At 47.2% G+C, this 72,089-nt stretch overlaps 2 long non-coding RNA genes across 6 annotated transcripts; one reads left to right on the forward strand and one right to left on the reverse strand.

Moving 5' to 3' along the window:
• Positions 1 to 4,068: 4,068 nt before the first annotated feature.
• LOC103165075 lies at positions 4,069 to 10,379 on the forward strand. 2 transcript variants are annotated; one of them, XR_003763182.1, is made up of 3 exons: positions 4,069 to 4,573; positions 4,694 to 4,768; positions 10,087 to 10,379. It is a non-coding gene; the product is annotated as an uncharacterized LOC103165075 (long non-coding RNA). The 2 variants fall into 2 exon arrangements; XR_484430.2 differs by lacking the exon at positions 10,087 to 10,379 and having other exon boundaries at positions 4,694 to 4,980.
• Positions 8,030 to 28,569, reverse strand: LOC103168277. Of its 4 annotated transcripts, XR_003763184.2 has the most exons (5): positions 28,469 to 28,569; positions 28,064 to 28,130; positions 10,070 to 10,224; positions 9,665 to 9,822; positions 8,030 to 8,121 (listed from the first exon to the last, which is right to left on the reverse strand). It is a non-coding gene; the product is annotated as an uncharacterized LOC103168277 (long non-coding RNA). The 4 variants fall into 4 exon arrangements; XR_003763183.2 differs by lacking the exon at positions 8,030 to 8,121 and having other exon boundaries at positions 9,154 to 9,822; XR_005660643.1 differs by lacking the exons at positions 8,030 to 8,121; positions 9,665 to 9,822 and having other exon boundaries at positions 10,050 to 10,224.
• Positions 28,570 to 72,089: the final 43,520 nt, after the last annotated feature.

The raw sequence follows: 72,089 nt of genomic DNA on the forward strand, positions 1-72,089 counted from the left end.
ACAACCGGCAAAAGGGGGAAAGAACGGATCCCCCGTACCACAGCCAAAGCAACTAAGACTTGAACCACAGTAACATGCTGCGGGCAGCCAGACTCCTTGACTCCTCCGACACCTAATCTGTGTGTGTGTACACAGTTTCCCTTTTCAATTAAACTAAGTAAGTAATAAGGTTTTCCTCTGTATACAGTGGTGGTTTGGTTTTACACGGAACTTCTCAGCAGTGCCCGACCCAGTAAAAGCTCCCCGTTAATTAGGACTGCCCAAGGAGGAGGTGAATCTATGGATCTCACCCCAAGGGATCAGAAATCTGGGTGAGGGGCATCCAAGGATTTCATCCCGAGGAAATCTGGTTGAGGTGAATCTTTAGCAGCCTGAAGGAGGCCAAAGATCTCAGTTGGGGCTCATGTCAATGACATGTGTGGTCTTCACACATGACTCTAAGCTCCTTGAAGGCAAGGGTTTTATCTACTGACTTTACTGTCCTTTCCCAAGCACTCATTGCAATGCTCTGCACACAATAGACCATAAGCTCCTTATGGGCAGGAATCACATCTTCCAGTTCTGTAATACTGTACATTCCCACGCATTTACTATAGTTCTCGTCAGCACACAGTAAGCCGACAGTAAGTAAATGGAAATGATTAATTGATAGTAGTGACGGGCTTCATCATCTTCCATATTCTGTGAAGAATTGGGAGAGGTTTCTCTTGAGCATAAACTGTGTTCCTTTAAATCAAGGGGAGGATCACATACCTGTTCTGTACTTTTCCAAAATTACATGAGAAAGCATCATAGTCCGGATAAACCACACAACAGATTAAAGACTTTTTCCCAAAATATCGATGGCACGTTTCTGATTTTTTCTGGGTTATGGTCTGAGATAATGAACATTTAAATTTTGATATCTTTTGAATCTCTGGGTCTTTTTCTTGTGTTCTGAAAATATGACATGGGTTGTCTTGGATTTATTTGTAAATCTCTTACCATGTGCCAAGCATCATACTAGCACTGGGTGGATACAAGCAGATCAAGTTGGGCACAGTTACTGTCCCACTTGGGGCTCACAGTCTTAATCCCCATTTTTACAGATGAGGTATCTGAGGCACAGAGAAGTTAAGCAACTTGCCCAAGACCACAGAGCAGACAAGTGGTGGAGCTAAGATTAGAACTCATGACCTTCTGACTCCCAGATTCGTGCTCTATCCACTATGCTATGATATTGTCCCAAGGTGACACTGGGGTACGGGCCATCTCAAGGTCAAAAGCTAACTCGTACCTGCCTCAGCCAGCAGGTGGAACTTGGAAGTGAGGGTGGGTTGCTGCCCCCACAACGAGAACTGCTAGATTGACAGCCCAAGCCGGGAATACAGAAGGTGTCCCTCGCCCCCATGCCAATCAAATTAGGTATGGAGGAGGGGGAAGGGCAGACATTGCATGAACTGAGGCTGGAAGCTGGAATGGCCTAGGAGCACAGGTGATAAATACCTGCAGCCTCTAACCTTCTGTGCAGAGGATCGAGACTTGCAGCAGCCGGCTGCAGGTTGCCTCTGTCCAGAGTGTGAGAAGCCCGCTCTGCCTGCACCAAGTGAGGAGCCGTGGGATGGGTGAGTGTCCCGTCCTGATGAACCATCGTGGGGCTGGAAGCCAGGCACTTCGCCATGGGTATGTAACCGTAAGTGGATTCCTCCCGAGTCGGGAGTACTCTTGGATGGGAGCTAGGGGCTTAACCACGGGTGTGTAATGCATAAGGGATTCCTCCCGAGCAGGAACTGCACATGGGGAGAGCTAGCTGCCTCACCACGTGCAAGCAAACCAAAAGTGAATTCCACCTGGATGGGACATGGGTGTTCTGCCAAGTGCAAGTAACATACAAGTATATTCCTCTGGTTAGAGAAGCTCTAATATCACCGTCCAAATAATCAAACAATTCAATAATCAAACAATCAAATAATTCGTGGCGTATAATCAAATAATTCAATTCGCCTTGCAGAATAAATTTTGTATAAACCTCAGGTTTTCCGTCTCGGGTCTCTCCCCCTCTCCCTTGCCATGCCAATTCCCAAACAAACCCGTCCCCGAGAGTCAGGTGACAATTATATATCACATATGTATGCCTGGCACACAGTAAGAGCTTAAAAAATGCCATGTGCCTGGCACATATGCCTTAGAGATATAGTTTATCAGTTGGAGCTGCAGTGGGCTGAGCAGTAAGATAAATACCTGGGAGCTATCTTCAATTATTTTTAGATTGGGATTAGGCTTTAACACGGTTTTTCAGATAAAATACATCTGCCTCTGACTAAGCCCCCCTTTCCTCTTCCCCACTCCCTTCTACGTTGTCGTGACGTGCTCTCTTTATTCATGCCCCCTCCCAGTCCCACATTTATGTGCATATCTGTATATTGTTGACTTGTATCATCTCTCTCCCTGGCTAGGGTGTGAGCTCATTATATTATACTCTCCCTAGCGCTTAGTACGGTGCTCTGCACACAGTAAGCACTCAATAAATATGACTGAATGAATGAATGAAAGAATGAATGGCCCAAGAATACTGAGGTTGGTGTGATGGAGAGAAGCAGCATGGCTTATTTGAAAGAGCACAGGCTTGGGAGTCAGAAGAGGTGAGTTCTACTCCAGCCTCCACCACATGTCTCCGGTGTGACCTTGAGTAATCACTTAACTTCTCTATGCCTCAGTCACCTCATCTGTAAAATGGGCATTAAGACTGTGAGCCCCACGTGGGACAGGAACTGTGTCCAACCTGATTACCTTTTATCTACCCCTGCACTTAGTATAGGGCTCATCACATAGCCAGTGCATAACATATGGCCTATCCCAGGCTGCAAAAGATTCACCGCCCCCCCCCCCCCGATTCCTGCTCCCCTTGGATGCATCTCCCCCAGATTCTTGATCCCCTGGGGCGAGCTCTGTAGATTCACTCCCCCAGCTGGGCAGCCCTAAGTAACTGGGAGCTCCTATTGGATCGGGCACTCGCTGCAAAGTTTAAAGTGAAACCAAACCACCACTGTATGCAGCAAACTGTTTTTATTCAATGCTTAGTCTAATCAAGAATAAATGTGTAGATATAATAATAATAATAATTTTGGTATTTGTTAAGCGCTTATATTTGCCAAGCACTGTTCTAAGCGCTGGGTAGATAAAAGGTCATCAGGTTGTCCCACTTAGGGCTCACAGTCTTCATCCCCATTTTCCAGATGAGGTAACTGAGCCACAGTGAAGTTAAGTGACTTGCCCAAAGTCACACAGCTGATAAGTGTAGGAGTCGGGATTAGAACCCATGACCTCTGACTCCCAAAGCCGTGCGCTTTCCACTGAGCCTCGCTGCTTCTCATCATAATGACATTTATTAAGTGCTTACTATGTGCAAAGCACCGTTCTAAGCGCTGGGGGGGAAGGGGGGCGGATACAAGGTGATCAGGTTGCCCAACGTGGGGGTCACAGTCTTAATCCTCATTTTCCAGAAGTGAAGTTACTTGCCCCAAGTCACGCAGCTAAGTGGCAGAGTAGGGATTAGAACCCAGGACCTGTTTCCCAAGCCCGTACTCTTTCCACTGAGCCCCGATAAATCCTTTCACGGGAGAGCGCGCGCACACACACACACACACACACACACACACACACACACAGATCGGGCGGGAAGGACGTGATGCGGGAGACGGGGCGGGGCCTCGGGGAGCCACATTAATTGGTTGCCCTTCACTTGCTGACCCCGACCCCTCTCCCGGGGGCCGGGCAGCTCCTCGCTCCCTCGCTGACTGGCTTCTCTTGTGAGGTCGCCCTGGTCCCGCCCACCTCGGGCTCGGCTGCTCCTCTCTCGCTCGCTGATTGGCCTCCCTCTACTAGATCGCCCCGCCCCCTCCCGCCTGCGCCAGGCAACTCGTCTCTCAGCCGTTGATTGGCGGGCCCCTTTAAGAACCGGCGCAGCTGTGTGTGACTGTCGCCATCTTGAACTGTCAAATTGAGGCCTCCCTCCCCCGCCCTGTCCAGGGAATGTCGTTAGGAGGGGAGGGGGCTACCTGACCCTCCCCCTGTGTGACCCTCCCCCGTGTGACCCTCCCCCTGTGTGACCTTCCCCCTGTGTGACCCTCCCCCACCTGACTCTCTCCAGTCCAATCTTCCCCCTTCTGATTCCCCACTTGATGGATTCTCCCTGTATCTGACTCTTCCCTGTCTGCCTGTTCCCCTGTGACCGCCCTCTGAGCCTCCCCAACCTGACTCACCCCCGTCTGACTCTCCCCTCGTCATCCTTTCGGCTGGGCCTAACTCTCCCCTCAGGCTGACTCTCCCCAGGATCCCTGTCAGCTGAAGGTGCCCCGGGGGACGGGAAAACTCTTTGGTACAATGGTCTCTGTTGGGGATTCTTGCCGGGAGAGACGTACTCTCCCGCGTGAATGAGAGGGGATCAGAACCTTGGTGATGGAATGAACGGACTCAGGAGAGCGAGCCAAAGAACAGTAAAGGGAGGAAAGTGGCTGCCCACCTGTTCACCCCAGTTGGGGTAGGAGGGACGAACAGCCCTGAACCGTCCCCCCATTCTTACTTTTATTAGACGGTAATTCTGCGTTACACCCGACTGCACCCCTGCGTGTAAATCGCAGACCAATCGACGAAGCAATATGAGAATTTCTCCTTCTATGGCTAAAGCCTTACAAAACCTCTATCTCTGTGCTAGGCTGTTCCCTGCACTCCCTTCAGCTTGCCCCAGGGACTCTGCCGGATCAGGTGCCAGGCCCAATCAGGATCTGAGGTACGTGTGAACAGTGTACACCTGGTGCCCCAAGGTCTACATGGACAGTGTGCCGCCTAGCGCCTTAAAAAAGAAGAAAAAGAAAAGAAAAGGATTGAAGTCACTGTGGCTCGGGAGTGACTGTGGTTAGGGCCTGGTTCAGGTTTTCTCAACAATCCCCCCTTTGATCCTAGCTGGAGATAGAGGTGAAATAAAATTAATAATAATGTTGGTATTTGTTAAGCGCTTACTATGTGCAGAACACTGTTCTAAGCGCTGGGGTAGACATAGGGGAATCAGGTTGTCCCACATGGGGCTCACAGTCTTCATCCCCATTTTACAGATGAGGTAACTGAGGCCCAGAGAAGTTAAGTAACTTGCCCACAGTCACACAGCTGACAGCTCCCCAGCCCGTCTCCGAACCATTAGATCACTGACCACTGGAAGGAGAGTTCTTCCCGCGTGTTCGCCATCAACCTAGGCAAGATTTGCTAGGACTTCTAGCTGGACTTGGATAGGTTCGGAGATGTTAGGAATGGTCAAACAACATTTGTTATTAGTAACATAACATTAGTAACATTAATGAAGGCGCACAATCCCCTCTCGCGAAGCAGCATCTGATCCCCCACCAGTCGAACCTTGCAGGGACATGTGCGAGGTGGCCAAGGTCTGGGAATGGAGCAACCACAGACCCTCACGCAAGGCACTGGCCAATAACTCGACCTGCTCAGTAAGGTGAAAGATCACTCTGAGATTATGATGAACAAAATCATTAATCAAAAATGACTCAAACATCTAGGGGATATTATGAGACGCGTGTTCCGCCCAGGCTATAGAACTCCAGGAATCACCAGAAAACAGAGAATGTTCAGCCATGATTTTCTATGGATCCGCCCTGGCTTGGGGACATACCCTTGGCGAGCCCATGTGTTCGCCATAAGGGAAACATTAGAAACCTGCGGAGGACAAAGGGACGCTACAATAAGGGAACAGGAAAGGTTGGATGCAAAGATGGCTGGCAGGATAGACCACAGGGTGCCGAGCAACCCCAAAGCAAACCACCCAGAGCAGTGATGCCAAGGGCCTCACAACAAATAGGGGGGTTCACATGAAACCAGGCAGTTAGTTTTGAATAATTAGCCACAGAAGTATTTAGGGGGGCAACATCCTCAATCAGGCTCATGAGGTCCCAAAGGGCCTCCAGTTTCCCCGATCCCGTGCATAAGTAGGCCCAACCCAGTCCAAGGCCCAACCAAAATGGTGAGCATAACCTTGGCAGGAGCAACCATAAAGGAGGGCCTGAGAGACAAATGGATCGATTAAGAGAATGGAATCATTATAGGTAGAAGAACAATAGACCACTTGGGGAACCCACACTGACGAGTTCCACCATCAACCTGAGGGATAAACTCAAGGTGGAGAAAAGCATACCCGGTTCCCATAAGTGGGGGCCTCATTGCAGAGAGTGAAGTTTGTGACAGCCTCGCATGGGAAAAAAATCACCCAGGATACATTCGAGAAGGTGGTGTGTTTTGGACTTTCGACCTGGAGAGGTGGAAACTGGAGATCCAATTTTGGGCCCGGGCAAAGGCACTAATCTCCTGCAGGAGGAGTTTGCCCTCCGTGATTTCAGAAGGGGGAACCCGAGGTGCCCAACAAAACCACATGGTAGAAAATAGACGTAAAAGGATCAGAGGCCCTTCCTGTTGAAACATCCGGAGAGCAGGCCATTGCAAATGGGGACTGAGCAAGGGTGCAAGCATAAGAGGCCAAAACAACAAAGAAAGAAAACGAGGACGAGGCCACCAAACAGATAGCCCAAAGGGGACAGAATCTCACATATAAAAGAAAGCTGGGCAAGCCCACGTAGACTACAGAATAGGACAAAGAGAACAAAAGCCAAAAGGAGTGAAGGGGTAAAACAAAGGCGATAACAGAGGACCCACAACCCCATGAGTGAGACAGATTCAGCGAATGATCAGGGAGCAATAGTCCAGATGGATGGAGGTGAAGCGGGGGCACAGCTCCTGGCAATGAGGTGTCAGGGCAGTCCGGTAGTGGTGACTCGTCCACGACTGCCATTTTCATTTGTGAGTAATGATTCCACGAAGCACGCTCTGCAACACAAACTGCTGAAAAGGTCACCAATAGAACCTGCAAGGGGCCATCCCATACAGGGGCAAGGGCAGTTTTTCTCGACATCCATTTAAGCCAGACCCAGTCTCCAGCCTCGAAGTGATGCAAGTTGCAATCAAGGGTCACAGTCTGGCAGCTGAAGGCGGCCCGCTGAAGGGTCCTCAGCTCTTCTTGGAGCCGGATGAGATATCCAGGGAGAATTTCATGCCTCCCCAAGAGTGAGACGTGGCTATCTTATCCTCCATTTCCTTCGCCAAACTCTGGAGTGCGGTCATGACCTGCAGGTGCTCTGTTACGTACCCAGAGTTTTGCATCTGGGCATCGACCAGCAGCCTAAGCTGTGTCACTTCATTGAACCCCTTCACGTACTGGGATTTCATTTCTGACAATGCCTCTTCCACTTTAACTTTGGATGCGTTGTTCTCCTGCATCAGTTACTCGAGCTCCTCTTTATGGATGAGGTTGGACATTCATTACCTCCTCTAGCCACTTCCTCTTCCTGTAATCCTCCAGCTCTGCTTGGGCTTCCTTGTAGAGCTGAGACAGCTCACTCACTTGTTTATTGAGCTCATCTATCATTCTGTTCATTGCTTCTTTCATCTCACCAGTTTCATCTCAATTTCTGTGGCACCTGACTGTTCAGGTTGTCTTGCAACCTCCTGATTTCTTCTTGCACTTCTTTGTACTTTTTGTACTCTTTCGCGGGCATTTCTTTAACCAAGTCCCTTTCCTTCCCTCCTATTTCTCCTCCAATTCTCACACTTTCTCCTTATTTCTTTCACTTTCTTCTAACACATCCTGAAGTTCTTGCTTTAGCCCCTCGATCTCTTCCTGTGCCACCCCCAATTCATTTTCGAATGGCCCTCCTTGTGTACGAGAGGAGGCCCGGATTCCATCCGCTTTGGTAGAGCTGAAACCCCATCTCTGGCCTCCTCACTTTTCCTTTGGGTTTCTTTAATCATCTTGTTCAGATCAGAGTTATTTTCTGAAACCTCTAAGCCATTCAAGCCAGGTGATTCTGGGACTCTAGGCTGGAGCTGGGCCTCTTAACTGCCTCCTCTCTGCTTCAGATTGATCAAGCTTCATTCGAACATCTTGCAAAATTTCTTGCAGCTGCTAGATTTGGACCTCACTGCTGACGGTGGCTTTATCCGGAGGAGGGATCAGTACAAGCTTAGGTGATCTTGGCTCTGGAGTCATGGTGTTATTTGATTGGTCTATCGAGGGTTCCAGATCGGCTTGGGTGGAATGATAGGAATCAGTGCTTAGGTTTCCATCTAGCCGTTTTGTAACAAGTCTTGTAATTCTTTATTGTGTGATGTAAGAGAAGTGACTTTTGACCTACATGTGACCCAGGTAACATTTTTGCAGAAAGAGGTTCACAAGCCTTAAAACTTTCCTATGATCAACACCACCAATCTTTACTAATTCTTCAAGGCATCTGATTGTTGCTTTTAAAACTCATTTAGTTTTTCTGCTGAAGAGCAACAAATGCATATAAGGTTCCCTCCCGCTCAGTCCTTCTACAACATAATCTGTATCTCCTATTTGTTTCTCTAGCACTTGCTCTCTATCTGGTAGAAACCAGGCATTTCTATTTTAGACAAAGCAACCTTCTTTTCTCTTTCTAGTTCCTTCCTCAGTCCACCTGCCTTCATTCCAAGCTTCTGAGACAACCCTAAAAATTTCTCTGCTATAACTGTGGTTCCCTTTCAATAGTCTAGAGCACATGCAAGCCATTTGCATGTGTTTACCACCCCCAAAATGTTACATTATAAAATTTGCTCCTTCCCACTGGCTTAAAAGCAGTATGGCTTGGTTTCACGATGGGTGATGTAAAAATGACTTAAAAAGATATATACATAAACACGCGCACACACACACACACACACACATATATTGAACAAAGACAATATCTTACAGAAATACCAACTTGAAAAGACAGTTTTTTTAAAAAAGAAAATCCTAAAATCTACTATACAATGAAAAAAATTAAATAACTGGCAGGTTATGAAAATGAAGACGAGGAATGTACAGTGAAAATAGATTTATTCATTCAATAGTATTTATTGAGCGCTTACTATGTGCAGAGTACTGTACTAAGCGCTTGGAATGTACAAATCGGTAAAAGATAGAGACAGTCCCTGCCCTTTGACAGGTTTACAGTCTAATCGGGGGAGACGGACAGACAAGAACAATAGTAATAAAGAGAATCAAGGGGATGAACATCTCATTAAAACAATAGCAAATAAATAGAATCAAGGTGATATCATTAACAAAATAAATAGGGTAATGAATAAATAGGGTAATGAATAAATAGGGTAATGGAATACAGACGAAGGGTTCCAATAGGTAAGGTGAAAACCATAATGATTGCTGGGATCTTTTTTTTTGGTCATCCCCCTTTTTTTTTTATGTGAAGGCGGCCTTGATCTCAAGATGGGAGGACTTTTGTAAAACAGGAGTCATGTTTCAAATTACATGACCCCATCCTTCCCTGTACCGGGAAGTCTTTTCCCCAACCAGGAAAGCCATCTGGGAGTCTCCCAGAGCTCTCTAGGATGACTCCTAGAGTGATCCCCTTCTCCTAATCAGAAAAGTCCCCTCTCTGCAGGAACGGCGCAGAGGATCCCCTCTCTGTGGGAACAGCACAGAGAGAATCCTACCCCAAATAAAGGGAGGATGACGCTTACCCGCTCAACCCGCTGGCGCTTTAAATAGTACCTTAAATTCCCCAGGAAATGGGGTAGATAGACCCTAAAAGCGTGTTTTCATACTTACAAATGTCACGAGCTCGCAAATATCTCTTTTCCGAAGAATCTTTAGTACATCCATCCACTTAAGTACGTCTGTCCAATCCTTGCACAAGGTCCCTTCATGATCGCAGAAGCTGTTGGGGATTCTTGTGGGGAGAGGCGTAGATGCGAGGGAATTGTAACCTTGGTGAAGAAATGAATGGACTCAGGAGAGCGAGCCAAAAAAGCAGAAAAGGGAGGAAAGTGGCTGCCCGCCCGTTCACCCCAGATGGGGTACGAGTGACGAACAGTCCCGAACCATCCCTCCCAGTTTACTTTTATTAGATGGTAATTCCATGTTACAACCGACCACACCCCCATGTGCAAGTCGCAACCCAATCGGCTAAACTATATGAGAATTTCTCCTTATATGGCTAAAACCTAACAAAACCTTTATCTCTGTGCTAGGCTCTTCCCCGAACTCCTTTCAGCTTGCCCCAAGGTCTCTGCCGGATCAGGTGCCGGGCCCAATCAGGGGCCGAGGCGCATGTGAACAGTGTATGCCTGGTGTCCCGAGGTCTACATGGACAGCATGCCTCCTAGTGCCTTAAAAAAGAAGAAAAAGAAAAACAAGGGTTGAAGTCACTGTGGCCAGGAAGTCACTGTGGTTTTGGTCTGGTTCAGGTTTTCTCAACATCTTTCAGTAAGCACTCAGTAAAGAGCTCCCTGGATTGGTTAAAGGGGAGGATAAGCAAGCCGGGCCCCCTGCACTTGGATTCTCCTTTCTTCCCTTCTTTTTCTTTGTATGTTATTTATTAAGTGCTTACTTTATATCAGGTCCGGTACTATGCACTGGGGCAGATTCAAATCAATTAGGTTAGACTCAGTCCATAACCCACACGGAGCTCACTGTCTCGATCCTCCTTTTACAGAAGAGGTAACAGAGGCCCAGAGAAGCAAAGTGACCTGCCCAAGGTCATTCAGCTCACAAGTGGCCAATGTGCCAACCACTGTACTGAGCACAGAGTTAGATGCACTAGAAGCACAATGGGCACAATCCCTGTCCAACTGAGACACTTTCTTCCCCCTCGGACTCACCACTGGCTCATACAGAATCTCTGCTGGCTCCGGACCTTCCAGGCCCGCTCTGCCATGGTGGCTCTGGAAAGAAAATGACCTGTGGGAAAACCTGCCACCAGTGGGGACGGAAAGTGGCCCCTCGCTCTCTGCCACTTTTTTCTCTTCCCATGTTGTATCGGTCCCCACCGGGGCCAACACTGTGTCCTACTTCATCAATTCATCGCTCCCGAAGGGTCTGCCCCAGGCCCCTCCCCCCGCTGACACTGTTAGACCGGAAGACCCCGAGAGGCGAGGACTGGGCCTGATTCCCCAATGGGAGTGCTCTGCCAGTGCTCTGCTAGTGCTCAGTACAATGCTTTGCCCACAGGAAGCACTCCATCAATATTCTTCCCCTCTCTGCCAGTACTGCAAAGGGGACACTGGCCTTTTGGTAACAGGCCCCGGAGAGGCCCAGAGCTAGACCCTACCCCAACCCACCAACCCGGGGATCACGGCCCGGCCTTGTGGTCCCCATTAACAGAACCACTCTGAGGGGAACCCACCGCCCCCAAACCTATAGACTCTCCTCACCAGGGTCAGGTTGGATCACGAAATCTGTGCTAGATGCTGAGAAGTCAATTCACGTAGCTTTCCCCGAACCAAATGGGTCCCGACTTGAGCCTAGTAGCCACACAGCTTCCTGTTCAGCTCTCTCAGCTGGACAGGGGCCGGCGGGGCTGGGAGGCTTAGGGAGGGGACTCTGTCGCCAAGGACACCATTATTGAGAGACCAGCTTGATAAGGAAGGAGGAAGGGCATGGGGAGATATTCTCAAGGGGGCGGAGCCTGTCAGGAATGGGTGGAGTGTCACCTGACCTTGTGCCCAGACATGTGGCCAGAGTCAATGGGGCTCAGCAGCTAAGTACTCGTACGTCCAGGGACGGGGCCTTGGGTATCTCCTGGTCAGAGTGTGCGTAGGGATTATTGATTTCATGATACTTCTAGAAGAAGCGGGAGGTCCACAGTGCCGAAGTCTGCTGAGAGTTCAAGGAGGATCAGAATGAAGTAGAAGCTATTGGATTTGGCAAGAAGAACGTTGGTGACTTGAGAGAAAGAAGTTGCTGTGGAATGAAGGGTGCAGAAGCCAGATTGGAGGCTGCCAAGGAAGGAATTGGAAGAGAGGAAGTGAAGTCAGAGAATGCAGCAACTCCCAGGAATGAATGGAAATAAGTGGCCGAAGAGATGAAAGGGGAACCAGGAAAAGGCAGCTTATTGTAAAGCTTATTGTAAAGGCAGCAGGATATTGTTTCCAGTGTTAAAGGCAGCTGAGAGGTTGAGGGGGATTAGGATGGAGTAGAAGCTATTGGATTTGGCAAATCAGAGATCACTGGAGACCTTTGAGAGGGTGGTTTCTGTCGAGTGAAGGGGGAAGGAGCCAGATTAGAGGGGACCAAATAGAGAATTGGAGGAGAGAAAATTGAGACTGCGTGTGTAGACAATATGCTCAAGGAGTTTGGAAAGGAATGGTAGGAGGGAGATGCAGTGATAACTGGAGGGAGACCTGAGGCTTTTTTAGGATAGGGAAGACACCAGCATGTTTGAAAGCAGTGGGGGAGAAGCCATTGGAGAGCAAACAGCTGAAGATGGTGGTCAGGGAGGGGAGAAGGGAGGGGGTAAGTTTTTTGAAAGGCTGCTAAGGGATGGGGTAAGGCTCAGATGGAGGAGTTAGATTTTGAGAGGAGATGGGAGATTACATTTTGAGATACTGCTGGGAAATATGGGAGAGTTGAATAAGGGGCAAGAGAAGCAAGGGACAGGGAGGAGCAGGGGAGATTTTAGGGACATCATACCTAGTCACCAAGAATCTCCTTTTTGCCAAGTCCTCTGACTTCTACTCCATCCAAATCCTCCTCAACCCCTCAACTGCGTTTAACACTGAGTACCACCTCCTTCTCTTGGAATCATTATTCAACCTTGATTTCATGGACGCTGTCCTCTCCTGGTTCTACCCTATTTCTCTGTCTGCTCATTCTCAGTCTCTTTCGTAGACTCCTCCTCAGCCTCCCGCCCGCTAAAAGTGGGGGCCCCTTAAGACTCAGTTCAGGGTCCCCTTCCATTCTACTTCCACACCCACTCCCTTGGAGAACTCATTCACTATCATGCCTTCAATTCCTTTGTCCACGGAGATGATTCCCAAATCTCTCTCTCCAGCACTGGCCTCCCTCTTTCTCTGCAATCTCTCATTTCTTCCTGCCTTCCTGACTTCTCTATCTGGATTTCCAACTGACTCCTCAAGATGAGCACTGCCAAACCAGAATTCCTCATCTTCTGATCCAAACCCTGATCTCCCACCGATTTTCCTGCCACATTAGCATCACCATTCTCCTTGTTTCACGAGCCTGTAACCTTGGTGATATCCTCACCTCATCTCTGCCAGTCAACCTACATATTCAATCTGTCACTAAATCCTGTCAATTCAACCTTCACAACATTACTAAAAATCTGCACTTTCCTCTTCATCCAAGCTGCTCCCATGCCGATCAAAGGATTCATTCATTCATTCAATAGTATTTATTGAATGCTTACTGTGTGCATAGCACTATACGAAGCACTTGGAAAGTACAATTCAGCAATAATGAGAGACAATCCCTGTCCACAACGGGCTTACAGTCTAGAAGGGGGGAGACAGACATCAAAACAAGTAAACAGGCATCAATAGCATCAAAGAAATAAATTGAATTATAGATACATACACACTAAAACAAGTAAACAGGATTTAATATAAATGAATAGAATTATATACATATACACATATGCTTTGGGGCAGGGAGGGAGGTAGAGCAAAGGGAGTGACTTGGGGCAAGGGGGAGGAGGGGGAGCTGAGAAAAAGGGGGGCTTAGTCTGGGAAGACCTCTTGGAGGGGGTTAGCCTTCAGTAGGGCTTTGAAGGGGGAAAGTGTGATTGGAGAAGTTGAGGAGGGAGGGCATTCCAGGCCAGAGGTAGGACATGGGCCAGGGGTGGACAGTGGTATCGGCAAGAAAGAGGCACAGTGAGAGGGTTAGCACCAGAGGAGCTGAGTGTGCAGGCTAGGATGTAGAAGGAGAGAAGGGAGATGAGGTGGAAAGGGGCAAGGTGATGGAGAACTTTAAAGCCAACAGTGAGGAGTTTTTGCTTGATACAGGGGTTGATAGGCAACCACTGGCGATTTTTGAGGACAGGAGTGACATGCCCAGAACGTTTCTGTAGAAAGATAATCCAAGCAGTAGAGTGAAGTATGGACTGAAGTTGAAAGAGACAGAAGGATGGGAGGTCAGAAAGGAGGCTGATGCAGTAATCCAGAAGGATAGGATGAGTGATTGTTCTAACGTGGTAGTGATTTGGATGGAGAAGAAAAGGAGAATCTTGGCGATGTTGTGAAGGTGAGACCGGCAGCCTTTGTTGACAGATTGGATGTGTGATGTGAATGAGAGAGCAGAGTCAAGGATGACACCAAGGTTAGGGGCTTGTGAGATGCGAAGGATGGTAGTGACAGCCACAGTGGCAGGAACATCAGGGAAATGTCAGAGTTTTGGGGGGAAGATAAGGAGCTCTGTCTTTTATATGTTGAGTTTTAGGTAGCTGGAGAACATCCAAGGAGAGATATCCTGAAGGCAGGAGGAGATGCGAGCCTGGAGGGAAGGAAAGAGAACAGGGGAAGAGGTAGAGATTTGGGTACCATTCTCGTAGAGATGATAGTTGAAGCCTTGGGACTGAATGAGTTCAGCAAGGGAGTGAATGTAGATGGAGAATAGAAGGGGACCAATAACCAATCCTTGAGGGACCCCTAGAGTTAGGGGATGGGAGGGGGTGGTGATGCCCGATAAGGAGATTGAGAATGAATGGCCTTAGAGAAATAAGAGGAGAACCAGGAGAGGACGGAGTCAGTGAAGCCAAGGTTGGATAATGTGTTGAGGAGAAGGGGATGGTCGACAGGGTCAAAGACAGCTGAGAGGTTGAGGAGGGTTAGGATGGACTTCGTGCTGTTGGATTTGGCAGGAAGGAGGTCATTGGTGACCTATGAGAGGATGATTTCAGTGGGGTGGAGGGGACAGAAGCCACTTTGGAGGGGTCCAGGAGAGAGCTGGAGGAGAGGATTTTGATTTAAAAAAGTGTATGACTGTCCATGTTTTGATGTCACCACTGGTGGCGTTTTTGGCAGGGGGCATCATTTGGAGGGTATCAGGGCTACGTGGCTGCCTCAGCTTGGGAGGGAGGGGTCCCATGGATTAGTTTTTCCTGACTACCTTGAACTACCCCAGCGTTTAGAAAAGTGCCTGGTACATAGTAAGCACTTAACGAATGGCACAATTATCATTATTATTGTCATTATGATTATTATCATTATTGTTGTTGTTTTTATTAGTTTCATTATAAGCAGGGCAACCTGGACTGTGATCGGTGTCCCTGGTTAGTCAGGGGGTGGGGCTTTTGGGGTAGGGGGACACTATTGCCTGACTTGGGGTCCTCAAAAATGAGCAGAGCTCTGTTTATGTAGACCAGGTGTACAGTGGCATCGCTGGGTTTTCAACTTAGGAAAGGGTTCAGGGGACCAAAATTCAAACATTACCGTGAGTTACATAAAATTCAAACAGTAGAGAAGTCTTGCAGCCTCATGGATAGAACCCGGGCCTGGGAGTCAGAAGGTGCTGATTCTTCTTTCTGTGTCAGTCAATCAGTCAGTTGTATTGAGAGTGCTTATTGTGTGCAGAGCACTGTACAAAGTGCTGGGGAGAGTACAGTACAACAATAAACAGGAATATTTCCTGCCCACAACGAGCTTACAGTCTAGAAGGGGAAATAGATATTAATATTCATCCTTCCTTCAACCTCACAGCACTGATGTCCAAAACTTTAAATTAGATATCATAATTTACTTATTTTTTCACATTAGTGACTGTCTTCCCCTCTAGACTGTCAGTGCGTTATGGACAGGGAATATGTATGCTACATTCTGTTGTATTGTATTCTCCCAAATGCTTAGTACAGTGCTCTGCCATAGTAAGCGCTCAACAAATATCATTGATTGATCGATTGATTGATTCTAGTCCCAGTTCTTGTCTGCTGTGTTGGGGAAAGTCACTTCACTTCTCTTAGTTGCTTTATTTGTAAAGTAAGGATTAAGACTGTGAGCCCCATGTGGGACAAAAAACGGGTTTACCTGATTAGCTTGTGTTTACCCCAGTGTTTGGTACAGTCCCTGGCATACAGTGAGTGCTTAACAAATTCCATTAAAATTACATAATATAAAATTTAAAAAACCTCTATTCAATAGAGGTGTTGGTTTTTTGGTTTTTTTTACAGGTTATGCACAAGTCATGGACCTCAATGACATCCTTCTGAGCCTCAGAATAGGGTTAGGAATGATACTCCCTCTCAACCCAGCACCTAGGTCCACGTCTGTAATTATTTATACTGATGTCTGTTGCCCCCTGTAGACAGTGAGCTTGTCTTGGGAAGGGAAAATGTCTATCAACTTCATCTTATTGGACTCTCCCAGGGGCTTAGAACAGTGCCCTGCACACAGTAGTAACTGCACTGATCACTGATAGATTGACAAGCTTTTCAGTAATCGGTGGGTAGATACAAAAGCATCAAGTCATACACAGTCCTGGTCCAACATGGGGTTTATAGTCTAATCTCGGTGGGGGAGGGGGCAGTAATTTAAACCCAGTTTGGTAGATGAGGAACTGAGGAACCTGAGGGACAGAGAAGCTTTTTTTAATTGTATTTCTTTAGTGATTACTATATGCCAGGCACTTTATTAAGCAGGAACTTTATTAAGAAAAGCAGAATGGCTTAGAGAAGCAGCAAGGCCTAATGTATAGAGCACAGGCTTGGGGTGTCAGAAGGAGCTGGGTTCTAATCCCAACTCTGCTACTCGTCTGCTGTGTGACCTTGGGCAAGTCACTTCTCTCTCTGCCTCAGTTCCCTCATCTGTAAAATGGAGATTGAGAGTGTGAACCCCATATGGGATAGGGACTGCGTTGAGCCCAATTTTCTTGTATCTACTCCAGGACTTAGTACACTGCCTAGCACATAGTAACAAACACCACAAGTTTGTGGGTTTTTTTTAAGAGCTGGGAGAGATGAAAATTTATACGTTGGACACAGTCCCTGTCCAACTTGGGGCTCACTGTCTTAATCCTCACTGTACCGATGAGGTAATTGAGGCATAGAAAAGTGAAATAACTTCCCCAACGTCACACAACAGAAACATGGCAGAGCCAGGATTAGACCCCAGGTACTCTGACTCCCAGGCCTATGTGACGGCACTGGGGTAGATCTTTTTTTTCTACAAATACTTTCATGCCATGTTGTCCCAACTCCTCAAGAAACTCCAGTGGTGCCCATCCACCGTTACATCAAAGAGAAAATCCTCACCATTGGCTTTTAAGCCTTGCATCTGTTTGCCCCTTTCTACATCACCATGCTGCTCTCTTACTTCAGCCCAGCCCGCACACTCTGCTCCTCTAATGTCAATATGCTCACTGTACCTCCATATTTTATGTTTACTTCCCCCCTTTAAAGCCATATTGAAAGTACATTTTGTCCAAGAGGCCTTCCCTGACTAAGCCCTCCTTTCTTCGTCTCCTACTCCCTTCTGAGTTGCTCTGAGTTGTGTCCCTTTATTCTTCCTCCTTCCCAGCTCCACAACTCTTATATTCATATTAGTAATTTATTTATATTAATGTCTGTCTCCTCCTCTAGACTCTAAGCTCGTTGTGGGCAGGGAATATGTTTATTTGTGGTTACACATTACTCTTCCAAGTGCTTAGTACAGTGTTTTGGACATAGAAAGCACTCAGTAAGTACAACTGAATGAATAAATGAATAGGAGGCCAGTGAGATAGGATAGGAGGGAGAAAGCTAATGGACGGTTTTAAACCTGATGGTGAAGAGTTTCACTTTGATGAGGGGATGGGCAATCATTGGTAGTTCTTGAGGCGTGGGGAAACATGATTTGCATGTTTTCCTATAAAATGATCCAGGCAGCAGAGTGACAGCCCCTCTCAAACGGACCAGCCAACGGCCAATCCCAGGTTTTCCATAAGGGGGAAGGGGTGCCACTCCTCCCTCTTCCCTCTGCCTCTGGTGTGGGTGTGCTTACTCGATAAGTAATCACCCCAACTAGAGCTGGGCTGTCATGTTGGCAAACCAACTCCCAAGTCTTTTAGGGGTGGGTAAGGGACAGGGAACTCAAGGTCTAGGTGAGCCCCAACCCCTTAGCCCCAACAATGTCTCTCTTCCAGGTCTAAGAGGGGTGGGGGTCAAACCCAGGTTCTTTCCATTATTCCACCCTGCCTCTTTACTCTGCCCTTTACTCATTGAAACAGGCTGTGGTACATCCCACAGACTCTCCCAGCCCCTCTACACCCCCTCACCCTTCCCCCATCCCAAAAGGAGGTCTGAATTTGATATGAGGGTAGGTGGGTGACTTCCCTGACCCTTGCATAAATTCCTCCTTCGTCATCTGTTTCTGCCTGTCTCACCGTCCCCATGGAGCAGGAGCGATGAAGTAGACCTCAAATCAATCTTTTTAAGAGAAAGGATTGTCAAGAATGACTCCTTTGCGTGGCTCAGCGGAAAGAGCCCGGGCTTTGGAGTCAGAGGTCATGGGTTCTAATCTCGACTCTGCCACTTGTCAGCTGTGTGACTGTGGGCAAGTCACTTCACTTATCTGTGCCTCAGTTCCCTCATCTGTAAAATGGGGATTAAGACTATGAGCCTCATGTGGAACAATCTGATGACCCTGTATCTGCCCCAGCGCTTAGAATAGAGCTCTGCACATAGTAAGCGCTTAACAAATACCATCATTATTACTGTTATTATTATTATTATTATCAACGCACAATGAGACCCACTGCGCCCCTTAGACGGTCTCTACTCCTGTGAACTGAGTCTCTTCTGACAGATGTAGGTTGGGAGTCTTCTGGAGGTCTTTAAAATTGGATGGGGAGGCAACTGGAGTAAGGACAATCCAGAGAGTGACGGTCCCCAGATTTCCCAACTCCCACATTCGGTTTCCGTACTCCCTAAAGAAGGAAATTTAGGCTGGGGGAGGTCTGGGTGAGCTGGATTGGAGATGAGGAGGAAATGGGATCCGAATATGGGGATTTCCAGCATGTATTCGTCTTTATTAGTTTATGCGTTCAATGATTGATGAAGTGATATGAAAGTTCATCCCGTAATTTGCAATCTTGCGGAATAAAATGACTAAGGCATTAGAAAATGGACATGCAGTCTTGGAAATTACCTAGAGTCCTTTGCCAACATAATTCCCAGGAAAGAAGACACAATGCTACCTAAAGGCCAGGCATATTCTCACCTTTCCTCAGTGCATAATCTCACCATTCTCATGGAAATCTGCTTCCACCCCCACTCTCTTCTCTCTCTAAATCATTTTCTTTCTTGGTGTTGTTCCTTCCCCACCGGGATGCTCAAAAGCTGCCCCACTGGATACAGGAAAGCAGCTAGTGAGGATAAGGCAGTCCACTGCTACGATTTCCAGCCTCTCCCTCTTCAATTTGTCCCTGTCCCAGAACCACACCAATATTTCACAATGGCATAGTCACCCAGGAGAATTTGGAACCAAAGAAGCAGTGGAAAGGCAGGAAGACATACACTAATGTAAGAAACACATTGATATCGGAGGAGATTTCCAGATGAAGAAATGGCGGGCCAGAACCACGACTCTGGGAACCTGCAGAAAGTTTCAGAAATCCCAGAAGTGATTGTCCACATCCAGGTGTGTGGAAAGAAATTGAGGGATATGAATCCTGGAAGAAGCAGAAATGGAGGTTAAGTGCTTGGTCACCTTCTCCTGCCACAGAGAGTCTTTAAGGACACTAATTAGGATTGAGCTCTGAGGTCTCTTACCTGGGGGAGCTTGTTGGAATCCAAGGATATTGGCCCTGGCAATGGACAAGGAGGTTCTTGACCCCGCCAATGACGGCCACCAGCTTGCACCACCCCTCGCAGTTGTAATTGGGAAACTGTCCAACCCGCACCCGAGAGCAGGATCAGAGACTGCTCCACGGCCAGCCTCTCCAGGAATAAATTATCAGAGATGTGGAATCCAGGGAAACACTGGGGTAGGAGGCTGGGGTCTTTGTTGATCTGCTCCATGGCAAACACCAGGGCAGGATGTGATGGTAGTAGTTTGGCAATGCAGCTGCATGAAGAGGGGAGGAAATCGGGACTTGACCCCTCTCTCTGTGTAAGAGGGTTTCATGGTGACGTGAAGACCTGCCCTGTCAGAGGTTAAGGGTTGGGTATCGGAAGGATTTAGAGAGGATGGGGGAATCAGGGGTTTAGAGGTGTTTGGTGCTGTGGTCTTTGTACATTAAGCCCAAATTGTAGGAAAAATTATCTGGGAAGCAGACTGAAGACCGTCCTGGAGTGGGAAGAAAACGGAGGCAGGAAGATCACTGAGGAGGCCCACCTTCTGTTTCTCCCAATTATTCCCAGGGCTCTTTTTAGGACAAAAATTAAGTGGTCAACGTGAAAGTGGTCTGGAAAGATGAAGACATTCTTCAAGCTTCCCCTATACCCTTCTGAATTGTTCTTCACTGCACCACGACTAGCAAAGGGATCTTTTTCTATTCACCAGTGTGAAACTGCTCTTAATCTGCCTTACTCCACTTTGCTTTCATTCCCCATTTTGGATTTATCTACCATGTTTTTCCTAAATCATGCTTCAGCTGCAAACTTCCCCTCTTGTCAATTCCAAACCACATCCTGTGGTCAGGTAAGAAAGTGTGGAGCCACCCTTATTTGGGGTCTGTTGTTGGGGTGAAGGAACACCATGCCCACCAGAGACTATCGCTAGCTACCTCTTCACATTCCTGGGATGAGTTGAGCCCCTTTGACGCAACAGACTATGCCTGTTCCTCACTCATACAGATCTTTATTATACATTGCAATTAAAAAAAACCTCTTGTGCTGTTGTTGCTGCAACTTGATTTTTTTGGATTCGTCACATGCCAAGCATTGAATTGGACTCTGGGGAGCTAGATCATCAGGTCCCACGTAAGGCTCATAGTCTAAGGAGGAGGGAGAATAGGTATTGAATCACCATTTTGCAGATGAGGGAACTAAGTCCCAGAAAAGTTAATTGACTCTCCCAAGATCATACAGCAGAGTTGGCAGAGGCAGGATTGGAACCCAGGTCTCTGACTCCCAGCCCGGATTCTATCCACTAGATCAGAAGCCATTCTAAATGGAATCCTTGAAGGGTCAAAATTCACAATGTAGACCGATGCCCTAAACTCTGAAATAAAGATGGAGGTGGGCATTGTGGGTGACTTCATTTTGCCGCTGATGATTCCAGTTTTGTCTGCCCAGGGATGGAGTTTAAATCCCAGAGGGATTTAAGAAGAAACCCAAAGAAACCTGTGATCCCTCCAACAAGTGGATTACTTTCAATCAATAATGCAAATGATACTCAAATCGATCAATGAATCAATACATCAGTCCTATTTATTGGACGCTTATTATGTGCAAAGCACTGTACCAAATGGTTGGGGAAGGAAGATATAACAGTGTAACAGAGTTGGTAGACACATTCCCGGCCTTACAGTGTAGAGCGAGAGACAGACATTAATATAATGACAAACGTGGTCACAAGTGCTGTGGGGCTAAGAGATGGGTGAAGGAAAGGAGTAAATCAGGGAGACACAGAAGGGATTGGGAGAAGAACAAATGAAGACTTAGTCAGGGAAAGCCCTCTTGGACGATGGCCTTCAGTACGTCTTTGAAGGTGGGGAGAGTGATCACCTGTTGGTTATGAAGAGGGAGGGCATTCCAGTGCAGAAATGGGACTTGGGAGAAGTCATTGGCGAGATAGAAGTGATGGAGGTGCAGTGAGTAGGTTGGCATTAGAGGAGCAGAGTATGCGGACTGGGTTGCAGGCAGAGAGCAGCCAGGTGAGGAAGGAGGGAGGGAGCTGTACATCTGAGGGTGAGAAGTTACTGCTGGATGTGGGATGGGGGCTGGCGGGGGGGAGGGGTCAGGAAACCACTGGAGGGACTTGAGAAGTGGGGAGATATACACTTAACTGTTTTATAGAAAAATGATCCCTGCAGCAGAGTGAAGTAGAGACTGGAGAGACAGGAGGCTGGGAGGTCAATAAAGAGGTTGATACAGTAATCCAGGCAGGATAGGATGATTGATTGCATTAATGAGATGGCAGTTTGGATGGAAAGGAAAAGGCTGATTTTAGCAATGTTGTGAAGATGGGACTGACAGGATTTAGTGATGGATTGAATATGTGGATTGGATGAGAGAGATGAGCCAAGGATATCGCCAAGGCGAAGGTCTTGTGAGACAGGAGGAGTGATGGTGCCATCTACAGTGATAGGGAAGTGACGAGGAGGACAGGGTTTGGGTTGGAAGATAAGGAGTTATGTTTTGGCCATGTTAAGCTTGAAGTGACAGGTCTACACCTACATAGAGATGTCTTGAAGGCAGGAGGAAATGTAAGGCTGCAGAGAGGCAGAGAAATCCCTCCCAAGCACTCAGTATAGTGATCTGCACACAATAGATGGTAAGCTCCTGTGGGCAGGGATCACATCTCCCAAGTCTCTCATACTGTACATTCCAAGGTGCTTCATACAGTTCTCTGCATAGTAAGCATGTGATAAATGTAACTGATTGATTGAATGAATGGTAGAAGAAATAGGCTTCTTCCCCTGCCATATTCTGAGCAGAATTGGGAGAGGTTTCTCTTGAGCACAACTGAGTTCTGTTCATAAAGGGGAGGTCCACATACCACTTTGATGCCCGTCCAAAATTATATGAAGTAGCAGCACAGTCTGGATAAACCATAGAACTGATAAAAGTATTTCTCCCAAAATAGAGATGACACTTTTCTGTTTTTTTTTCTGGGGTGTGGTCCGAGGTATAAACTTTTGGACACTTTTGGATTCCTAGAACTTTATTTTGGGTGTAAGAAAACAGGATCTGGATAGTCTTGATTTTTTGAAGTGGGGTAAGACTACCTTCCTTTCTTTTAAAAAAAGAAAAGTTTCATTATTTGTATGTAATTTTTAAGCGCTTACATGGTGCCATTCTATGTATATATATAGAGAGAGAGAGAGAGAATATATAGACTATATATCTATATTCATTGGTTGAAGCTGCAGGGGACTGAAGAGTGAGGTAGATACTTGTCAGCTATCTTCAGTTATTTTATATTATGAATAGGCTTTAACATGGTTTTGAAGATAAAATCCATCTTCCTCTAGCTGTCTCACAATAATGCTTAGGTTAGGTGTGATAATGAGATGACATTCTTCAGAGGAAGAGAGTCAAAATAATCTGATGATATACAAGGAAGATTGTACACTTCAGACATTCTCGAAAATTAACCTAGTCTTGGAGAGGCAAATAGCCCTTACTCTTTTTGCTTTCTTACTGTTTTTCTGTGTCTCTCCAGAATACCATTCACTTTCAAAGCATTACTGAAGTTACGCTCCTCCAGGAGGCCTTCCCTAATTAAGCTCTCTCCCTTCTGTGTCACACAGTTATCTTTGTACAATTTGAATGCTTCATATTCACCCTATCCTTTGCTCCACAGAACTTATATCCATATTCGTAATTTATGTATTTATACTAGTGCCCGTCTCCCCCTCTAGACTGTAAGCTTGCTGTGTGCAGGGAAAATGTCTACCAAGTCTGTACTGGACTCTGCCAAGCACTACTCCACCCAGTAAGCACTCAGTAAGTACCATTGATTGATTTATTAATTGCTTTCTAGTGGTAGTATTGGAAGAGAAGCACCATGACCTATTGGAGAGTGCACAAAGCTTGATGTCCAGACACCTGGATTCTAATTGCCTCACTCACCCTTGTCTGCTGTGTGATCTCAAATACAGAATTTAACATCTCTGAAACTCAGCTTCCTCATCCGTAAAGTGGGAATTCAACAGTTGATGACCTCTTGTGGGTAGGGAATGTGTCCGCTTATTGTTATATTGTACTCTCCCAGTAGTTTTGTACAGTACTCTACATACTGTAAGCGCTCAGAAAATGTGATTGGAATGAATGAATGAATGAATGAATGAATGAATGAATGAATAGCCAGTGGGTGACTGGGCTGGGGATCAGCGAGGTGTTTGATTAAGAGTGGATTGTTTGGATAGCACATGTGACTGTGCAGCCCTATTTGATCTGCCTCCCCTTAGTGAAGGGGTTGGTTTATGATCCGCTAGTGGGATGCATCCTCGGATTGACATCTGCCAGTCAGTAGAAAAGATGCTATGCCGGGAAGTCAGCTTGTGTCTCATGTCTGGTGGCTAGGAAGTGCCCGAGACACATAATGCTGCACCGTGGCTTCTAGAGGGGTGAGTCTATCTGCATCCCCATCCTTTTGGTTCACAGAGAGGAGGAACAAGGGAAGATGGGAGGGACAGGACACAGCACCGCTGTGGGAAGGGCAGGTCACCAGTGATCTCCTCGTTGCCAAATCCGCTGGCCTCTACTCCATCCTAATCTTGCTTGACTTCTCAGCTGTCTTCAACACTGTCGACCACCCCCTTCTCCTGGAAATATTATCCAACCTCTGCTTCACTGACACTGTCATCTTCTCTTATCTCTCTGGCCACTCTCAATCTTTTTCACAGGCTCCTCCTCTGCCTCTCCTCCCCTAACTGTGAAGGGCCATCATAGTTCAGTTCTGGGTCCCCTTTCATTCTCTCTCTATACCTACTCCCTTGGAGAATTCATTTGCTCACCTGGCTTCAACTGCCACCTCTATGTGAATGATTCTCAAATCTCCCTCCCCAACCCTGATCTTTCTCCCTCTTTGCAGCCTATGTCCTCCTGTTTTCAAGACAACTTCACCGGATGTCCTCCCGTCATCTCAAACTTACCATGTCAAAAAACTAAACCCTGTCCTCCTCCCCAACCTTCCTTTTACTCAAGATGACACCAAAATCCTTCCTGTCTCACTCTCAGAGACAGGGATGAGACTTCTTTCTCTCATTTGACACACATTTTCAATCCATTATGGAATCCTGTCAGTTCGACATCCATGACATAGCTAAAATCTGCCCTTTCCTCTCCATCCAAAATGCTACCAAGTAAATACAATCACTCATCCTATTCCACCTTGTTTACCTTATGAGCTTTCTTGCTGACCTCCCTGATTACAGTCATACTTCATTCTGCTGCCCACAACATTTTTCCACAAAAAGCGTTCAGGCCATGTTTCCCCACTCCCATAGAAACTCTAGTGGTTACCGATCCACCTTTGCATCAAACAAAAATTCTTCACCATTGGCTTTAAAGCCCTTCATCACCTTGCCCCTGCCTACCTCACCTCACTGCTCTTCTACTACAACACAGCCTGCACACTTCACTCCTCTATCAACAACTTTCTCACTGTACCTCGAGCTCATCTACCTCACCATTGACCTCTCTCCTTGTCCTGCATCTCGGCTGGAACACACTTCCTCCTCATCCTTTAACCAATCAATTTCCAATGACTCCTTCCCCTCTGCCTTCAAACATACTCATGTCTCCCCCATCCTAAAAAAACCCTCTCTCTACCCCACTTCCCCTTCCAGTTATCACCCTATCTCCCTACTACCCTTCCTTTCCAAAATCCTAGAACGAGTCGTCTACACTCGATGCTTAGAATTCCTCAACTCCCATTCTCTCCTGGACCCCTTCCAATCTGGCTTCCGTCCCTTCCACTCTACCGAGACTGCTCTCTCTAAGGTCACCCATGACCTCCTTCTTGCCATATCCAATGACTCCTACTCCATTCTAATCCTCCTTGACCTCTCAGGTGCCTTTGACACTGTCGACCATCCCCTCCTCCTCCACACCTTATCTCACCTCGGCTTCACGGATTCCGTCCTCTCCTGGTTCTCCTCTTATATCTCTGGCCGATCATTCTTGGTCTCCTTCGCAGGTGCCTCCTCCCCTTCCCAGCCTTTAACTGTTGGAGTTCTTCAAGGGTCAGTTCTTAGCCCTCTTCTGTGCTCCATTTACACTCACTCCCTTGGTGAACTCATCCGCTCTCATGGCTTTGACTACCATCTCTACGCAGATGACATGCAGATCTACATCTCTGCCCCTGTCCTCTCCCCCTCCCTTCAGGCTCGCATCTCCACCTGCCTCCAGGACGTCTCCACCTGGATGTCTGCCCACCACCTAAAACTCAACATGAGCAAAACTGATCACCTCATCTTCCCTCCCAAGACCAGTCTTTTTCCTGACTTCTCTATCACCGTGGATGGTACGACCATCCTTCCCGTCTCTCAGGGCCACAACCTTGGTGTCATCTTTGACTCTTCTCTCTCGTTCACCCCACACATCCGATCTGTTACCAAGACCTGCCAAGACCTTTACAATATCGCCAAGATCTGCCCTTTCCTCTCCACCCAAACGGCTACCTTACTGCTACAGGCTCTCGTTATATCCTGGCTAGACTACTGTGTCAGCCTTCTCTCTGATCTCCCTTCCTCCTCTCTCGCTCCGTTCCAGTCTATTCTTCACTCCGCTGCCCGGCTCATTTTCCTGCAGAAATGCTCTGGGCATGTCACTCCCCTTCTTAAACACCTCCAGTGGTTGCCTATCAACCTCCACTCAAACAAAAACTCCTCACTCTAGGCTTCAAGGTTCTCCATCACCTTGCCCCTTCCTACCTCTCCTCCCTTCTCTCTTTCTACTGCCCACCCCGCACACTCTGCTTCTCTGCCACCCACCTCCTCACCTTCCCTCGGTCTCGCTTATCCCACTGTCGATCCCTAGGCCACGTCCTTCTATGGTCGTGGAATGCCCTCCTTCCTCACCTCTGACAATCTAATTCTCTTCCCCTCTTCAAATCCCTACTTAAAGCTCACCTTCTCCAAGAGGCCTTTTTCCCTCTGCTTCCTCTACCACCCTCTTCACCTCTCCACAGCTAAACCCTCTTCTCCCCCCTTTCCCTCTCCTCCTCCCCCTCTCCCTTCTCACCCCCTCAGCATTTTACTCGTCCACTCAACTGTATATATCTTCATCACCCTATTTATTTTGTTTAATGAGATGTACGTCACCCTGATTCTATTTACTTGCCATTGTTTTTATGAGATGTTCTTCCCCTTGACTCTATTTATTGCCATTGTTCTTTTCTGCCTGTCTCCCCCGATTAGACTGTAAGCCCGTCAAAGGGCAGGGACTGTCTCTATCTGTTGCTGATCTATACATTCCAAGCGCTTAGTACAGTGCTCTGCACATAGTAAGCGCTCAATAAATACTATTGAATGAATGGTAACAGACAATTACTCTCGACTGGTTTCAAAGCTTTATTGAAGGCACGTCTCCTTCAAAAAGCCTGCCTGACTAAGCCCTCATTTCCTTTTCTTCCACTCTCTTCTGCATCACCCTGACTTGCTCCCTTTATTCATCTCCCCCACAACCCTTTTGTCCATATCTGTAGTTCATTTATTTGTATTATCTGTCTGTCGCTCTAGACGGTATACTCTTTGTGGGCAGGATATGTGTCTGTTATATTGCTAAATAGTACTCTACCAAGCAATTAGTACAGTGCTCTGCAAACAGTAAGCACTCAGTAAGTATGATTGACAGACTGATATACACCAGACCACCTCTCTCTTCACCTTCCAAGCCTTTTTAAGGTCACATTTCATCCAAAATGTCTTCTGTGATTAAATTCTCTTTTCCCTTGCTCCTTCTCCCTTTTGCATCATCTCTGCACTTAGAACTCTGACCTCAGGGCATTGGAAATTTTTTTCACCCCCAGTCCCACAGTACTGATGTAAATATCTTTAAAGTACATGTCATACATTCTTTATTCATTCATGTGAATATCTGTCTCCCCCTCTATTACATAAGCTTGTTATGGGTCACTCTGCCCATAGTTATCAGTCATAAATTCCACTGATTGATTGAATGACTCATATTAGAATTAACAGTAGTAGTAATAGTAATAATAGCAGCAGTAGTAATAGCAGTGAAATCAGTAGTAGTATTTGTAAAAGTAGCAGTAGGAGTAAAAATGGTAATAGGAATGCTGGTAATAAGAGTAGTAGTATTGGTAGTAATATTAGTGGCAGTTGGTGATAATAGTGATGGTAGTAGAAGTAATAATAGTAGTAGCAGTAGTAGTTTGGCCTAGTGGACATTACAAAGAACTGGGAATCAAGAGACCTGGATTCTAATCTGCGTTCTCTCTCTTTCACACTCTGTAACTTTGAATAAATTCCTTTACTCCTCTGTAGCTCAGCTTCCCCAACTGTAAAGAGAGATTTCAAATCTGTCCTTCCTCCTCCTTAGCAAGTGAGCCCTTTTGGATCTACCCCCAGTCTTAGTGCAGTGCTTGGCACCTTGTATGTACTTACCAATTCGAAAGATAGTATTTTGATGACTGTGATAACGGTAGTTCAGTGCTCTGGTCCAAACTGGTTCCTGAACAGAGGAGACATACAGGAAGTGTGGAAAGAACGGTCCAGACAGGAAAGGGGAAATTCACCATGCCAACTCCAGCCAGGAGATACCCCTCCTGAGGCCACACTAGCCAATGGGCTGCTGGTCCCGAGCCACTTTTGTTAATGATAGTAATCATAATAACAATAGTGAGTATGGTATCTATTAAGGACTTTCTATATGCCAAGCACTATTCCAAGCACTGGGGTAGATGCAAGATCATCACAATGGAGACAGTCCCTGTCTCACAAGGGGTTCACAGTCTTAATCCCCATTTTACAGATGAGGGAGCTGAGGTCTAGAGTAATGAAGTGACTTACCCAAGATCACACAGCATCCCAGTGGGGGAGCTGAAAGTAAAGTCCAGGCCCTCTGAGACCCAGGCCCAGGCTCTTTAGCCACATTTCAGGGCCCACCATCAGGTGATGTCACATCCATTCATGACAAGCTCTGCCCCTAGCTCACCAAGCTCCTCCTTCAACAATAGTGCCCATGGCAACGGTGCAGCCTCCCTCTGCTCCCTCTGCTGCTGACGGGGGGATGGGCGGTGGCGCCTCTCTCTCTGCCACATTTCTGTCTCTCCCTGCTGCATCGGTCTTTCCCGGGGCTGACCCTTTGCCGTACTTTATCCTTTCATCACTCCCGATGGGTCTTCCCCGTGCTCCCTGCCCCACTGGGCTCTGTCTGTCTGAGAGAGCCAAAGAAGCAGCTGTGTGGCTACTAGGCTCGAGTTGGAACGAATTTGGTGGATCCAACCTGTGCATATTGATTTTTCTGAGTTTAGCACAGAGACCATGACACGCTCAGGCCCTGATGAGAAGTGTCTGTGTGTTTTGGGGTCGGGGGGTATCTCTATGTTTGGGGGGTATCTGGCAAAGGCTGGAAATGAGGGCTGTAAGGCTGGGGTGGGGTTCCCCGGGCTTGATGGTGGGAGAGGGTCCTACTCTGGGTCTCTTTTGGGCCCGTTATCCAAAGGCCTATGCAAGAGTGCCAGGGCGGAGAGGGCATCGATGGAATGTTTTCTGTGCACAGAGCACAGTACTGAGCACTGGGAGAGCACTCCCGGCTGGGAATCAAGATCAGTCCTTGCCCCTCGGGGTCTGCCAGTGTCAGTGGGGGGCGGGGCACGGGGCAGACCCATCGGGAGTGATGAAAGGATAAAGTACGGCAAAGGGTCAGCCCTGGGAAAGACCGATGCAGCAGGGAGAGACAGAAATGTGGCAGAGAGAGAGGCGCCACCGCCCATCCCCCCGTCAGCAGTTTTTCCCCCAGGTCACTTTCCAGTGCCACCATGGCAGATCAGGACTGGAAGATCTGCAGCCAGGAGAGGAGAGATTCTGCTTGTGCCGGCGGGGAAGGTGGTGAGTCCGATGGGGAGACAAGGCCTGGAGCCACCCTGAGATGAGAGCCGAGGGGGAGGAAAGGTGGGAGGGACAGACCAGGTGAGGGAGGACGGACCCCCCCATCACTCCCTTTAACCAATCCAGCAAGTTATTTACTGAGTGCCCACTGTGTGCTAAGCACTGCACTAAGCATTTGCCTGCCCTCCCACCCCAGCCCCCAGCACTCTCAGCTGATGGTATTCATGGGGAGAGTCAACTTGAAGGGAGGGTTAGGCCCACAGGAGAGGACTCTGAAGGGAGAGTCAGATGGGGGCGGTGGTTCAGACCAAGGGGAGTCAGGTGAGGGGAGGGTTAGATGCGGGGGTTACTTGGGTAGAGTCTGACGAAGGCAGAGTCAGGCAGGGGAAAGCCATACGTGGTACAGTTAGATGGGGGAGAGTGAGATGAGGAGAGAGAATAAGGTTGGGGAGGGTCAGACAGAGGAAGTCAGCTGGGGGGAGAGTCAGACCTAGGGAGAATCAGATGAGGGAGGTCAATGTGTCTGTTCATTGTTATACTGAATGCTCCCAAGAACTTAGTACACTGCTTTGCACACAGTAAGTGCTCAATAAATGCAATCGAATGAATGAATGAATGATTGGAGTAGGATTTGATCTCCATTTTACAAATGAGGAAACTGAGGCATAGAGAAGTTAAGTGATGTGCCCCAGGTCACACAGCAGACAAGTGTAAGATCTCTATGGTTAAGGAATGGAGGGTCTACAAACTCTGTTATATTCTACTGTCCCAAACTCTCAGTAGAGGGCTCTGTACAATAAAAACACTCAATAAATTTATTGATTGAAGTGGCAGTGCTGGGATTAGAATTCAGGTCCTCTGACTCCCAGACCAAAGTTTTTTCCAAAAGGCCATGCTCCCACCATGTTCATGTCCCACTCGGGAGGTACCCACGTAGACATCAAATCCACTTAAATATTACATTCCCATGGCGAAGCATCAGACTTCCAACCCCACGCGCATTCAGCAGAATGGGACATTCACCCATCCAACGACTCGTCACTTGGTGCAAGCAGAATGGCCTTCTCACGCTCTGGACAGAGGCGACCTGCAGCTGGCTGCTGCAAGTCTCGTTCATGTGCACAGAAGGTTAGAGGCGACAGGTATTTGTCACCTGTGCCCGTAGGCCATTCAGCTTCTGGCCTCAGTTTATCCAATCTCCGTTCTTCCCTCTCCTCCGTCTCTAATTTGATTGGCACCGGGGTGAGGGGCACCTTCTGTTTTCCCAGTTTGGGCTGTGAATCTGGCAGTTTTGGTTGTGGGGGTGGTGACCTACCCTCACTTTCGAGATCCGCCTGCTGGCTCAGGACGTCACGAGATAACATTTGACCTTGAACTGGTCAGTACCCCAGGGTCACCTTGGGACAGTGGTATAGTTGAAAAAGCATGAGCTTGGGAGTCAGAGAACCTGAGTTGTCAACCCACCTCCACCATGTATCTACTGTGTGACCTAGTGTAAATCACTGCAGTTCTCTGGGCCTAAGATCCCTCATCTGTAAAATGGGGATTAAGACTGAGCCCCATGTGGGACAGGGACTAGGTCTGATCCTACTACCCTGTATCTGTCCCAGTGCTTAGAGCAGTGCTTGGCACATAGTAAGCACTTAATAAATACCACAATTCTTATTATTGTTATTATTAGTAGCAGCGTGGCTGAGTGGAAAGAGCATGGGCTTTGGAGTCAGAGGTCATGGGTTCGAATCCCAGCTCTGCCACTTGTCAGCTGTGGGACTGTGGGCAAGTCACTTAACTTCTCTGTGCCTCAGTTACCTCATCTGTAAAATGGGGATTAAGACTGTGAGCCCCACGTGGGACAACCTGATTCCCCTGTGTCCACCCCAGCGCTTAGAACAGTGCTCTGCACATAGTAAGTGCTTAACAAATACCAACATTATTATTAGTAGTGCTATTATTATCTAATCCTATCCCTGTACCTACCTGCCGGCGTTTTGGCTTTTCCCAAGCCTCCATCTGGTCAGTACCATTAAAAAGCTCGTGGACTTCTGTTTTTTCTTTTTATAGAGACCTCCACATAGAAGTTGCTGGGATTTGACAGAAATAAAAGATGCTTTTGCTACTACATGCATGTTACCCACAGAGGTGCATACACTGAACTGGCTAGGCAGATTTGGGATATAGATGGGAAGAGGAGCACAAGTCAGTCACTTGTTTAAACAGCCATGATTTATTATACTGAGAAAATGCAGAATAACTGATACCCATAAACATGCAGGCTAAGATCCACTTGCCCTTCATCACGGTTTATTTACAGAAAATGAGCTCTCCAAGTCATTATTCATTCATTCATTCAATAGTATTTATTGAGCGCTTACTATGTGCAGAGCACTGTACTAAGCGCTTGGAATGAACAAGTCGGCAACAGATAGAGACAGTCCCTGCCGTTTGACGGGCTTACAGTCTAATCAGAGGAGACGGACAGACAAGAACAATGGCAATAAATAGAGTCAAGATTACCCATCTTGGGAATCAACTCATATCTCCTTCAGACGGGAACAACACCAGAACGAATCTGAGTTGGGCAAAATGCTGTGTCACTGCCCAAGGAGTCCCATTAAGTGACCCTGGCATCTTGGACATTGCTCCAGATCCATCTTTGGACCGGTGGATCATGATTATTATTATTGTTAGGACCCCTCCCTAGTGAGCAGAGGTCTTATACCTGGTAGTAAACAATGACGAATTGTACTTGGTCGAATTGGTCGCTGTCCTCCAACCCATTCCACTATGGCCAGATTACAGCAGGTGTTGGCTCTGTGCATCCCCTCCTCTGGTTATGCATGTTATTCAAATGTGTGAGCCAGTGGACTAACAGACAAAGGACTGTGGACATGGCATGGATATACACTCTAGCGTTTCCCTGACTTTCCTGTAAATCGAGCTTCTCCTGCAGTTTCCCTGACTTGCCCTGAAATAGCAGTGCAGGCATAGTGGAATCACTTGGGTCGTGTGTGACAATGATTGTTTCCAGGTATTCAGGCCGAAAAATACATCAATCCACAGTTCACCTAAAATAGGCCTAAAATATCTTGCTAGCAAACAATAAAGACGCTTGTATACCTGGTGGGAGACAAATTTGGGTACTATTTTGGCTTGAGACGAGAATAGAGTTGAAATTGATCATCGTCTGAGAAAAGGTCTTTAGGATTGACTGATTTCATGTGGAAAAATTAATAAATCAAGGGATTTATTGAGCAGTTACTATGCACAGAACACTGCACTATGTAAGTATAATGCAGTTGTGTTAATACACGCAATCCCTGCCCACAAGGAGTTTACAGTCTCAAAGCAACATTATAGTGCTAAAACCATATGCAAGCAATAATAATGACTGTGGTATTTGTTAAGTGCTTATTCTGTGACTAAGCACTGGGGCAGATATAACACAATCAGCTTGTACAAAGTCACTTTTCCTACATGGAGCTCTCAATTTAAGTAAAAGAGAGAACAGACATTTAATCCCCATTTTACAGATGAGGAAACTGAGGCACAATCAATCAATGAGAAGCAGTGTGGCCTAGTGGATGCAGTACTTGCCTAGGAGTCAGAAAAACCTGGGCTCTAATCCTGGCTCCACCACTTGTCTGCTGTGTGACTTTCATGTCACTTAACCTCTATGTGCCCCAGTCACCTCATCTGTAAAATGGGGATTAAGACTGTGACCACCATGTGGGAGAGACTGTGTCCAACCATATTACCTTATACCCATTCTGATGTTTAGACCAGAATCTGGACATTGTAAGTGCTTACCAAATTCCATTAAAATATATATGTATGTATTTTAAATCAATCACATTTATTAAGCACTTACTCTGTACAAAGAATGTACTAAGCACTTGGGAAAGTACAACATAAGTTGGTAGACACATTCTCTGCCTACAGGGGGTTAATAGTCGTAGAGCCATGAAGTGACTTACTTGCCCAAGGTCACAAAGCAAGCCACTGGATGAGCTGGGTTTAGAACCCAGGTCCCCTGACTCCTAGGCTCAGGCTCTTATCACAGTTTCAAAGTTGGGGACCCAAGAGATTTTGGTATTTTCAATAATCAGGTTCAGGTTATACGTCTTCAGTAGGGCATGACTGGATTGGTCCAGAGAAACACAACTTAGATCATCAGGAGGCTGGAAAACTGTTCAAATGAGAGAAGTCTGAAAATATTAAAACTCTAATAGTCTGGGAAGGTGAAGGCTGAGAGAGGATGTGATTGAAATTTATACATTTGTCAAGTTTGGAGTCAGTGTGGCTCTAGATTTTTTCCCCACAACACCACTATGCCACAAAATTCTTTGAAGCTTGAATGTGGAGGATTCAAAACAAATATGAAAGGAGAGGCCCATGATAGGTGATGAGGAGATAGAGTTAGTTAAGAACGCTGGAGAAAAAGTTAGCAATAGTGAGCAAGATCAAGAAGGACAGGGAGAGGCCAGAGTAGCTGGATGATGACGGATGTCCAAGATGGCAGCAGCTCCACCACTTGCCTGCTTTGTGACCTTTGGCAAGTCACTTAACTTCTCTGGGCCTTGGTTACCTCATCTGTAAAATGGGGATTAAATCCTCATTCTCTGATTTAGGCAATGTGAGCCTTATGTGGGGCAGGAACTGTGCCCAAGGCAATTATTTTGTGTCTATCCAAACACAAAGAAAAATACTTGACATATAGAAAGCAGTTAACAAATACAATAATAATAATAATAGTAGTAGTAGTAGTAGTAATTTTTAATAATGCCATCATAGTTCTTCCAATCATCCTGTTGCTATTTTGCAGGTATAATTTGGGGTTGGGTGAGACATAGTTTAGGATCCTATTTTTCTCAGTAAAAAAATAGGAGTTTAGCTGTATATACAGTGACATGAGAAAACATAAGGAGAATTAAGCTTTCTACTCAGGCAAAATAGATTATATGCCAAAGTGTTAGTGAATAGAAGGCATATAATATCTGTCACCTTAGATTTCCTCACATAGATTGTGTCTTTTGCAATTGAAGATAATGATGCTGAGAGTGCTCCTTCAAGGGTGCCATGGAGGTTTATGTGTTGTGGGTGCATAGACATATCACTGGCAGCTAGAGATGCTGTTATTATTTGACAATAACATGGGGAAAGGGTAGCAAAATGGTGGCAGCCACGTGAGACAAAGCCAATGGCTAGGTCAGTTGGAGATCTGCTGCCAGAATTCTTCAGTTTATGGAAACTTTCTTCGGGTTCAAATCCAGACCTACTAGAGGGGTAAGGAGGAAAGACATCTTGGGAATTTTGTTTCTGCCAAAAAACCTTGGACAGAATCATTTTTCAGAGAAATGGGAATGAGCTACCAGCTACATCTGACTCACCATGGATGGACAGGAAGGAGGAAATGGTCCACGATTGGTAAGAATTCCATTTGCTATGGCCATCACGATAAAGGACCAGAAGTAGGAATGTATATTTTTTTTTGATGCATCTTATTCTCCTATAAGGAAAATCCAACCCTGTCATCTCTAGTTGCATGTATCATAAACTCAATCCGGCTTTAAAATGTCCCGCTAAGCATAGGCTACTAATAAAGTAACCATATTGTAAACTGACTGCAAATAAACCAACAAATAAAATCTGCATACCTAATGTTACAAAACTTATCAGAGAAATGACTCTGATCTCGCAATCACATGTGAGGGTTTCATTTTGATGCCAAAATGAACAGACTCAAAAGAGCAAGTCGAGGGAGCAGGAAAGGGTGGAAAGTGGCTGCCCTCCCATTCACTCCAGGGGGGTACAAGTGCACACCTGGGGAAAGGACCCGGTTAGCCCTCTCAACTTTTCCTGAGCTCTGGGGATAGAAGAGAGTGTGCAGGCTTCTCTCGATACCTAAACAGTGATAGACCTTGACCAAAACTGTCTCGGTAAAATGGGAACCCTGATCCGAATCAATGATAGAAGGGGGCCCAAAATAGGGAATAACCTCCCGTAACAAGACCTTAGCAACGAATGCAGCAGTTGCGTACTGGGCCAGGAAGGCCACTAACCAACGCATAAAGTGGTCGATGATGATCAGAAAATAGCGGTACCCTTCAGTCCTAGGAAGGGTAATGAAATAGAACTGGAGCCCTTCAAAGGGGTGGCAAACCCAGGCTTGGCTACCCCGGGAAGGGGCCTGAGGTCGGTTGGCATTAAAACTCTGGCAGTTGGGACAGGCCATAGTTACTCGCTTGGCTACGTGATGGGTATCCGGAGCAAACCAGTGATGTAAAACTGCAGCAGCCAGAGACCCGGATCCATAGTGGGTGTTCTGATGAGTCCGAAGACAAACGACTTTAAGAGCACTTTCAGGGAGTATAGGGCGGCCGTCTGGAACCCAGAAAAACACATTGCGCTTGACAGCCTAATATTTAGTGGACAATTCGGACCTCTCCTTTTCCATAATCAGAAAGGCACGCTAGCCACGGTGTTGAGAGCCTCCGGAAGAGGCTCGGGTGCGAGTTGCGCAGCCCAGAGAGATGCTTGGTCAGCTTTATGGTTTCCTAGGCTAAGCAATTCCTTTCCCCGGGAGTGCGCTCTAATATGGTTAACAGCGGGATCAGCGGGAAGTCTTCTGGCAGCTAAAAGACGGGCTACTCAATCAATATTCACTAAGGGCTTTCCTCCGGAGGTTAAAAAACGTCGGCTCTGCCACAAGGCACCGGTTGCATGACAAATGCCAAAGGCATACTTGGAATCCATGTAAATATTAGTGCGCAATCCCTTAGGTAAAAGACCTGAATCGGAGCCTTGAGCTCAGCTGCCTGAGGAAGGGAGGGATCCAGCCCATAAAACAGAATCGAAAGTGACCACCGCAGCCCCAATGTAGCGTTTACCCTGGTCCATAAAAGACGAGCCATCAATGAACACATCTACATCTGACATCTCCAAAGTAGTATCTCGTGGATCAGAGCAGGCCACCACCATGGACTGAACAACCGCACAACTGTGTTCCTCCTCCCCCTTAGCCAGGAGATCTGGGCCCATGAGTGTGGCAGGGTTCAGAGTCTGCACCTTTCCACTTGAACCTGGGGGTCTTCAAGCAAGGCCAACTCAGGTTAAATGAGAAACTGACAGTACCTGTGTGGCGGCACCCTGTAGCAAAAGGACTACATCATGCAGAGCGCACAGGATAACCCTGTGGCCCAGAACGATGCCCTGCGGCTTTTCTAAAAGGACTGCTGCAGCAATGCAGCATACACAGGGGACCTGTCCCAACATCACTGGGCCGAGTTAGACCAAATAATATGCAACTGGGAGGCAGAGTGGTCCCAGGGTTTGGCAGAGGACGCTAGAGGCCACCTCCATCTTCTCTTGTACAAAGAGTACTAAGGGATTTTCATATTCTGGCAGCCCTTGGTCAGGGCCTGAATTTAAGCTGGCTTTAAGGTTTTGAAAGGCAGATTGGGCCTCTGGTGACCAATCAAGAGGGTCAGGGAACTCCTTCTCTAGAAGGTGAAAGAGCGAAGTATCAGCCCAAATTCAGGGATCCAGGCCCAGCAAAATCCTATCACTCCGAGGAAACTCAGAAATTCACGCTTGGTGGTGGACCAGGGCAAGACCTGGATGAGATTGGCACGACTAGGGGCAATAGCTCTCTCCTCGCCTGGAGAAAGAAACCCAGGTATTTTACCTGCCTTTGACACCACTGCAACTTTTTATGGCTAACCTTCAGGCCAATAGCAAACAAATGCTGTGGAAGTATCAGAGAGCCCTGTCCGCACAATTCCTCAGATTTCCCAGTAATCAAGATATCGTCCACATATTGAAACATTCCCACTTCGCTGGGAAACTGGACCGGTAAAACAGCCTGATATAGGGCTCTGGAAAAGATAGTGAGGAAATGCCCGAACCCCTGGGGGCAATCGCGTCCAGGTCAGCTGACAGTTGCCCCAAGTGAAGGCAAAGTGGTACTGGCTTTCAGGGGATACTGGGATAGTGAAGGACGCCCCAGTCAAATCAATGCAGGTAAATAGGTAACGTGAGCTAATTCCACTAATTACAGAGGTCGGGCTAGGACCACTCCATGAATAGGGGTGACATAAGCATCCATGGCCTGCTGGTCCTGCACAAAATACTAAGTCGGGGGTTTCCTCGGCTTACGTACTGGCAACACTGGAGCATTGCAGGGAGAACTGCAGTCGAAGAGGATTTCGTTTTCCAAGAACTCAGAGATAAATGGCTCCAACCCTTTGTGCCCCTCTGGGGACATGGGATATTGCCGGACACAGAGGGGAGATTTATAGAGCAGGGTATCCATAATAACCGGTTCAGTTCCCTGGAGGAAACCCACGTCTGCCGGGCCAGACTCCAAAAGCCTGACAGCAAAGTAAGCAAAACAAGGGTCATCAGTTTCCACGGGGATTTCAACAATGGCCAGAAGGGAGCCTTGGCCTTTCGGGCTTGGCCGCATCTCGGACCTCTGGTCCCCTTATTCCCAGTTGGCTCTTTTGCCTCAGGACGCCGACACGATTGCGCCGGGACTTCCTCTCCCTTGGAGCCGCATCTCGGACTGACGGTCCCCTTGTTCCCGGCTGAATCTTCCTCCTCTGGACGCCGCCACGTGGGCCTGGGACCTCCTCTCCCTTGGACCCGCCCCCCGAACCGCTGGTCCCCCTTATTCCCGGCTGAACTTCCTCCTCTAGATGCCGACACGGATGTTCCGGGATGCGCTGGGATCTCTCTTCCTGAGAAGTCCACGCCATCAGACTTCAGTGACCTACCTCCGGGCTCATGGTCGTCTCCCCAACCCGGACATCTGCACCCCCTCCCAAGGACTCCGACCCCAAGGACCACCCCTGCCCGCCGGCCACCGCAGGCCCCGCAGCCTCCAGAACGACGAGTAGTTTCCAGACGTTGCCCCATCTCTCCCTGACCTTCCTACTTCCAACCCCTCTGGTCTAGCACCCTCTTGAAGTCCGTCGAGGAAGCAAACTCGGACCATGGGACACTGCATTCCCCAGCACCGCCACCCCTCCCAGAGTCGTGGGACATTGTGCTCCCCTGCTCCCCCCGGCCCTGGATTTTGGACATTACATCCCCAACCTCCGCCCCCCCCTCCGCCCAGAAACAGCCATCCACTGGGGAGCCCTCACTCCCTCCGCCCCTGTGCTCTGACTAGAGGTGAATGATTTCCCCCGCTCCCCCCGCCCCGCCCTCCAGGGCAATGGCCTTTTCTCACTCTGTTACTTTAGCTGCTACCTGCGCCCATACCTACTCATCTCGCCCCTGTTGCGTGGATATCTACTCCTCTCCCCATGAGTTTCCTCTCCTCTATCCCCCACAACAGCTCCACCCTTCTCCAAATCGGCCATCCACAGGGCTCCCTCTGCCGCCTCAGAGACATTTGGGCCTGGGCCACGAGCCGTAGGACTCTTCTTGCCGCTAGCCTTTTTATTTTAACCTGATAGATACATAGACAAGTCAACATTCTACCCTGGACATCACCCGCTTATTAATAATATTTCATTGTATCATATTACTATATTATCGCTATCGCACGTTATTGTTAGTTGTTCTCAGTGCTGCCACTTAACTCACTGACTTCACCATGACCTTCCACCCCCCCTCCTCCTATTTGCCCCTCCCAATCCTCACCTTCCCCTTCCCCTCTCCAACCTAGCTCTTTCCCGCACTTTCCGCTGCCTCCTACCCCTTCCCCACCCCCTCCCTAGAATCCCACTTTACCAGCGCCGTCCCTCATCCCCCTCCCCTTGTACTATTCCACTCCGAACCCTTTCCTCCCATCCCCTTCCCTTCCCTCTTCCCCGCCCATGTCCCATCCGAGGTCCGTCCCAACTCCACCCCTCATCCCCCTCTCCCCGCCCAAGTCCCCGCCAAATCATTCCCATCCAAACACTCCCCTCCTCCCGCTCCCTTCCCCCTCTCTCCTCCTCCACATTTGCTGTCAAGTGTGGTCTATGAACCCCCCCACACCATTATGGGTAAGCTCCCTTTCATCCTTGACCTGTTCCTTTCCCGCTCTCTCCTCCTCGCCCTGACGGAGACCTGGCATACCCCTGAGGACACGGTCTCTTCTGCTGCCTCCAGCGGAGGCCTCTCCTTCTCCCGCTTCCCTAGACTCACGGAGTAAGGAGGAGGCATCGGCTGCCTTCTCGCACCCTAATGCCGCATCCGCAATATTCCTCCGCCCCCTTCCCTCTCCCTCCCCTCCTTTGAAACCCGTATAATTCTCCTCTACCACCCCCTCCAGATTCTTGTAGCTGTCATCTACCGCTCCCCTGCTCCCACCTCCAGTTTCTTTAACCACCCTTACTCCTTTCTCACCTTCCTTCTCTCCTTGTCCTTTCCTAATCTGATCCTCGGAGACTTCAACATCCACATGGATGGACCCGGTGACTCCTCTGTCGTCCACCTTCTATCACTTCTTGGCTCTGCCAACCACCTACTCCGTCACACCTCGCCCACTCACCAACTTGGTCACACCCTCGACCTCATCATCTCTCACCGCTGCACTATCTCCACCCTCACCAACTTCGAAATCCCTCTCTCTGACCATAATCCTCTCCCCTGCCTCCTCTCTCACACTCCCTCCCGCTGCAAATCTGTATTACTCCCCCACAGAGACCGCTGCTCTCTTGACCCCATCCATCTCTCCAAAACATCACACCCCACCTTGCCTCCCTATCCTCTCTTCACACTCTCGATAAACAGATTACTGCTCTCAACTCCACCCTCTCTACTCAACTCAGCTGGCTCGCTACCCTTTCCCTCCCCCGCTCTCGCTCCACTGACTCACAGCCCTGGAACTCTGCCTCTGTCTGCCTCCTTCGCTCTTCGCTGAGCGCTGCTGGCGAAAGTCAAAGCATCAAGCCAACCTTATTCACTTCAAATTTTCCTTTCCTGCCTTAACTCTGCCCGCTTCTCTGCCAGGCAAAACTACTTTAATTCCCGCATTGACACCCATGCCGATCACCCCCGCCAATTGTTCCAGACTTTTAACTCTCTCCTCAGGCCCCTTGTTCCTCCTCCTCCCCCATCCCTCATCCCCAGCGATCTGGCCACCTACTTCATTACGAAAATTAACACTATCTGGTCTGAACTCCCCAAAGTCACCCTTCCCCCTTCTCCATCCCCCCCCCATTCCCAAGCTTCTCCCCTACTTTCCCATAGGAGAAGCAGCGTGGCTCAGTGGAAAGAGCATGGCCTTTGGAGTCAGGGCTCATGAGTTCGAATCCCAGCTCTGCCACTTGTCGGCTGTGTGACTGTGGGCAAGTCACTTAACTTCTCTGTGCCTCAGTTCCCTCATCTGTAAAATGGGGATTAAGACTGTGAGCCCCACGTGGGACAACCTGATTCCCCTATGTCTACCCCAGCGCTTAGAACAGTACTCGGCACATAGTAAGCGCTTAACAAATACCAACATTATTATTATTATCCTTCCCTGCAGTATCCTCAGAGGAGATCTCCTCCCTCCACCCAAGTGCCACCTCTTCCACCTGTGCTTCGGACCCCATTCCCGCTCACCTTATAAAAAGTATTGCCCCTTCCCTCCTCCCCTCCTTAACTCTATCTTTAACCACTCACTCTCCAATGGCTTCTTCCTTCAAACCTTCAAACATGCCCATGTCTTCCCCCATCCTAAAAAAAAAATCCTCTCTCGACTCCACGTCCCCTTCCAGTTATCATCCTATCTCCCTCCTACCCTTCCTTTCCAAACACCTAGAACGAGTCATCTACACTCGCTACCTTGAATTCCTCAACTCCAACTCTCTCCTGGACCCCTTCTCCAACGTGGCTTCCGTGCCCTCCACTCCACTGAAACCGCCCTCTCGAAGATCACCCATGACCTCACTCTTGCTAACTCCTCCCCACTTTATCTCACCTTGGCTTCACGAACTCTGTCCTCTCCTGTTTCTCCTCTTGTATTTCTGGCTGTTCATTCTTGGACTCCTTCGCGGGCTCCTCCTCCCCTTCCCATCCACTAACTGCAGGGATTCCTCAAGGATCAGTTCTTGGCCCTCTTCTATTCTCCATCTATACTCACTCCCTTGGTGAATTCATTCTCTCCCATGGCTTCAACTATCATCTCTATGCAGATGACACCCAAATCTACATCTCCTCCCCTGTTCTCTCCCCCTCCCTCCAGGCTCGTATCTCCTCCTGCCTCCAGGACGTCTCCACCTGGATGTCTGCCCGCCACCTATAACTCAACATGTCTTAAACTGAATTCCTCATCTTCCCTCCCAAGCCCTGTCCTCTCCCTGACTTCCCTGTTACTGTGGACGGCACTACCATCCTTCCTTTCTCACAGGCCCACAAACCTGGTGTCGGCCTTGACTCTGCTCTCTCATTCATCCCACCCATCCAATCTCTCACCAACACCTGCCGGTCTCACATTTACAATAGCGCCAAGATCCACCCTTTCCTCTCCATCCAAACTGCTACAGTGCTGGTACAAGCTCTCATAATATCCCGACTGGATGATTGTGTCAGCCTCCTCTCGGATCTCCCTTCCTCCTGTCTCTCCCCACTCCAGTCTGTTCTTCATTCTGCTGCCCGAATCATCTTCCCACAGAAACGCTCTGGGCATGTCACTCCCCTCCTTAAAAACCTCCAATGATTGCCTATCAACCTTCATGTGAAACAATAACTCCTCACTCTTGGCTTCAAAGCTCTCCATCACCTTGCCCCCCCCCCCCACCTCACCTTCCTTCTCTCTTTCTACTGTTCACCCCGTACACTCTGCTCCTCTGCTGCTCACCTCCTTACTGTCCCCTGTTCACGCCTATCATGCCGTCGACCCCTGTCCCACCTCCTACCGCTGTCCTGGAATGCCCTCCCTCCTCACAACTACCATACTAACTCTCTTTCCCCTCTTCAAAGCCCTACCGAGGGCTTACCTCCTCCAGGAGTCCTTCCCAGATTGAGCCCCCCTTTCTCTCTGCAAATTCGGGAAGAGGTTTAGCTTGCCACACGGGTCTTTACTTAGCGAAATAATCTGTAAAGCCACCCTGTTGTACATAGGACACAGCCAGGGCACTTAAATCCTTATCATTGTCTAAATTCAGTTGTACCAATGACTCTGCCCCTTCTAATAATTGATTAAAGAACTCGTCGGTGGTTTCTCCTTCCTTCTGGGCTATTCCATGGAAGGAGTTCCAGTCCGAGGGCTTGAGTCCCACCCCCCATATGGCACTTAACAGGGTTTGTCGAGCCTGATTAAGCCTTGTCCATCACAGGCCCGTATTTACGTCCCACCCAGGATTGTTAGGGAGCCAGGCAATATAATCGCCCCCCTCATTTTCAAATTTACCAGTTTGGGCTGTAATTTGAGACTGTTCATCTGGGGAAAAGAAGAATTCCATTAGGTCCTTCACATCTGCCCAGATGGGTTGACAAGTCCTAAATATGCCCATCATCTGGCGTTGTACTTCCCTCGGATTTTGCTGGAAATGGGGAATATTTTGTTTCCAGGTTATGATGGTTTGTGGTTCGAAGGGGACATATATATGGATGGCTCCCAGCACTGCTCCCTGCGGGCCCGGCCCTTGTGTGAGAGTAGTTCGAACTGGGGCCAGAAGGGCGGTATCTGCCAAAAGGGGCGAAGGGCACGATAACCCAGCGGTGGTGGAGGAGGGGAGACGGCAGAGGTGGATATAATGAAGCTACGAGGACTGGGCAGTCAGGAGGTTTAATCGGGACTGACGGGATTGCCTAGTACTGACCACAATTTAGGTGCATCAAAGGTTGCTCAACATCTGCCTTCTCTGGCACATTTAAATTAATTTTAGTAAGGGGGTTTTTATCTTGACTTTTGATGGGACCCGGCAGTCCCTCTGATAAGTTTGCCCCACAATACCAATAACACATCTCATCGAACCTTGAGCAGATCAAAATTTCACTTAAAGGCTACAGGGCTGTAGGATCAAGAGTACTCCCTTCTGGCCAAAATTAGAGACCCTGCCAATCAGTTAAATTAGTCCAAGAGTCATGCCACCATCTCAATTGCTTTTTCATCATTCCTTTATTTAACGGAAGGTGACCTTGATCCCAAGATTGGAGAACCTTTGAAATACAGGAGTCATACCTAGACTGACAAGACACCCATCCTTCCCTGTACTGGGAAGCCCCTTTCCTCAAACCCGGAAAGACCCTCTGGGATGTCTCCCACGGCCCCCTTGGACATCTCCTAGGGTGAGCCCCTTCTCCAAACCCGGAGAAGTCCCCTCTCTGCGGGAACTGCGCAGAGAGACCCCTCTTTGCGAAACACAGAGAGAATCTTGACTGCTTACCCGCTCTGCCCCTCAGATTTATGAGTCTACAAAGGCTTAAACGAACCTGCCACCTCCCCTCCCAGTTCCTGGAGGCAAAATACCCATCATCTTAAATCCAGACAAGAAGAACGTGGTTTTTTTACCTCCCCCTGTATTCTCCACTTGGCTCAGAAACACTATGGGAGTAAATAGATGTGCACCCAGTAGCTGTGTGAATAACCACCTGGTACAAGGAGTCATATGTAGCAAGAACTAAGACTGTAAGCTAATAATAATGCCAATTGTGGTGCTTGTTAAGCACTTAACTATGTACCAAATACTGTGCTAAGCACTGGAGTAGATACAAGATAATTGAGTAGGGCAAAGTACCTGTCCCACAGGGACTCACACTCTTAGTCTCCATTTTAAAGATGAGGAAACTGAAGCCCTGAGAAGCTAAGTGACTTGTCCAAGGCCACACAACTGGATATTTTAGGTCAAAAAGCACTTATAATATCAGAGAATATTTCATTTGAGTTTCTAGATTTTTGTACCTTTGCGGGCCAAAAACAGTGTATATTTCTTCTAATCTTCTAAAAGTAAAAAGTCATAAATGTGTTTTCAAGCCAGATTATTCTTTCAAGCATTTTTTTTTTCACAGATGAAGAGTCTTCAACACCTAAATCAATTTAACTTTTTTTAAAATCACTTTCAAACCCCAAGATTAACACTACATTTGAAAATGTTTTGACTAATTGTTCCCATCAGGGATTTATGCTATCTAGCTCCTTTCTAATTCTAGTATTCTGGTAAAAACTCTTCCCTACTTTTCCCAATGTACTTTTTTCAATGGATAATGCATAGCATATTGATGTAATGACTGCAATCAACTTTTTCCTGCTTAAGATTTTATGTGAAATATTGCATGTTTTTAATTTGAGAAAATAATGTGTTCTCGAAATGGAACCATTGTGAAAGTTTCTGTGCATTTTCATAATTTCGGGGACGCAAAATTCAGGTGATTCAATGGTAGAATTTGGAACTTCAGCCCTATTTACGTTAATTAAAATGGTAACGAACCATGTAACATGTAAAACAGATTTCTGTTATATTTCATAGCAAGATCAAGAACACTGCAGCAGAAATTTCTCAAATTTAACTGGTCCAGTGAAGTATCTTCTAAAGAGAAGGGTTTCAAATAGGTTATAAGCAGGATATTTTCATGATAATAGGCTGGAATTTCATTCCACTAGCTCAATTAATGTTAATTAATTATGTTAATTAATTATAATTAATTATGTTCTCTGGCATAGTTCCTGATCATTATACTGAACATTTTAATTGACTTCCAAGAGTCAGCATACTGAAGCAAGTTCCCGTCTAATTGACAGTGTAGAATTTTCATGGAGAAAAGGTAGTTCAGAACTAAAGCAGACCATTTTCGAGAGAAATCCATACTTTCTAGGAAATGAGGCAGTTTTGTCTTATAGGCTGCAAAGATGTGAACTCATTCCAGGACTTTGAAAATTCCAGGCCCAACCTGCAGATGAGAGAGAAGCTTGCTAAACTTTGGATAGGTGCAGGGATGAGATAGAGGGAGAAGTGGAGGGGAAGAGGCATAAGGAGCTTAGGGAAAAAAGCCCTCCTCATCCCTCTGCATTTCCACACATTCAAGGAGGTCACCTTACTGTAAAGCCGGGTATTCCATACTTCTTGTTGGACGGTGTTATGGTGGCTAGGGAGAATGGCAGAGAGGCAAGATCTTCACCACCTCAAAGAATCCTGGGAGGGAGGAGAAAAGAATGAGGGATGGATCCATAACAGTAGCTTGGATTTTTACTTCTCTGGAAGCAGTAGTAGTAGTAGTTATAGTACTACTAGTAGTAGTTATCCCTCTAGACTATACATCCCCTGTGGGCAGAGAAAGTGACTACCAACTCTGTTATGTTTTACTCTTCCAAGTGCTTAGTACTGGACTCTCCACAGTAAGCACTCCAACAACATGGCTGATTGATTGAGTGGTTAGTAGTAGTAGTAGTAGTAGAGGTCAGTCATCGTGGGCTGGTCTCCTCTCCTATTGTTACTCGAGCCTTTCTAGAGTCCTAACACCATGGGAAGGTCCCGAATCTGCCCCATGAGCACAGCTCCCTGATCCTCCCCATCTCCCCATGACCTCAATTCCAGCCCATGACCTCAATGAATCCTGACAGTTCACAAACCCTCCAAAGGGCAACCCCCAGAGCTACTGTTTGTTTCTCAGGGAGAAATCAGAGAAAGCACTCAACATGAATAGTTCTTGGTTCAGGTTCACACTGATGGAATCTTCCTGTTCTAAGCACATCCATCTGGCAGGTAAGGTCTCTCTAGAGGCTGTTGGGGTTTGTATCTCTAGATACCTGGTCCACACCTGGCTGGTTATAATTTCTTGTCAGAAGGTGGAGCTCCTGTGGGTGTCTTACCACCTGGAAAAACAGGAAATGTCCCTAGCACTAAAGAGTCTAAGAGCTGGCCAGAGGGAGGGGGTCTGCTACACATTTCCACCCACTCCTAGGCCCTCACTCACACCTCAGCTCAAGTCCAACCAGGGCTCTTTGGAGCTACAAACACACACACACAGACACCTACATACACTCTCACAAGCCCCTTGTTCATATGCAGCCGATCCATGAGCTAGGACTCCTCAGGGCTCAGAGGATCCACCCTGAGCTCTGGGTGGATGGGCGGCATTCAGTTGGCTCAGTAACGAGCAGGGCGGGCGTGGGTGTCTACTTCTGTTTCCCCTGCTGGGCCTCAAGCTCCCCGTCGTGGGCAATATGGGCTATGGTCCCAGGGAGAAGGGGAACCGGAACTGCAGTGACACGGGGAGACGTACACCTTAATTTGGGTTTATCGCTGTTCCAAGACCCTCTACTGGCCCAGCCTTCCCTGGTTGGGGCACTGCCATCTGCCACTCCCCCAATCAGGAAGCTTCCCCATGGCGGGGTGAAGGTGGAGAAAGAGGAGAGGATGGACCTCCTCAAAACAAGTTTAAGAGGCCCAAAAAGCAGCAGCTCAAACTGGAGGGGATTACCATGCTTGGACAGAGAGCTTCATTTGTGACCCGGATCATTAGGGGCTACCGCTGTCACAGGGCTTCATCGGTGATCTGGCGCCCCCAGGCGGTAGCAGTGTCAGTGCCGTGCTAGTGCCACCCTCTCCATCCCATCCCAGAAAGCGGCCCCACAACATGGTGACCACTAGGGAGAGGGAGGAAGATGGGCCACCACACAAAAAGATAAAGGGCCCCAGAATGCAGCATCTCTAGCGGGCAAGGATGACTACATTCAGACGCAAGGCCTCCTTTGTGATCTGGGGCATCAGAGGCTAACTCAGTTACAGGGTCTCAGAAGTGGTCTGGCGCCTCCAGGTCATGGCAATGCCAGTGTCGGTGCCACTGCTGGTGCCAGTGCTAGTGTGTATGCCACCGGCCCATCCCTGGCCCAGGAAGTGGCCCCACAACATGGTGACTCCTAAGAAGGGGGAGCAGGATGGGCTGCCATTCAAAAAGAAGAGGAGCAAGATCAATTAGGGTCCTGTCCACTATAATGTCATGGCAGAGGGAGCGGAGGCCCATGGGAGCAATGGCGCCCTCATCACCGGCACCCATAGCCACGTTGACCCAAAGAGACATGGCCGACCCACACCCGATCCGTCTCACAGGACCAAACCAAGGAAGGAAGGAAAGTCTGTCCCTGGCTCTGTCGACTTGGCTGCCCACTGATCCGCATGCAGGATTGGCAGGGAGAGATCACGCTGGCCAGTCCGATACCACCACTAGCCTGCTGGCACCATCACTCTGCCATTCTCTTCGACACTTCCTCCAGACAGCCAGCACAGTCACCGTGCCATCCTCCCTGACACTTTCTCCCGACAGCTGGCACAGTTACCATGCCACCCTCCCCAGCACCTCCTCTGGTCCACCCTGAGAGTCACCGAACCAGCCTCTCCAACACTTCCACTGGGCTACCCATGCCACCTTAACACCTCTGCTGTGCCACCACCACCACCTGCACTGACACATCTACTGGGCCACTAACACTAGCTGCCAGACACCTCTGCTACACCAGTGGACCAGGCGCCCAGACACCTTCACTGGGCCACCATCACCAGCCTCCCCGACACCTCTCCTGGGCCACTAGATGAGCTTCCCAGGCTCCTTAAATGGATCACTGCCACCACCCACTTTGAAACCTCTGTTGGGCCATTGGGCCACTACATCACTCATTCTGACACCTCAGCTGAGCCATCGCTGTCATCTTCCCAACAGCTTTACCACGCTACCAGCAACAGCTGCCCCGACACTTCTACTGTGTCACCATTCCAGCTGCACAGACACCTCAGTCAGGCCACCAGCACCACCCGCCCCAATATCTCTCCCAAGCCACCAGTGCTACCTACCCCAACAACTCCACCAGGCCACCAACACATGTGTAGGTGCATCTCGGTCAGGCCACCGCCACCACCTGCCCTGACACTCCTGCTGGGCCACTGTACCTGCTGTCTCAACACCTCTACTGGGCCACTGCACCTGCCTCCCAGACACCTCAGCCATCCTGCAGCACCAGCTGCCATGGGACCTCTGCAGGACCACTACATCACCCGACTCGACACCTGAGCTGGACCTCCACACCGGCCGCCCAGACATCTCATCCAGGCTACTGCCGCCACGCACTTTGACACCTCAGCCAGGCCACCACACCAGTTGCCCTGACACCACTGCTGGACCACTGTGCCTGCCACCCTGCCACCTCTGCAGGGCCACTGCATCACCCACAATGGCACTTCCACTTGGCTACCAACACCAGCTGCCCCAGTTCTTCCACTGGATCACCACACCAGCTGCCCTGACACCTCAGCCAGGCCACTACCACCAACTACCCTAACATGTCTGCTGGTCCATAGATGTGACATAGCCAGACTGGCCAAATATCTTCCCGGACCCCAGGAAAAGTCAATTTTATCAGAATACTACTAATTAGCATCTGAAATAAAGTATTTTTTCTGACAATATGTATGAGATCTGCCTAGTCTAGGAGTCACGCTTCCTCTTCCTAACAATTTCATTAGGGCCAATTTTCGTACCTATGGCCATTGTGAGAAAACTATTAGACTCTACAGAATTTTGGTACTCGCCTTTTCAGTGCCTGCCACTCTTTACCATTCTTGTTTGGAAATTAAAAATAAAAAATGTGGTTTTATGTTGCAAAATACTACTTCATTTTCTCAATTACAGGAGGATTTAAATATAAGTCTCCATTTTGAAAGCTTGACAAGCTACGATGTCTTTGTTATAAAATATAAATTTGAAAACTTTATTCATTCCACTGTCAGCCCCTCTGCATATATGTCCACATTCATAATTTATTTTAATATCTGTATCCCCTTGTAGGCTGTGAGCCCCTTGTGGCTATGGAATATGTCTACCAGTTCTGCTATTTTGTACCCTTCCAAGCACTTAGTTGAGTGCTTGATAGACATAAAGCATTCAATGAATAAATAAATACAATTGACGCTTGATTGATTGAAAACTTCAGTATTGCCTTAATATGCTGGGAGAAGCAGCATGGCCTAGAAGTTAAAGCACGGGCCTGGGAGTCAGACTGTAAGACCTTGGGCAAATCACTTTTATAAGGCATTTATTAAATGCTTACTATGTGTCAGGAACCGTACTACACGCTGGAGTGGATAGAAGTATTTTGGGTTGAAAACAGTTCCTTGTCTCACCTGGGGCTCAGAGTCTCAATCCCCATTTTAAAAGATGAGGTAACTGAGACCCAGAGAAGCGAAGTGACTTGTCCAAAGTCACCTAGCAGACAAGTGGTGGAACTGGAAGTAGAACCTATGACTTTCTGACTTTCAGGTCTATGCTCTATCCACTATGCCTTGTTGCAGTTTTCTGTGCCTCAATTTCTCCATCTGTAAAAGGGGATTAAATACCTGTTTCCACCTCCCCAACCTTTAGAGTGTGAGTCCCATGTTGGATAGGGTCTGGGTCCACCATGATTCTCTGGCACCTAATTCCAGTGATTGACACATTTAAAGTGTTTAACAAATGTCACAAGTATTGTTATTGTTAGTTTCCTCTCTCGCAAAATGGGGACAAGATCGCTGCTCTCCCTACGTCTTAGACTGTGAGGCCCATGTAGGACAGGGACTCCATCTGATCTGATAATCTTGTATCTACCTCAGTACTTAATTCACTGTTTGGAACATAGCACTTCCCAAAACTATTATTATTATCATTATTAGCATCACCCAGAGCCCAGTACCCTCTTGGGCTGGCCGCTTGTCAGAGTGGTCTCCTCTTACTTCCTGATAGCCCCCACACTGTTCTCCACTACTTCCTCTTGGCTGAGGTCAAACATTGTGGGTAACCATAGGTATGTCACTTAACCTCTGGGTGCCTCAGTCTTCTCGTCTGTAAAATGGAGATAAGATTCCTGATCTCCCTACCTCTGGGATGGTGAGCCCTGTGTGGGAGAGGAGCTATATCTCTGTGTCTAGTCTGATTATCTTGAACTTATTATAGTGTGTGGCACCTGATGATGATGATGATGCTATCTTTTATGTGCTTACTCTGTGCCAGACACTGTTCTAAGCCCCAGCTTATCAGGCTGTCCCACGTGGGGATCACAGTCTTAATCCCCATTTTACAGATGAGGTAAATGAGGCACAGAGAAGTTAAGTGACTTGCCCAAAGTCACACAGCTGACAAGTGGCAGAGCCTGGGATTAGAACTCAAGACCTTTGACGCCCAAGCCCATGCTCTTTCCACTAAGGCAAGCTGCTTCACCTGGTGGGGGTAAAGGTCTTATTAGAAGAGAGGTGGGTTGGTTTGATTCTGAATCGATGATTCCCATAACTGAAAGAAGAAGCCCGAACCACCAATAACCATTATGGGCTCACAGCCTATGTCATTCGCCACCAATGTCATTCATTTTTACTTCAGATATTACCAGTATGAAATCATCAGAGTTATTGCAGCACTAGAGGAGTGGGAAAGATTGCTGTCTTCTGATAGACCAGCCTCAGCTGCAGACAATCACTGGGAGACATAAAGTCAGGGGAGGCCGGGCAGCAGTGACAGTGGATCCCTGGGTGGTTGTGGTGGAGCCACGCAGGGAGTGCATCTGGGAGAATCATGGCCAAAGTAACGTTCCTTCAAGAAAGACTTTGATTTAAACAAGGTAACATCCAGATGGAGGTGTCCTTTCTTGTTGGGGGAAAGTGTCTGAGCTCTGTCTCCTGGTCCGGCTTAACAGTGACCAGTCAGCTGGCTTTATAGAAGACAGTCTGTTTTTCCATTTACTCTGTTCTTAGCCTGGTCATCAGGACCCATCCTTCTCTGCAGCTTAGAAAAAGAAGTGGGAAGGAAAGGCAAAGAACTTGGAGAACATGGCAAGAGAGATTTGACCTTACTTGCCCTGGGGTCAAACAAGGGGTTTGGGGAAAAAAAAGATTTCCTTGTACAAAATTGCACTTGTCAGCAAGCCTGGGGTAATATCTGAAATGTCACCATGGGCCTCCCCATCTGGTATTCTGAAGTCCCATTGGTGGTCCCTTCTGCCTCCTGACAATCCATGTGCTCTCCCTCCAGGACTAATTTACCTCTGAATATCTCTCCTGCTCCCATGCCAGTGAGATGCCTAGTAGAAAAAGCCCAGGGCTGGGAATTAGAAGACCTAGTTTCTCATCCCGTCTCCCGCCTTCTTTGTGACCTAGAGCAAGTCATTCAGTTTACTGCATCTGTTAAGTGGGGATGAAATATATGTTCTTCCTCATACTTAGGTTGTGAGCCTCTTGTGTGATAGAGACTGTATCCAACCTGATCATCTGGTATCTACCCCAGGGCTTAGTTCAGTGATTTTACTAGGGCTGCATAGCAAGGCTCTCTGAACGTTATGACTGCAGATTTCACTCATATCACTTTCTTCAGTTTTCAGGCTTCTGGTATGTAATTGGAATAGCAACAGATTGGAATTGGATTCATGGCAACGAAGGGTTTAAAAGAGGATTGCAGTTTCCATCGTTAGTAACAGAAATGGACTAATTGCGTATTGAAGTTTCCTATCAACTGTGAGTGTGGGAAGCAGATTTCACCTGACCTATTCGTCTTAGGAGCTATCCTGGCTAACGTGGCCTCACTGGAAAGCCACTGGAAAGCAGCGTGGTCCACTGTGGAAAAAGCCACGGGCTTTGGAGTCAGAGGTCATTGGTTTCGACCCCGGTCTGCCACTTGCCAGCTGTGTGACTTCGGGCAAGTCCCAAACTTCTCGGTGCCCAGTTTCCTCTCATCTGTAAATGGGGATTAAGACTGTGAGCCCCACGTGGGCACCATGATTCCCCTGTTGTCTACCCCAGGCGCTTTAGAACAGTGCTCGAGGCACAAGTAAGCGCTAACAAATACCAACAATTATTATTATTACTACCAGCCACTGAGATGTATGCTGGGTAGCCACAGGCCACTGGTGCCCAGTAATCCTAGTCAAACCAGGACATGAATTTGTCCAGAAGTGATTTTTAGATGAGCGGTGGGGTCAGGGTGCATGGCCATCCTGGGAGAGAGGATCAATTCTGTCCTCTCAGGACAGGCTGGGTGATTTGAATCTTCCTCCCCTTTCCTGAGGCTGGGATTGACTTTGGTAAGATCCTCTTTAAGTCCAGATAGATTCAGAATTCCCCCAAATCCTCTAAGATGCCCCCTCCACCCCCCGGCGGTGATTCCAACTCCACTAGAAGGAGACTAATCAGTCTTGTGCTAATTGTCCTTGGAAGAGATCTAGAAAAACACTTGTGCATAGGCGGGAATTCAATGCATGTTTCTTGTAGATGCGGAGGACGTTAGTCTGATGACAATAGTTGGTGATGATGGGGGTGGGAGTGTCAGACAGCGTCAGAGAGAATCAGTGTTGGTCTGATGGGTGATTTTATTACTTTCCAGGACAGGAGGAATCCAGGTAGAAAATTTAGTTGGGAAAGAAATAATCCATGAGAAATACCATTTTCCTGGTAAGTAGAACCATTCTCCTCTAAAGGTGTCAGGTCTGGGCCTGAGTGGATTGCAGTGGAGCTAACTTGAATGCAAAACTAGAGTAGGGAAATGCATCTACAAGGAGAATAGGCCTTAATGCATATGTGGATTAATATGCATACTATATGTGTGAATCTCTGGTACAAATGAATCTGTTCCTTGATCCAAAAACAGTCAAGAGCAAAAGAAAGACAACTAGGCCTCTCACTGGTTGTAGTGCACTGTTCTAAGCATTTGGGAAATCAGAACAGACACAAAGAGACACATTCTCTACCATCTTTAAAGGGGCAGACAAACATCACAAATGCTTACAAATAGGAGAAGCCAATCAAGAATCGAACATTCAAGTCTAAATATGACATAGGGGGCTGGAGATGAGTATCAGGCAGGCTACCTAGGTGGGCCTATGGGCCCTGAGGATGCAGTAGCCAGAGGCAACATGGAAAATAAAAATTCAGAAACCTCAATCTTCCTTGGGGTTCTAATTGGCTGAGTGGCCAATTGACTCTTGGGAAACAAATCTGAAACTCTTCCTGGTTTTTATGTTTCCAGATAGGCAGCAACCCTAGGTCATTTGAGGATCCCTGTCCAGGGCAAATCTAATGCAAAATCCAGCTCAATCTAGGGAAATCTCTCTCAGTCTATCAGTCAATCAGTGGTATTTATTGAGTGCTTGTGGTGAACAGCGCACTGTTGTAAGTACCTGGGAGAGAACAGTCCAGCAGAGTTGATAGGCATTTTCCTCACCCACAAGAAGCTGAGTCTAGACTTACTTTCACCATTCCACACGTAGAGTTTACAAATGCATCTTAACCTCTTTCCATGTTACACTCCATGGTGGCAGCAGGGCCCACATGGGAATCCTGAGGAAGGGGGGAAATGTCAATAGCTTCAATGGACATCTATCAGGAGAGGCCCAAACTCTCCAGCCACACTGGCTCAACCTCCTCTTCTGGGCCTACCCTCTGCTGGAATGAGACTGACTAGCTGACCAACATGAAGACACTGCTTTAGGCAACTCTTTTCAGATGTCTGAAAGCATCTGAAGCAGCGTGGCTCAGTGGAAAGAGCACGGGCTTTGGAGTCAGGGCTCATGAATTCGAATCCCAGCTCTGCCACTTGTCGGCTGTGTGACTGTGGGCAAGTCACTTCACTTCTCTGCGCCTCAGTTCCCTCATCTGTAAAATGGGGATTAAGACTGTGAGCCCCACGTGGGACAACCTGATTCCCCTATGTCTACCCCATCGCTTAGAACAGTGCTCGGCACATAGTAAGCGCTTAACAAATACCAACATTATTATTATTATTATGTCACCTTGATGGAACATGCTTAGGTTTGTTTACTGCTTCAGTGTGATAATATGAGGTGCTAAAAAACTGTGAGGGCATTTTGGATTCCATATCCAGAGACAAGAGATGTGTACATATCAGATACTGATTACCAAGGTTACGCCGTGCTCTACATAACTGCACATATTGATGGAGAAAACCATGAAGGGGAGATGTTCTACAGTAAATGATGAGTTCCTCTCTCCTCCTTTCAAGGGTCAGAGAGTTCATTAGGAAGGTAGGAGTAAAAGTGATTGAATGTAGTAGTAGCAATAGTAATAGTATTTACTAAGTGTGTACTGGATGTAAAGTTCTGTACTAAGTGGGAGGGATTAGACATAATAATAATAATGAAGGTGGGAATTAGATATAATAATAATAATTATGGTATTTGCTAAGCTCTTACTTTGTGCCAGGCACTATACTAAGCGCTAGGGTAGTTACAAGATAACTGGATTGGACACAGTCTTTGTCTTGCATAGTGTTCACATTCTTAATCCCTTTGCAGATGAGGTAACTGAGGCCCAGAGAAATGAAGGGATTTGCCCAAGGTCACACAGCAGACATGTGGCAGAGCCAGGATTAGCCAGGATTAGAACTCACAATCTTCTGACTCCCAGACCCGTCTTCTATCTACTATGCCATGCTACTTCCCAACACGGTCCCTACCCGTTGTGGGACTGACAGTCTAACATAGCATCAGGATTGTAATCTCAGTCAGCACTTACTACAGAGCACTGTACTAAGCACCTGGGAGAGTGCAATAGAGTTGGTAAACTATGATCCCTGCCCTTAGGATCTTACAGTCTAACATGTCCACCAACTGTGTTATAGTATATTCTCCCAAGCACCTAGAACTGTTCTCTACACACAGTAAGGACTCAATAGATATGATTGATTGATTTACTAGGGGAGACACATCTTAAAATAGATCATTATTATTCCACTCTGAGTCTATCAGACCAGGGGAGGCAGGTGGGAGCTGGAGATGCTGACGAGAACACTGTAACCTCCTTAAAGGTAGGGATTGTGGCTACTGACTCTATTGTATTGGACTCTCCCACACGTTCAGTACAGTGCTCTGCACAAAGCAAGAGCTCCCTTAATATCATTGATAGTAAGATTAAGGATATATGTGGTGGGGAAGTCTTCATTCCCAACTCCTAATTCCCAGGCACAGAGGAGGTGCTTGAGAGTCTTACCTGATTTAACCAAGGCCTCAAGATCAGAGGAAGATGCCTCCAACCTCTGACCCCAACAAGGAAACAGGGCTCAGTAACAATAAGGAGACTTGTTAGGTCATTACCACAATCATCCAACTAAAGCAACTCATTGTTCCTAGTTCCCTCCTAGAGACAAGAGAAACAGTATGGTGTAGAGGATAGAACACAGGCCTGGGACTTAGGGCATAGGTTCTAATCCTGGTTCTGCCACTCATCTGCTGTCTGACTTTAGGAAAGTCACTTTACTTCTCTGGGCCTCAGTTACCTCATCTATAAACTGGGGATTGAGACTGTGAGTTCTGTGTGGGACAGGGACTGTGTCCAACCTGATTAGCTTGTATCCACCCCAGCGCTTAGAGAAGTGCCTGGCACATAGTAAGTGCTTAACCATAATTATTGTTCTTATGATCATGGCTACTCCCTACTTTATGGGTCCCCTGGCACTTTAACCTCTCTCGCTTTCCAAGTCCACCTTGCTTCTTTACCCCTGTTATTTCTGGGAAGAGCCCAGATTCCCAGAATCCGAGGATCTTTCCGCATTCTCTGTCTTGGCCACAGGTTGGACTAAGGATCTAACTGAAAAGGGCAAGGAGAAATTCATGGAGGTCAGCCAGATGGGCATCCATAAGTACAAGAAAGAACAAATTGTCATGCTCCAGAAAGACAGTAAACACTGCAATCTCAATCAATCCATCAGTCAACCAATCAGTGCTATTCATTAAGTGCTTCCCGCATGCAGAGCACTGGACTAAACCATTGGGAGCATAAAACAGCATTGGTAGATATGTTCCCTGCCCACAAAGATCAGTGATATTTAGTGAGCTCTTGTTGTTATCACTACAGTGCTCGGGAGAGTACAATGCAATAGAGTCGGTAGCCATAATCCCTTCCCTCAAGGAGGTTACATTTTTCTCCCCAGCGCCTCCAGCTCCTACCTGCCTCCCCTGGCCTGATAGACTCAGAATGAGGAATAATGATAATAGTAACTATGGGATTTGTTAAGGAATATTTCAGGAGGGTCCCATCCTCTCTCCTCTCCTTTTTGGGGCCAGGGTAAACCCACCTACCTCACCCAGGCTGATTGCAGAATTATCAGGGAACAAGTGCAACTGATTTCTTTTTGTTTTCCCAGATGAGTGCATCAGAGCACTTGACCAGGTATGTCAACTTTTCTCTCCCTGTCCTTCCTAAATGCCGGTCTATCTGATGGGGAAATTGCATTAAACAGTCATGCTCTTTGCTCACTTGGTGCTTTAATCCAAACCAGTGGATTATCACTTTCTCTTTATAATAACTGTGGTATTTGTTAAGCACTTCCTAGGTGCCAAAAACTGTACTAAGCGCTGGCCTAGATATAAGACAATCAGGTCAGACCAAATCCATATCCTGCATGGGGCTCTCAGACTAAGTGGAGAAGGGACATTTAAATCCCTGATTTACAGATGAGAAAATAGAGGCACATAGAAGTCAAGTGACTTGCCCAAGGTCAAAAAAACAGGTAAATGGTGATGCCAGGATTAGATGCCAGCTCCGCTGACTCCCAGGCCCATGCTGTTTCCACAAGACCACACTGCCCTTTTGCCAGTTCCTCTCTCTCTGTCGGTCTAATTTTCTTGGTTTCTCTTGTCTCAGAGATTGAGTCATGTTTAATCTGCCTCCCCCAGCCTATGTTTTTCTCTTTGATTTAATCTCTCTTTGCTCCTGTCTTTCTGGGTCTCTATCTCTCCCACTGTCTCTCCCTCCATGGTCCTTTGTGTCTCTGGCTCACAATTGACATCTTTACTTGGTGCTTCTCATAACCAACTGTTTTCTGCCTTGTTCTCTCTTTCTGCTTCTCCTTGTATTTTGACTTCCTTTGAGTCTGCTCTAACTCCACCTCTCTTTATGTCTCTCTGCTTCTCTGACTTTGTCTCTTTCTCTGCCTCTCTGTTTCTCTTGCTTAGAGTCCTTAATTTCTGTGTTTCTCTCATCTCTGTCTCTCTCTGCCTTGGTTTTTGGTTTCTCTATCTTACTTTCTCTTATTCCGTGTCTTTCTCTTCATCTCTTGTGTCTCTTTGTTGTCTTGCTGTTGTCTTATGCTGTCTAGTTATCTCTGACCCACAGCGATGCCATGGACACATCTTTCCCAGAATGCTCCACCTCCATCTACTGTTGTTCTGGTGGTATATCCACAGAGTTTTCTGTGTCTTTCTCTGCTTCTGTCCCAAATCAATCAATCCCTGGTATTTACTGAGAAGTTCCTATGTGCAGAGCTCTAAACTAAGCACTTTATGATCTGAAATGATCTGGGATGCACAGATTGTTGAGGTTTAAGTGGATTCTAGGGTCTGGGATCCAGCTCTACCCAATACGGAGTGGGAGAGAGGTGTACAATGTTTTTTACCTGTTCTTCCATCTTTCAGTGACAGCAGACCTTCAGTTGCTGGGGGAGACACATCAGGATCCATAAGAGAAGCCTTGATCCACACAGGCCTAGCCCTATCTGCCCACTTCAGAAACTTTCCCAAAATCTGGGAAACCCCCTTCTTTGCACCTTCCCAGTTTGGGATTTTCTCTGAAGAATCATAGATGGAAATCTCTTCTCAGTGCTAAATAAACTCACTTTCAGATTTCCTGTTGTGCTCCATGGATCCTGGCAGCTACAAGTTCTTTGCTCTATGGATATAGGGAGGATAGCAACTGTGAAATTTGTTAAGCACTTACTATGTGCCAAGTACTAGCAGAGGCACAACAGTCAGATCAATCCCAAACCCCATCCCACAAAAGGCTCACTGTCTAAGGGGAAGGGAGAACAGGTACTGAATCACTATTTTACAGATGAATAAATTGAAACATAGACAAGTTAAGAAACTTACTCAAGGATAATTAACAGCTGGGATTAGAAGCCAGGTTTACTAATAATAACTGGGACAGACACTGAGATAAGCAAAATACAAACAGATCAGACCCAATCTCTGTCTCCCACGGGGCTCACAGTCTAATTAGCAAGGAAAACCGGTGTTTAGCCTCCATTTTACAGATAAGGAATCTGAGGCACAGAGAAGTTAAATACCTGCTGGGGGTGACTCAGCAGGTAGAAGCCAGGTTAGAACCCTGTGCACACTACCACTATCACTACTAGTAATAATACAAAGAAGAGAATCACGGTCGGTACTTGGTAAGAACTGACTTCTGACTCCCAGGTCTGTGCTGTAACAGTACGCCAAGCTGCTTCTCTGAGGCCCATTCTGAAAGTTTCCAAGAAGGATTTAAATCTTTCAATTTGGCTACTCAAAATCTGAGAGACACCTAGCAGACTGGTCATTGAACCACAGGCAAAGCCCATGTCAGCCCGAAGTCCCGTGTAGCTGCATTTGGTGAGGAAATAGGAGGGAGAGATGAGCGGTTCCAGAATTCCGGGAATCCTGGGCAGGGACTGAAGAGGATCATAGTGTTCCACTCTGATCATAGTGTTCCCGTTATCCACTCTGAAGCCAGTGATCACCGTCAGATCTGGTCAGCCCTGTCTGAATTCTAACCGACCCCTTATCCAAACTCATCTTCCTCTCCTGCCCTTCAGGCCTCCTCACATTCCTACATGAATCCCCTCAAGGGCTCCCCACAGTCTTCTCCACTCAGTCCTGGATCCTCTGCTTAGCTCTGAGGACGTCAGCAGGTTTCCCCTCAGCAACTCTGAGGGTGACACCTTCCCCACTTCAGCTTCACTGATCCACCTCCCTCCCCTTCTCCAGAATTCTCCAGTTCTCCACTCCATCCTGGATTAAATAAGAGTCTCAGAAGGAGAATAACAAATCTCCCCGGCAGCTGGTAGCAGGGTAGTGTGGCTGCCCCCAGAGGGAAGCCCGTCTTGTCTCTGCCCATCCCCTGGACTCCACACTGTTTTTCTTGGGAGTAATACTATATATAAAGTGCCTACCACATTGAAAGCAACCAGTCAGTCAGTGGTATTGGGGGTAGAGCACAGTACTAAGCATTTGGGAGAGTACAATACAATGGAGTTGGTAGATATGATCCCCACCCTCAAAGATCTTACAGTCTAGTGGGGGAAACACTGTACTAAGCACTGGGAAAGAAGTGGGGGAAACACTGGACTAAGCACTGAGAAACAAGTACATGGATGGGATAGGCCTCCACATGCTCATAGTCTGAGCATGAGGTGGATAGGGGTTGGGAGACAGAAAGAGGAAGAAAGAAACAAGAATATAAAAGACTAAGACTGTGATGGGTAAGGCAGGTGCAGAGGGTTATCCTCAAGGCTCAGGATGACAGGAAGAGAAGTGACAGCTGCAACCATAGCGGTGGCCTTCCCAGCATTCTGTACTCTTCCTAGTGCTTATTACAATTACAGTGCTTTGCACACAGTAAGCAATCAATAAATAATAATGTTGGTATTTGTTAAGCGCTTACTATGTGCAGAGCACAGTTCTAAGGTGCTAGGGTAGTTGCAGGGTAATCAGGTTGTCTCACACAAGGCTCACAGTCTTAATCCCCATTTTACAGATAAGGTAACTGAGGCACAGAGAAGTTAAGTGACTTGCCCACAGTCACACAGCTGACAAGTGGCAGAGACAGCTGACAAGCGGCAGAGACAAATGCGATTGAATGAATGAATCTCCACCAGACTGATCTGGCCTCTGTGTGGTATTTAAATGCTTCCTATGTGCCAAGGTCTGGGGTAGATACAAGATAATCAGGTCTCTCAAGGGGCACACAGTATAAGTAGGAGAGAGCACAGGTACCGAATCCCCATTTTGCAGATGAGGGAACTGAGGCACAGAGATGAGAAGTGATTTGCCCAAGGTCACCTAGCAGACAAGTGGCCGAGCTGGGATTAGAACCCAGGTCCTCTGACTCCCAGGCCTGGGCTCTTCCACTAAGCCCGTGCTGCTTCTGTTGTGTGTCGTGTAAAGGCTGGGCTTCCAGGTGTCTATCAGACTATGAAGAGCAGTCAGTGCCAAATACCAATATGGAGAATTTTATGTCACAATGGGAAAATGTCCGAATGTGTTTAGAGAAACAGCATGGCCGAGTGGAAAGAGCATGCATCCAGGAGGCAGAGGACCTTCGTTCTAATCCCACTTCATACACTTGCCTGCTGTGTGACCTTGGGGAAGTCACTTACCTTCTCTGTGCTTCAGTTTCCTCAACTGTAAAATGGGGATTCAATTCTTAGACTTAGGCCCCATGTGAGCCGGGGATGGGGTCCAACCTGTTACCTTGTATTTATCCCAGTGTTTAGAACACTGCTTAACAAAAACCATAAAGAAGAAAAGCTGTGTGGCATGCTGGATAGAGCACTTAACAAATGCCACAATTATCATTATTATTTCATTAGGACCTACTTTCTAATCCCAGCTCTGTCACTTACCTGCTGTGTAACTTCATGCAGGTTATTTAACTTATCTGTGCCTTAGTTTCCTCATCTGAAACATGGGTACTAAATACCTGTTTTCCCTCCTACTTGGACTGTGAGCCCCATGTAGGGCAGGGACTGGGTCTGATCTAATTGCACTGTACCTCCCCCAACATTTACCATAGTGCTTGCCATCTACTAAGCACTTTCATACTACAATAACTATTAGTAGATCTGGGTTCTAAACCTAACTGTGCCCTTACATGTTATGTGTTCTTGAGTAAGCCCCATAACTTCTCTGGGGCTCAGTTTCCTCATCTGTGAAATGGAGATTTGATACCTTCTCTCCCTTCTCCTTAGACAGTGAGCCCAAATGGGACGGGATTGAAACTGATATGAGTGTATTGTGTCTATCCTAGGGTGTGGTACGTAGGTAAGTGCTTAACAAATTCCACAATTACTATTATGACTATATCCATAGAGCAAAGACCTTGTAGCCTCCAAGATCCACAGCGTACAAATGGGAAAATTTGAACACGAGCTTATTTAGCACTGATAAGAGATTTCTAGCCAAGACTCTTCAGAGAAAATCCCAAACTGAGAAGGTGGAAAAGACATTGGTTCCTGCAGATTGAAGAGTTTTCTGAGATGGAAAGCTGGGGCAGGGACCGTATGGATCAGGGCTTCTCTCATGGATCTTGATGTGTCTTCTCCAGGGTCTGAAGGCTCCTCTGTCACTGAAAGATGGGAAGAAGAGACAAAAAACAGCCCCTACTGCTCACCCACTCAATTTTCAGTGGTGATGGCTCCCAGATCCCCAGATTCATCTGAATCTCAACAGTGTACATTTCAGATCATTTCAGGCAGAAGCAGAAAAAGGCATAGAATGACCCAGCAAAATGAGAGAGAGAAGAGAGAAGCAAAGAAACAACTAACCCTAGTGGAAAGAATATGGGCCTGGGAGTCTGAGGATCTGGGTTCTAATTCCGGCTATGCCACTTGTCTGCTCTATGACCTTGGGCAAGTCACTTAAATTGTCTGTGCCTCACCACATCTGTAAAATGAGGCTGCAGATTGTTAACCCATGTGGGAGATGGACTATGTCCAACCTGATTAGCTTGATCTACCTCAAAGCTTACTTAGTACAGTGCCTGGCACATAGCAAGTGCTTAATAAATACCATAAATAAAAGAAAAATACAGAGGAAGACATAAACAGAAAGATGCAGAATCAGAGAAAGAAAGGCAGAGAAAACAAAAGTGAAGCAGAGGGAGGTAAAGATAGGGAGAGAAAGGCAAAAATGAAACCAACTTCTCTCAAAGTCAGAGAAGCAGAGACAGAATGCCCTGATGACTTACGTTTAGTACTTTTTCATGATATTTGTTAAGAATGTACTACGTATCAGGAACTGTACTAAGCACAGGGACAGATATAAACTAATCAAGTTGGAAACAGTCCATGTCCTACATGGGAATCACAGTCTTAAACACCATTTTCCAGATTAATTAAGACCCAGAGAAGTGAAGTGATTTGCCCAAGGTCACACAGCAGAGAGGTGGCAGAGCCAAGATTAAAACCCAGGTACCTCTGACTCCCAGGCCCATGTTCTAACCATTTGTCAACACTGCTTCTCTACTCCTACCATTAGCCCTTTTCTATATTTTAACCTTCATTTGTTCATCTAATTTTCCCACCATATTCCTCCTCTCAAGAGGTGTCCATCTCATAACACCACTATTTACAAATAATTTGTCTCCCCCACTCTCTTGCATTAGATTTTGTGCTCCTAAAGGACATGGACTTTGCCTCTTTGTTTTGCTCCTGTGAGTGTTGAGTACAGTATTTCAAACTTAGTAGGTGTTTAGTAAACACTATCAATTGGTTAAATGACTAGTTATAGCATTGAAGTGTCTGCTGAATTATCAGGTGCAAGGACCTCATGCTTCTTTCTTAACATCCTTGTGCCTCAGTCTCCTCAACTGTGCAATAGTGATAATACTTGTTCTCACTTTTATTTGGACTATGAATCTTGTGTGAGAAAAAGACTATGTCTGGGTTGATTATTTTGCATTTTCCCCAGTGCTTGTTCGAGTATTTGGCACATAGTAAACCCTTAACCAACACCACTGATATCATTATCTTCTATCCAACAGACAAGTCTACTACCCTCTCAAGTATTTAAGTACACTGAATGAATGAATGAATGAATGAATGAATGAATGATTTATTGATTGATGAAAATTAAAGAAGAAAGAAATTCAATGGATTAAATTCATTTTAGGAAATGCCTGAAAAGGGAAATAGTAGACTAAATCTCAGGAGTTAGCTTGATCAATTAATGGAATTTATTGGGTCCTTACTATCTGCAGAGCACTAAAATAAGCATTTGGGAGGTCTACCTGATCTCCAACTTAGGTAGGTCTTATCCACTCTGAATTGAGGAAATTATTCCAGATCTGACAGACGGAGGTCATGAGTTTTAGATGGGTCAATCATTCAATCAATCAATCATTGGTATTTATAAAATGCCTCCTGCATGCAGAACACTGTATTAAGCGTATAGGAGAGTATAATACAAGAGAGCTAGTAGACAAAATGCTTGGTCTTCAGTTTGCAGCTGAAGATACTATGTGTCGAGAAGTGGGAAGATGGACGGGGTAGATGGTAGGGGGGAGGAGCTCATCAATCATCCTGCCAGGGCATAATCAGCTCGATTCTCCCTTTGGAGTCCAAGATTCAGGGAGACCCTGAGCCAGCCCCCGAGACCAACAGCAGACTGAGCTGGTGACATCAGACCCCCAGCAGCTCAGCTGTTTCCCCACACACGAAGCCCACGTCAGCCCAGGGCCCAGTGGAGTCACAGATGGTCAGGAAACAGGTGGGAGAGATGATCTGTTACAACTCTGGGAGACCTTCCCAGAGTCCCCGCAATCCAGCGGAGGGACTGGAGAGGATCATATTGTTCCCATCCCGCCTCCATTGCCCGCCCAGAAAAAAATGTTCTCAGTCACACCTAGTCAACTCTGACTAAGCTCTAACTGACCCCTTGTCTGAACTCACCTTCCTCTCCCGCCATTCCCGCCTATTCACGTTCCTCCACATTAAGCTACTCTCCTTGATATCGTGGTTCCTTTTCCTGCTACCACTTCTTGAAAACAATTTTCAACCATATGTCTCCCCCAGTAGATGGTCTGCTCCTCGAGGAGCAGGGAACCTGTGTCTTGTTTACACTGCTCCCCATCCCCACCCCAAGAGTTCACTGTATTACTTCCTACTCAGTAGAAGCTCATCCAATACCCTGATTGATTGATTGAGGGAAACTGAGGTACATAAAGAAAGTTAATTCAGGTTTTCATGCCTGTCCCACCCCCACTACCCAACCACCCATCACAATGCCCCAATCATTCATTGCCTAGGGCACTAAAGGAACGTCTAGATGAAGGGGAAAGAAAGTTTCACCCCAGAAGCTGGCATGCAAAGGAAGGAAGTGAGGTCAGGAAAGGCAATTTTTCTGCATCAGTCAAACACACACATCTATGGGGAAATACAGTTTATCATTATACTGGCACACAGATTTTTTGGCATGAAGCTCAGTCCCTTTACACCTTGCACCTTCTTCTTAGTAATAGTAGTAATAATATTAACATATTCTTAGTAATAGTACAATAGTACTAATAGTAGTAATGTTATTTCTAGAGCACCTACTGAGAGTAAAGCACTACTCTAGGAACTTGGGAGATACAACAGCAGCATAAGACACCCAATCCCTGTCTCTTTGGAGCTTAGAAGAAAGCAGAAACCTGGGAAATCAAGCAAGGAATGTCATTTCTTAAGAGCTTACTGTGTGCAGAGCACTGTACTAAGAGCTTGGGAGAAGACAGTTCACACACTTTCCCTGCCCACAACTAACTTACTCTCTAGAGGGAGTTGCACTCTTGCCAGTGCAACAGAGACAGTGTTGAGGGCAGACTCCTAATTTTCCCTGGGCAAATGTTTCTCTAGGTTCTGTAATGCCAACCTATTCATTGTGCCTCTATCTTGTCTATCTCATCAATGACCTCTTGACCACATCCTGCCTCTGGCCTGGATCGCCCTCCCTAATCATATCTGACAGACAGTTACTCTTTCCACCTCTCCTCCATGAGACCTTCCCTCACTAAACCCTCATTTCCTTTTCTCCCACTCTCATCTGCGTTGCCCTGATTTGCTCCTTTTATTCACTGCCCCTTCAGTCTCATAGCACTTATATACATATCCAAAATTTATTTATTCATTTTAATTTCTGTCTCCCCCTGTGGACTGGCAGCTCGTTGTAGGTGGGGAATTTGTTATATTACTATACTGTACTCTACCGAGTGCTTTATACAGTGCTCTACACAAAGTAAATGCTCAATAAATATGATTGATTGGTTGGTTTCAGAGGACTATTCCCTAAGGGACATGAACAATGAGGCCAGAAACCTTCTCAGGCCACACCAGGAAACTTCAAAGAAGAGATTCATGAAACAACAGAGGGGACTTTCAGAAGCAATTTGTTTAGTCTCGAGATGGAATCCCATCACTAAAGCAGGAAAGATTCTAAACAGGGCCATTAACTGGAGAGGGAGAATGAAAAGGAGAATCAGAAGAGGAGGAGCCTACAGAGAGGAGGGTTAGCGGAGGGGAGGTGAGGGGGAAGGGAGAGGTGGAAGAGCAGAGGAAGGGGGTTATCTGAGGGGAGGTGAAGGGGGGAAGGGGGAGGGAGCAGAGGGTGGAGGGGGAGCAGAGATGGAGCAGAGGGAGCAGAGGGAAAAGGGGAAGCTCAGTCTGGGAAGGCCTCTTGGAGGAGGTGAGCTCTCAGTAAGGCTTTGAAGAGGGGAAGAGAGTTAGTTTGGCAGAGGTGAGGAGGGAGGGCATTCCAGGACAACAGTAGGACGTGGGCCAGAGGTCGACGGCGGGGTAGGTTTGAATGGGGAACAGTGAGGACGTGAGCAGCAGAGGAGCGGAGCGTGCAGAGTGGGCAGTAGAAAGAGAGAAGGGAGGTGAGGTAGGAGGGGGCAAGGTGATGGAGAGCCTTGAAGCCCAGAGTGAGGACTTTTGTTTCGTGTGGAGGTTCATAGGCAACCACTGGAGGTTTTTAAGGAGGGGAGTGACATGCCCAGCGCGTTTCTGCAGGAAGATGATCCAGGCAGCAGAATGAAGAATAGCCTGGTGTTGGGAGAGACTGGATGAAGGGAAATCAGAGAGAAGGTTTACACAATAATCCAGCCGGGATATTATGAGAGCTTGTACTAGTACGATAGCTGTTTGGATGGAGAGGAAAGGGCAGGCCTTGGCCTTATTGTAAAGGTGAGACTGGCAGGTGTTGGTGACGGATTGGATGTGTGGGGTGAATGAGAGAGCTGAGTCAAGGATGACACCAAGGTTGCGGGCTTGAGAGACAGGAAGATTGGGCTTACTGTCCACAGTAACAGGAAGTCAGGAAGAAGACAGGGTTTGGGAGGGAAGATAAGGAGCTCAGTTTTGGACAGGTTGAGTTTTAGGTGGCAGGCAGACAACCAGGTGGAGACATTCTCGAGGCAGGAGGAGATACGAGCCTGAAGGGAGGGGGAGAGAACAGGGCAGATTTGGGTGGCGGGGGGAAAGGGAGCTTAAGAAGGGAGTTAAGCTTGGGGAACAACTGGAGAGGGTGATGGGCATGGGTGTCAATAAGGATAGAGAAACAATTGCACCAGGCAGAGAAGAGGGCAGAGCTAAAGAAGGCAAGAATAAACTTGAAGGGGATGAATTTGACCTGTTATTTAGATTCCTGCAAGCAACACTCTATGCCTCGTGCCTGGAGCAAAGGAGATAGACTGTAGAGGGGACCCAGGGCTGAGGGTTAGTGGTACGAGATCAACGTAGGGACAGGGGAGAGAGAGTTTAGTTCATTAGAGAGGGTGGTGTCGAAAGCGGCAATTTGGTCATCAAGGGAAGGTAGTTTGGGTATGGAGGCTAAGTAGGGCATGATGAGTTGTGAAAATTGGATGGGGTCAAAAGATCAGAAGTCTCTGTGGGTGAACAGTACAGATTTATTGGGAGGGGATTGTGGAAGCGAACGCAGGAGAGGATGTTGTGATCAGATAGAGGGATTAAAGAGTTGGGAGGATAGAGATTATGCAGTGGCTAGAGATGATAAGATTAACTGTGTGTCCAGGTTGGTGAGTGGGTGAGATGGGGTGCAGCAGGAGGTCAATAGAGTTGAGGAGTGATTGAAAGTAGCCAGTGGAAGGGTCATCAGGAGCATCTATACGGGTATTGAAGTCTTTAAATATCAATGTAGGCAAGGAGAAGGAGAGAAGGAATGTGAGAAAGGGATCAAAATGGTTAAAGAAGTTGGTGGTGGGACCTGGGGGGGCGGGGCAGTAGAAGCCCATTACTAGAATCATGAGTGGGTGGTAGAGGCAGATGACATGGACTTTGAAGGAAGGGATAGAAAGGGATGGGGAAGGTGGAATGGTGCCAAAGCAGCACTGGGGCATGAGAAGGAAGTGAATACCTCCTCCTTTCACAGTGAATCTGGGGGAATGGGAGAAAATGAGGCCCCCTCTGGAGAGAGAAGCAGGGGAGACCTTGTCACCTGGGAAAGGCCAGATTTCAGTAATGGCGAGGAGGAATAGTGACCAGGACAGGAACAGATCAATAATGAAGAGAAGCTTCCCCATGATGGAGTGGGGGCTCCACAGGCTGTACTTGGCTGAGGCTGTGGGGAGGGTGCATGGGATGGGGATGGGCAGGGAGAAGGAGAAGCTTCATGGTGTATTATACAGAGCATGGGCCTGGGAGTCAGAAAGTCATGGGTTCTAATGCTGGCCCTGCTACTTGTTGGCTGTATGATCTTGGGCAAGTCACTTTACTTCTCTATGCCTCAGTTACCTCATCTGTAAAATGATCAAGAATGAGAGCCTCCTGAGGGACAGGGGCTGTGTCCAACCCTATTTCCTTGTACCCACTCCAGCACTTAGAAAAGTTCCTGGCATATAGTAAGTGCTTAACAAATACCACAATTATTATTATTATTAGGAAGGAGTTGAATGGGGATGAGCTGGAGGGGCTTAGTGCGTGGAGAGCGGAATGAAGGGAAGTGCTGGGACAGAATGTCATGGATGGGCCGGGGAAGAGGGGTGGGGAGGGGTTGGATGGGAGGGCATTGAATGGGGCCGACCTGTGGGGAGGGGGATGAAGAGGGTTGCTGGAACAGCGGAGCGGAGACAAGAGGGAGAGGAGTGAAGGCACATTTTGGGGTTAGGGCATAAAACAAAGTCCTGAGTTGCAGCAGGTGATCTGTAGACCCAGTGGGCTGTGGAGGATTCCTCTAGAAGAGGAAGACTCAGCAGCTCCCTGCTGGGGGGGGAATGTGGTTAGCGAGTCATTAAAGCATCTGCCTAGTGAATAGACAAGCAGGACTATTGAGTCCTTAGTCCTTGATGGGGGACTGTTGAAATGTTGTTAACTCCTAGTGAGTTGCTGTCCTACATCTTTGAGTGGAGGGGAGTCTGAGTCTTTGCCTCCAGATTGTTGTCAAGGCTCAGCCTCTCTTTCCTTCAAGGTGGTGATTCCAGGACTCTCGCCTGGGGGGGGTTGGGGGGAGGAGCAGGGGCAGGAAAAGGGGGGGGCGGTAGGTAGATAAGACCCTCCCTATGTTTCAGTTTTTTGTCCTGTGGCTTGCCGAGTGGATGCTAGGTGGTCACAGCCCTTCTCTCTGGCTTCATATTAGGCCTCCGTTGAAGAGAAGGGAGGGGGAGGGGAGGGCAGGAGGTGGCAGAGACCTTCCCTTTGTCTCAATCTTTTGCCCTTATCTTGCTGAGTGGGTGCTGGTGGTCAGCAGGCCTTCTCTCTGGCTCAATTTTAGGCTCCCGTGTGAGGGGAGGAGAGGGGCCAGAGGGCTCAGGGGTCCCTCCCCTGGATAGATCCTACAGATCTACCTGGTCACTGGTAGGAGAATGGCAGAGATCCTCCCCCTTGATTCAGTATTTTTTCCTCTGGTTTGCCAAATGGGCGACTGGGATAGTTAGCGCCTTTCCCCAGGAGCAAACTGGACCTCAGTGTGAAGGGGAGAAGGGGAGAGCTGGAGAGCTTGGCAAAATAGGGAATAGCAGTAAAATGGCCACAAAATGGGAAATGCTGGGACATATATGGAATTGGCGGGGGGGGGGGTGCAAGCAGCCCCTTGTATAGCTGGAGGTGCCCTCCCTCTTGGGTTCTACCATTGGTGGACTGAGGCTGAATGGGATCAGCAAGAGTGAAAAACAGGCATAATAATAATAATAATGATAAACCAGGGGTCATGAGTTCAAATCACAACTAGAGCCTAACTTCAAGTATTTGAGAAGCAGTGTGCTTAGTGGAAAGAGCACGGGCATGGAAGTCAGAGATCGAGAGTTCGAAACCTGGCTCCACCACTTGTCACCTGTCTGACTTTGGACAAATCACTTCACTTCTATGTGCCTCAGTACCTCATCTGTAAAATGGGGATTAAGACTGTGAGTCCCACGTGGGGACACCTGACAACCTTGTATCTACCCCCAATGCTTAGAACAGTGCTTGCACATAGTAAGTGCTTAACAAATACCACATTATAATAATAATTATTATTATTATTTAAAGGGTATTTGTTAAAGCATTTCATTCATCATCAATCCGTATTTATTGAGCACTTACTGTGTGCCGACGTACTAAGCACTTAGAAAGTACAATTCAGCAACAAATACAGACAATCCTGCCCACAGTGGGCTCACAGTCTAGAAGTGGGGAGACTGGCATCAAAACCAGTAACAGGCATCGCTAGCACCAATATAAATTTTATTATAGATGTATACACATCATTAATATAGAGTTGTAAATATACACATAGATAGACAAGTGCTGTGGGTAGGGGTGGGGGGCGGTTAGAACAAGAGCAAATTGAGGCAATGGAGAGTGGAGAGGGAGCATAGGAAAAGGAAGGAGCTTATTTGGAAGGCCTTCTGGAGGAGGTGCAGGCCTTCGTAGGGCTTTGAAGGAGGGAAGGTGTGGTGGATTTGAAGAGGAAGGCATTCCACATCAGAGGTAGGATATGGGCTAGGGGTCAATGGCAGGACAGGTAAGAACAAGGTAAGTGAGAAGGTTAGCACCGGAGGAGTGGAGTGTGCAAGCTGGCATGTAGAAGGAGAGAAGGGAAGGTGAGGTAAAAGTGGCAAGGTGGAAAGAGAGCACTGAAGCCAATAGTGAGGAGTTTTTGCTTGATATGAAGGTTGATAGGCAACCACTGGAGATTTTTGCAGGCAGAGGGTGACATGCCCAGAACCTTTCTGTAGAAAGATAATCTAGGCAGCAGAGTGAAGTATAGACTGAAAGGGGGGAAGATAGAAGTTGGAAAAGAGATATGATGTGATGCAGTAATCCCAGTCGGATAAGATGAGTGATTGTATTAACGTGGTAGTGGTTTGGATGGAGAGGAAAGGGCGGGTCTTGGCGATTTTGTGAAGGTGAGACTGGCAGGTTTTGGTGATGGATTGATATGTGGGTAAATGAGAGAACAGAGTCCAAGGATGACACCAAAGGCTTTTACTATGACATAATTGTTATTATCTGCAGGCACTATACTAACAGCTGGGGTAGATACAAGCAAATCAGATTGGACACAGTCCCTGTCCCACATGGGGCTCACAGTTTCAATCCCCATTTCACAAATGAAGTAACTGAGGCCCAGAGAAGTGAAGTCACTTGCTCAGTATCTCATAGCAGACAACTAGCAGAGCCAGGTTTACACACAGATCCTTCTGACTCCCAGGTCCCTCCCCTCCAAATATGCTAGGCCACCACTCTCTTCACCTTCAAAGAATACTTAAGATCTCATCTCCTGCAAGAGTCTTCCCCTTTTATGCCCTTTTTTCCTCGCATTGCTCTCTTTTCTGATTTGTCTACACACTTGAATCGTCAAACTTTGGACACTTGATATTTGCCCCACCCCCTTCAGCACTCTCCCAAGCACTTAGTACAGTACTCTGCACAGAATAAGCACTCAATAAATATGACTGACTGACTGATTTATATATGTATCATTAAATTATATATTATAAATTCCTTATTTATTCATATTAAGGCCTGACTACCCCTCTGGACTTTAAGCTTGTTATAGGCATGGAACTGGTCTGCTAATTCTGTTGTACTGTACTCTCCCAAACACTTAGTACAGTTCTCTGCATATAGTAAGCACTCAATAAATACGATTGATTAATTGATTATGTGCCAACCATGGTAATAATGTTGGTATTTGTTAAGCGCTTACTATGTGCCGAGCACTGTTCTAAGCGCTGGGGTAGACACAAGGGAATCAGGTTGTCCCACGTGGGGCTCACAGTCTTAATCCCCATTTTACAGATGAGGTAACTGAGGCACCGAGAAGTTAAGTGACTTGCCTAAAGTCACACAGCTGACAAATGGCCGAGCTGGGATTTGAACCCATGACCGTGCTCTTTCCACTGAGCCACACTGCTTCTCATGGTACTAAGTGCTGGGATAGATGCAAGGTGTAACCTGCAGAGGTCTGTGCACTGATTGGGTAGATGGGTTCAGTTTGGGGTTTCCTTTTGAAGGATCAGAATTTAAAATAAAATATATAGAGATTGAGGATGATGATGATAACGATAAATTTGATGATGAAAATATTGATGATGATGATGATTTCATATTGCCTCAAAGAAAACTGGATGGAGGAGGAAATGGACAGAAAAGAATGAATGAAACTAGTGGGGAGGCAAGAAAAGTCAAGTGTTCCTTTCTTAACTAAGATGTGCGTCTCTGCTGTGAGGCCCTAGCATAGTTAGTAACAACACTAGGATATTTTGGAGAACATTGTTTTCTATTGTCCAGTGAGGGAACGTAAGTTGAGCTCATGCAGATGGAACAGATATTTGGGAAGAAAATCCACAAATACGGTGAGTATGAGATCTTTCACTGGTGGTTCCCAATGCTCTTTTATAATAATAATAATAATAGAATTTGTTAAGGGCTTACTGAGTGCCAGGTTCTGTACTAAATGATGGGATCAATACAAGCAAATTGGGTTGAACACAGTCCCTGTCCCTCATGTGGCTCACAGTCTTAATTCCCAATTGACATAAGGGGTAACGGAGGGTCAGAGAAGTGAAGTCACTTGCCCTAGGTCACACAACAGAAAAATGGCAGAGCCAGAATTAGAACCCAGGTCCTTTTGAGTCTTAGGCCCATGCTTTATCCACTAAGCCATTCTAGGTAGGGAGTGGCAAAGGCACTTGGACAACCTGTTCTCAGATCCTCCTTCTCCCATTGACTTAAGCCTTTACCGACATTCTTTAGG

The sequence above is a fragment of the Ornithorhynchus anatinus genome, chromosome 12, assembly GCF_004115215.2.
Source record: "Ornithorhynchus anatinus isolate Pmale09 chromosome 12, mOrnAna1.pri.v4, whole genome shotgun sequence".
Taxonomy (NCBI): Eukaryota; Metazoa; Chordata; class Mammalia; order Monotremata; family Ornithorhynchidae; genus Ornithorhynchus; species Ornithorhynchus anatinus.